The following is a 72,089-nucleotide window of genomic DNA, read 5'->3' as shown; positions in this document are numbered from 1 at the left end:
TGCCGTAGCCACACAGCACTATTAATTGGAACAAAATTGGAGTGTCTATTAGTAATATTAAAATAACCGCTTTTTACTAAATTAATATGTATGTAATACGGTACATATAATAAAATAACATTTTTTATAATTTTTGTCAATCTGTCGTCTGTCTGTCTGTCTGTTTGTTTCGGCTAATCTCTGAAACGGCTGGACCGATTTTGACGGAACTTTCACTGGCAGATAGTTGATATAATAAGAAGTAACTTAGGCTTACTGCGCGACACACTGAGCACTCAAACGTTTTAAATGAACATAGTTATCACAAAGTTAAAATAAAATCCTAATTCGTTATTTGTCGTTCACTTTATTTGTACTTTTTAAAGTTACTAGCTGACCCGCCAAACGTTGTCTTGCCGCTAAACGCTATTAAGAAATAGGGGTTGGTGGTAGAAGGGTGAACATTTAGGGTTGTATATATTTTTTAACACCAAATCACAATAAAATAAAAAATAAATAATTTATAAAATGTTAAAAAAATTGGGGTGGACTACGCTTAACATTTAGGGGGATGAAAAATAGATGCTGTTTGATTCTCAGACCTACCCAATATGCACACAAAATTTCATGAGAATCAGTCAAGCCGTTTCGGAGGAGTTTACAAACACCGCGACATGAGAATTTTATATTTTAGATTTTATTTTAGTTAAATTAAAAAATTAATGATTATAATCCTAACCTAATTAAATATAGATATATCTTGAAACATATATATACGGCCAACCGTTTCTAAGATGCAACTTTATGCCTGTGTTGTAAGTAACAACCGACTGATATAGGTAGATATGATTTTATTACTATACATATAAATAATACATATATAAATTAATACATAATTACACCAAGACACGGGAAAATAATAAAACCCACGTCCCACAGAGCAAAAAATAGAGTCACTGTAAACTACGCCAAAGGGACAGTCGGCTAAACTTTATTGCTATACACAAGACTGAACAAAAAAAATTATATATATGTAAGAAATCACTTGGATTGGATTCAATCTAATCCAAGTCTTCATCAACCGATGCCTACGTCAGATCATTGGCATCTGGTGGCCCGAAAAAATATTAAACGACCACCTGATGAAACTTTGTAAGGAGATCCCAATCGGCCACCAGATAAAGCGGCGTAAATGGGTATGGATTGATCACACCCTCCGAAGGGATTCCTCTCACATACCGAGACAGGCCCTAGAATGGATTCCTCAAGGGAAAAGGAAACGTAACCGCCCCAAGCAAACGTGGCGTCGCTCCGTCACCGCGGAGATGAAGAATGTCGGGCTTTCCTAGCCCGAGATGAAGCTGATAGCCCAAGAACGAGCGAGATGGCAGAGTACTGTGGACGCCCTGCCCCATCCAGGGGACATAGGACTTGATGGTGATGAAGAAATCACTATTAGTTATAAGACTAGCTCTCTGTTAAGTTTGTCTTTTGAAATTTACGTTCATAAACTTTTAAAATATTAAATAAACAAAATCAAAAGACATTATTGTCGAAATTTTGCTATCCTGCCACCTGTTATCGTTGTCGTATCCTGTTGGCTATTAAATGAAATTTGAACCAAAAAATTTCAAACGCTATAGTATCAATGTAACATTAAGGAAAAAATGTTCTACTCAATTGCTCTATTGTTCCATGCTCTTCCGTTCTGATGAGTTTCAATTTGAAATGATAACGAAAAATGTATATTTTTGTTTCAGCATCGTTATGTGTATTTTCATCGTTTCCATACGATTTAAGGGCTCTAATATGGACGTTATAATGACTAAAGATATGCACGTACCATATATTCTAAATTAAACGGGACAGTAATTAGTTGTATAATGGTATTTTTATTTCGCGATCACTATTTTAACTGAGGTAGGGCACAGCAGGAATTTCCTGCTCAAAATATGGAGCAGCCCGACAGGGGTAGTACCTCGACCTTACAGAAGACCACAGCTAAATAATACTGTTTTCAAGCAGTATTGTGTTCCTGTTGGTGAGTAAGGTGACCAGAGCTTCTGGGGGGGATTGGGGATTTGGTCGGCAACGCGCTTTCGATGCTTCTGGTATTGTAGGCGTCTATAAGCTACGGTAATCGCTTACCATCAGGTGAGCCGTACGCTTGTTTGCCGACCTAGTGATATAAAAAAAAATATATATATATTCAGCCTGTAACATCCCATTGCTGGACATAGGCCTCTTTCTCCATGTAGGAGAAGAATTAGAGTTTAATCCTCCACACTGCTCCTCTTTGGGTTGCCGGATATATTCCCCTATTATGAGTAGCGATTGCTATTAGGTGTATACAACTCGTACCTATAGTCTAACGTGCTCTCGTGGAGAGACCCACAAAAAGGGACAACCAACCTGGAAACAAATATTTGAACAAATACAAATGTCCATAGCGGATTACACATACATAATCTGACGTATAATGGTATCCAATAGATAAAATATATTTATCGAAGTAAAACTTCTTTATGCACGCTTGACTTGAGTAAGCTGGTGAATGCGTCACGAGAGCGTTGCGAAAAGTATGATCGGGCGAGGCGAACGGAAGTTGAGAGGAGAGATATAATTTAGTGAAAATAGAAAGAGAGAGAGTTACGTTTCGTAGGATTTATTTCACTCGTGTGGTTTAAAGCACACTCGTTTTTTTTTATTCTTAAGCCCTTTTCCTTTTTACCACGGAACTCAACTTTTTCGATGAGATGTTTTCTTGAATACAAAAAGAAGAATTATCGGATTTAGTGCAGTCGTTCTGTTATAATCCTGATCAGTTACCCTTATTCCCTATTCAGCACTCCTATTCTGCCTATTCAGTACTTTTGTCCTTTAGCAGGTGTTGTTACTTATCCTCCACAGTCAGTCTCATTCCCATCTTCCATCCGCGCTAGACGTGTGCTTTAAAAATAAATTTTGTTTCCTTTTTTTTAAAAAGACTCTCTGAGGCTCCTAACAGTTCGAAAGTTATGCGCGCACATACATTGTGCCGATTAAGTTTTATAGAATATATAGAAGTCAGATAACATTCGTTTTAACAAACCTAAAATATATTAAAAATGTATAAAAACACTGCTCTCTTGACTGATATTCTATGCATCGGCATCGTGACCAGTTCATACGTTACGTTTTTAGTTTGAATGTAATGTTACTAGATTAAACTAGTTTAAACCGGATCCATTTATCATAACCAGAAATAACTGGTTACGTCTGGTAAAGTAAAGTAGATTTGTTGTATATTTCGAAGTTTTTCATACTTATTATTTTTAAAAGTTTTTAATACCTATGCTTATGTAGTGATATCTTTTTACTAACTTATAGCTTTTTTACTATGTGGTTAATCTAGTGTGAATTAGTATGAACTGATATGAACTAATTATAACTAGTAAAAATGAGTTCTTGCTTAGTGCGGGAATGAACAGTAACAATAATTTGCAATTGTAAATGCTAATGTTCAGGTAAATATTGCATTTTGATCAATTAGTTCCCGTTTAGTATTAAACGTTCTGGTGTAAAAGGCTTTACCTACACCAATGGTTGCGGCTTCGATTTCCACCAGGTGCAGAGGTATTACTATCTACGAGTACTTGTTTCTTATCTGAAAATACACCTGGTACGGTCGGCAACGCGCTTGTGATGCTTCTGGTGTTGCAGGCATGACTTATGGTAATCACTTACCGTTAAGTGAGTCGTACGCTTGTTTCCTGACTTGGTTGATTGTATAAAAAAAAGACAAAAACTTTCGAGTTCAATTTTAATTTTAGTTAGATTTTAAACAACACCAAGATCAAAAACAAATATTCGTTCAAAGTGAAGTCGACACTCCATAGCGAATTCAAAATGCAGCGATAAAATCAGTTTCTGATCGTAATTTGAAAATCGCTAACTAGGATTGTTTTTCCGTTTATTCGAGAACAATACGCCGTAACTTTTATGTGAAATTCTACTATCTGTTGCTTCGTTTAGTGTTCCGTTCTGAGGCTGGATTAAATTTTTTTTTTGTGTTTTGTGTTTGAAAAAAGTTGTGAAAACTTTTTAAGATCAGTTAAGTACAAGACTTGACAAGGGTTCTATACAACCATAAAAATTGATTAAGTACACATTATTAATGTATCAAAGATTTTTAATAACCCGCTTGCCCAGCGTGGTGACTATGGGCAAAACACACGAGTCACGCCATTTTAGGCTGAAGTGATGAAAGATTTTTATTAGCTAATCTATATCTATACAAATAAATAAAATTGGAGTGTCTGTTTGTAATATTTAAATAACCGCTTTTAACTAAATTCATATTTATGTACGGGGAAATAACAAAATAACTTTTTTTGTAATTTTTGTCTGTCTGCTTGTCTGTTTGTTCCGGCTAATCTCTGAAACGGCTTGACCGATTTTGATGGGACATTCATTGGCAGATAACTGAGGTAATAAGGAGTAATATTCTGTTCTGTTCTGTTCTATTCTATTCTGTTATATTCTTTTCTATTCTTTTCTATTCTAAAAAGTTATCCGGTTTATACAACGTTGATCGACGAAAAAATTGTAAAGTAAATACGCATTATTAGAGATAAAGCCCGAAAAGTACTTGTCAGATCTTGATTAAATTTAAACGGGACTACATGACACGCAACACCTTTCTATTCTATTTTTTCTATTTTTTTATTTCGATGAGTTTTCTTTCTTCGTCCTACAAAGGATGATCTCTCACTCAAGGATTTACTCGTATTCGTACAAAAATATTTAAATGATCATCATTACAGCCTATACAGTCCACTTCTGGACATAGGCCTCCACAAGTTCGCGCCAAAAATGCGTGAACTCATGTGTGTTACCAATAGTCACCACGCTGGGCAGGCGGGTTGGTGTCCGCAAGGCTGGCTTTGTCGCACCGAAGACGCTGCTGCCCATCTTCGGCCTGTGTATTTCAAAGCCAGCAGTTGGATGGTTATCCCGCCACCGGTCAACTTTTAAGTTCCAAGGTGGTAGCGGAACTGTGTTATTCCTTAGTCGCATCTTACGACACCCACGGGAAGAGAAGGGGTGGCTATATTCTTTAGTACCGTAGCCACACAGTACATTTACATTACACATAGTACTTTATTCATTTAAATGATACCAAGTGGTTATACATTTGTGAGGCGTTTATATCAACAAAAAATGTATCTAAGAGCACTTGACTGAATATTCCTCATTATAATAATATTTAGAATTGTATCACAATTACTATTGACGCCAAAAATACATTATTTATAAAGATGTTGATATTTCTCAAGCGTTAATGATATTGATAAAAGAGTCCGACAAAGACGTCACCATTATTGAAATGTAGAGTACAATTTTCCTTCTCAGAAGCTATCCCAAATTCAGATGTCGGGATAAAAAGATATTGTTTTATATTACTAGGTTTGCAAGCAAGGATACGGCCCGGCTGATTAGAAGCGGTTACCACAGCCAACGTATGCTTTCAACACCAGAAGCAACGTAAGCGTGTTGCCGACGCCCGATCCCCCCCCAGGCCTTTGAGGTCTAGGCGCTTTACTCACAGATACACAATACTGCCTGAGAGCAGGGTGATTGAGTAGGGGGATTTAGCTGTAATGTTAAAGTAATTGCCCAGTCAGGTTGGTCCAGATTTTCAGCAGCGTACTTCCTGCTGTACCCTATCCCAATAAATATTTTTGACAAGTACACACGGTGGTCTGTTCTTAAGGTGAGCAATTTGATGCCTATTATGTAGTTAGCAGTCGCCTGATTCTGAGTTCCATATTTTGAAGTAAAACTTCTTAACCCAAGCCTGACTTGGGGAGTAAGCTGGTAAATGCGTGACGAAAGCGTTACGATAATACAGGCAAACGGAGCAAGACAGAGAGTTGCGAACACACATTTGCTTTCTCTCTTTCTCCCATAGCTTGTTACAATTTGTATATCTAAGACACAATGCAGGCCGATTGTGCAGAAGTTTTACTTCGGTCGTGTGGTCTAAAGCACACTCGTTTTTCTTTTAAATGCCACGTAGAAGTGTACCCAAAACAAATATCAAGGCTTCTCAATAAATTTCATAATCTATATCAAGTAATAAGTTCTTTTTTTCAAGAAAAAATAATCTTAAAAACAATTTTCCTCGAAATAAAAACACAATTTCGTATGACTAACAAGTGTAATACGATGATATAATCTCATAAATCTGTGTATTAATAAAAATTTCTTACCGAACTCTCATACATATAATGAATAAATAATGTACTGTCGGCCACTCGAACATGTTTCACATTGTTACAAATAATTTTCAATAAATACTCCTTGGAAAATTTGGAAAAAAAAATTAAAAACTTGTGTATTCGAGTTTTAAAAGTACTTTTTAATAGTTATTTAACAGACTACATAATATTTTAAAGAATTTTTTTTAAAGTTATTGTGAAGTTACAATCGATTCGTAAGTGAGCTTTGCTGAGAAGAATCGGCAGTAAACTCGCCATGTTGTCCTTAAAATAATCATTAGTATAAATTTTAATAAATAAAAGCTTTACTTAAAAAAGCTATTTATAGTAGCTACATGAAAGACAGCGCAACTAAACGGACGCAATAAAAATAATCAATAAAAGAAAAAACATTACACACACTACCATGTATTTGATACACACACGCATATACAATATCTTTTTTTCAAACTTATAATTGGAATTAATTAAAGTTAAGTGTGAAGCGTTTATTATTGTAATTATGGTCGAATTTCAAACACTGGGCGACCACTAACGAGACTAGTTTCTTCTTCTTATCGCTGCCTCTCCGACTAGCGAAGGTTGGCAATCAGATTGGCATACTCCGGTTTATTCTTCGCGAGGCGAAAGAGTTCGGCGGCGCTCGCGATGCCTGTCCACTCTCAGATGTTGCGTAGCCAGGACTTTTCTCTGCGACCCACGCCTCGTTTACCAGCAACTTTTCCCATCATGATTAATTGTAATAGTTCGTATCTATCGTGCCCAAGCACGTGCCCCAGATATGCGACTTTTCTCATCTTGACGGTCTGCATAAGTTCGCGTTTCTGATTGACGCGTCGCAGAACTTCCACGTTCGTGATCTTGTGAGTCCAGCTAATGGCTAGCATACGCCTATATGCCCACATCTCAAAAGTCTCTATTCGTTTCTCGGGCTCTTCTTTAATAGTCCATGCCTCACATCCCTATAGAAGTATGGGCCAGATGTAATAACGTTGAAGTCAAATACGCAAAGGGATCTTAAGTCTGTGGTTGCAGAGTACTTTCTTCATTTTGTTAAAGTTAACCACTGTTAACACCGTTTGTATAATCTAATAGGAGTCATATGCTTTGCATAAACAGTCTTATTATAAAATTCAAATTTATTTATAGACAATTATTTGCCTGTTACTTTTTAGAACAACTTGCGTTTTTTACAAGTTAAATATAATAATTTTTAAATAAAAATTGCTCTTTTTACTCGTAACGCCTGCAACACTAAGAATTCGGAATTTTCATGTATTGTCAACTGATTAATTATTAAATCAGTCGATATGACCGGCTGTAGAAATGGGCATATAACAAAGTGTCGACATTTCAAGTGCTATGTATATGTATTTAGTATATACATATAATTTTGTTACAAAACCGCAACATGTACATACATGCACAATTACATGTGCATGTAATTATTGTATGAAGTTATATCTATATTATGAAGCCGACAGTACCTACATTTATAGGTATCCGAAGTCCTATTAGTGTTAGACTCACTGCTCTATTTACGGGATTACGTCCGACTCAATACGGCGAACCCAATTCACTAGTGATAGGAAAATTCCATTATCGCGGGATTCCGGTATACGCAGTTGATTTGAACGTAAGTATACTTAATTATTTACCGTTCTCATACAGATTATCAGGTGGTTTATATACTTTGTTGTATTTTTTTTTTATTTTAAACAATATTTAAATAGTTTTTATTTAATAATAATAATAATAATACACTTTATTGTACACCAAAAACAGAAATAATCCATAGCAAAGAAAGAAAAATATTAACAATATATTCATTAGGTACAAAGGGCGGTCTTATCGCTAATAATTGTGTTTGCTCGCAAACGAAAAAAAAAACCGACTTCAATTACATCGACGAGTAATACACCGTAGATCGACGAAAAAGTAATCAAGTAACTACGCGTTATCAAAGATTACTCAAAAAGTAGTTATCAAATCTCAATAAAATTTTTATGTGACCACATGACAAACATCAGCTTTCGAGTAAATTAAAAATTATTAAAATCGGTACACCCAGTAAAAAGTTATTGCGGATTTTCAAGAGTTTCTCTCGATTTCTCTGGGAGCCCATCATCAGATCCTGGTTTCCTTATCATGGTACTAAACTAGGGATATCTTCTTTCCAACAAAAAAAGAATTATCAAAATCGGTACACCCAGTAAAAAGTTATTGCGGATTTTCAAGAGTTTCCCTCGATTTCTCTGGGATTCTATTATCAGATCCTGGTTTCCTTATCATGGTACTAAACTAGGGATATCTCCTTTCTAACAAAAAAAGAATTATCAAAATCGGTACATGCAGTAGAAAGTTATGCGGTATAATACAACGTAGGTCGACGAAAAAAGCGTCAAGTAAAAACGCATTATTAGATATAGCTCGAAAAGTAGTTGTTAGATCTCAAATAAATTTAAATGGGACCAATTGGCACACACCACCTTTCGATTAAAACAAAATTTGTCGAAATCGGTCTACCTGGTCAAAAGTTCTGATGTAACATACATAAAAAAAAAAAAAAAAAATACAGTCGAATTGAGAACCTCCTCCTTTTTTGGAAGTCGGTTAAAAAGCGATCTCTTCCAGGCAACCTTTTAGCTGACTTTGAAAAACTAAGGGTGAAAGAACTTAAAAAGTTTATCAATAGTGAACAGTGTTTGAAATACTTTTTTATTTTACGTTAGTTAAAATTGATTCATTGGTTCAGCCAGTAACATCTCACTGCTGGGCATAGCCTCTTTCTCCATCTAGGAGGAGGGAAGTTAATCCATCACGCTGCTGCACCAAGAGTTGGCAGATATATGCCCTACTACAAATAACGATCGCTATCAGATATAGGATAGCAACCGGGACCAGCAGCTTAACGTACTCTCCGCGGTTCGGTAAGGAGACCCACGATGACAGATACCCAGAACTGATACAAATATTGATATAAAAACAAATATCCATCCTGAGCGGTAACCAAACCCGCGAGAGTTTGTTGAAATATAAAATACGAATCAGCCCTTAGTATATAGAAAAGTAAAAATGTGTTATGAATATATTACGGTGTAGACCATTCTCACTTCAAAGCATTACTTTCATAATTGCGGTTACGCAACACGCTTACAACACATTATTATTTAGAAGCATTGTAATCGCGTTGCCAACCCTATCTCCAATTCCCACCAGGAGCTCTGGTCACCTTTCTCACCAACAGGAACAAAACACTGCTTGAAAACAGTATTATTTTGCTGTGGTCTCTTATAAGGTCGTGGACCCTAGTCCAGCTGCTTCATATTTTGAGCAGGAAATTTCCTGCTGTGCCCTACCTCGGTTGAGTTTCGTAGGTGTGGAAAAATTTCGTACAGGTTCGTACATTTTAAATTAATTATTTCTAAGTATTTTATATCAACTTAAAGTTGAGAAAATAAAACGTTACGTGAAGGCAAGTAATACTGTTGCGGCATAAGGCTTAGTTCATATTATTTACAGCTTTAACTTTTTATATATTAATATTTGGTTTTTATTTATTGCACCTATTATATGATATGCAAATTATTGTATACGATTTTACAGCAATTATGATATATCTATAAGATTTTAAATTAACATGGTTATTTTTAATGGGGAAGTAAGAAAGTACCACCCGTGACAGAGAAAATGAGGAGCAATAGGTTAGCGTGGTATGGGCATGTAATGAGGAGGGATGACCGTTATGTCGGTAAAAGAATGTTAAGGATGAATGTCGAAGGACGAAGAGCGATCGGCAGACCGAAAAAGCGATGGATGGATTGTGTGAGTGAGGATATGAGAAAGAAAGGAGTAAGCGCTGAAGTGACGAATAATAGAGAGGAATGGAAGAGGAAAACATGTTGTGCCGACCCTACATAAGTGGGATAAGGGCAGGAAGATGATGAGATGATGATGGTTATTTTTAATGCTAAAATTATTGAAAAACGGGATATTTACCATGCTTTTTATTTTTATTTTTCGGAGCTCGATATTTCGATACTACGCTAGTATAGCTACGAATGACGCCGCGTTGGCGCAACGGTCACAGCTATGGATTGTGCCGGTTGCGCTGGCGGTTGCGGGTTCGATCCCCGCACATGACATACATTTGTATTGGCCATATAGGTGTTTGCCGTGGTCTGGGTGTTTGTGCACTCCTTGTGGGTCTCCCCACCGTGTCTCGGAGAGCACGTTAAGCCGTCGGTGCCGGTTGTTATCATGTACACCTGATAGCGATCGTTACTCATAGTAGCCAACCCGCATTGGAGTAGCGTGGTGGATTAAGCTCTGATCCTTCTCCTACATGGGGAAAGAGGGCTATGCCCAACAGTGGGATATTACAGGTTGAAGCGAATAGCTACGAATGTCTTTTTTTACGTGACTTCAAGCTCTGCAAAAAAAAAGGTTAAGGACAAAAACAAGGTTTTTGAATAATTTTGGTAAGCGGTTACCGTAGCTTATAGGCGCTTGCAATACCAGAAGCATCGCAAGCGCGTTGCCGACCCTACCCCCAATATTCCCCAGGAGCTTTGGTCACCTTGTCCACCACAGAAATACAACACTGCCTGAAAGTATTATTTAGCTGTGATATTCTGTAAGGTCGAGGTACTTCCCCAATCAGGCCGCTCCAGATTTTGTGCCGGATATTTCCTGGTGTGCCCCAACTCAACAGATTTATCTTGTTTAATATTAGTATTCCAATAAAATGATTCATACGATTTCATATAGAGTGTAACTAAGGACCTAGTGTAATCCAGGCCTTACATTTGATATTTCACTGCACATTCATATTTCATAGCACGGATGTATCTCAGGATATATCACGGAGTTAGAGCCCAAGGCGAAAATAAAATATAAAGCTTGCATTATGTACTACTTTGGTGAGATTTAAACGTGTATGTTGATACTGAGAAAATGATCTATTGTCGGCGGCGGATTGCTTTAATGCCTGGTAAAATATTTTAATTCACTTCAGTAAGTATACGTGAATATGTTCATTTGATATCATTTTACAAATTAAAATAAAGTTTTACTTTACTGTTATTTCTTTTTACTATTTATTTAGACGCCGCGTTGGCGCAACGGTTACAGCCATGGATTGTAGCTGTGCGCTGGCGGTTGCGGATTTGATCCCCGAACATGACAAACATTTGTATTGGCCATACAGGCGTTTGCCGTGGTCTGGGTGTTTGTGCAGTCCTCGTGGGTCTCCCCATCGTGCCTCGAAGAGCACGTTAAGCCGTCGGTTCCGGTTGTTATCATGTACACCTAATAGCGATCGTTACTCATAGTAGGGAATATATCTACCAACCCGCATTGGAGCAGTGTGGTGGATTAAGCTCTGATCCTTCTCCTACACGGGGAAAGAGGCCTATGCCCAGTAGTGGGATATTACAGGCTGAAGCGGTCACTATTATTTACGCGAATTCACCCATCATAATGAAACAACTTTTTCGGATTTTGTCGCGGTTTATAAGTTTTTTTACATGCCCGACGTTTCGATTGCTTTACAGCAATCATGGTCACGGGAGGACTCCCCTTCATTATAATAAAGCTTAACTTGTTTAAAAACTTTTGAAGCAACAACTAAAAAACAAGTTGAATTAAAAGGTGGACTAAATGCCTGGTGATATTCTCTTCCAGTTAAACTCAAGGTCAAACAGAAAAAAATTAAGGCAACGACCAAACAAAAATCATTATAAAAATAACTTAAGTAAAACTTCTTTGGTTGCTCCTACAATAATGTACGAAACGTAACTCGCTCTCTTTCTGTCTTCACTAACTTATATCTCTCTCAACTTCCGTTCGCCTTGCTCGATCACATTTTTCGTAACGTTCTCGTCACGCATTCACCAGCTTATTCCCCAAGTCAAGCGTTCGTAAAGAAGTTTTACTTCAAAAGAGAAAAATTTATACAAAGATACAAACTTGTTACATACTAAGTTTAAGTAATGCTGAATTTATATGTTAGCAGACCGCAGTAACCACTAACTATTAGTGGAGCAGCGTGGTAGATTACGCTCCAAACCTTCTCCTGCACGGAAAAAGAGGCCTGTTAATGATGTTTTAATGTTACGCTTTAATCTTTAGATGTGGCTAAAGAAATGTGTTTTATTGATTGATTGCTTGATTAAGCCTCTAACATCCCAGTGCTGGGCCTAGGCTTATCTTGTTGTAATTGAATATTATAGTGTTTTTATTACATGTCTCTATTTTTGAATATTATGTTTTTATTACGTGTCTCTAATTCTTTGTAATTTCCTTTTCATACTTAAGGCTGTCTGGAAGAGATCGCTCTTTTAGCGATAAGGCCGTCTTTTGTAAATGTTTATTTTTCCTCGTCGATGTAATGTTCCTCGTTGTTGCTCAAAGTATGGAGCAGCCCGACGGTGGTAGTACCTCGACCTTACAGAAGATAACACACAGAAGATGACACAGCAAAATAATACTGGTTTCAAGCAGTATTGTGTTCCTGTTGGTGAGTAAGGTGACCAGAGCTCCTGGGGGGGGGGGGGATTAAGAATTTGGTCCCCAACGCGCTTGCGATGCTTCTGGTGTTGCAGGCGTCTATAAGCTACGGTAACCTCTTACCATTAGGTGAGTCGTACGCTTGTTTGCAGACTTAGTGACATAAAAATGTAGAAATATCCTTTCCTAGTGTACAATTAAGTATATTTGTATTTGTATCTCTATGTACCCAACGTAACCTCTAATTACACAAGCATCTCAAAATACTTACCAATCATGACCTAATTAAACGGCAAATAGTAACCTTTACCATAAAATCACGCTAATACATAGTTTATGTAATTTTCTGAGAATACGGATGTTCAGAGTTTGGACATGATATAACTTGTTTGATGTTTTCGCTGACGCAATTTTACGATTTTCTAAATTTTCCTCGCTACACATAAACAGTATTAGAGCTTTGGAATAACAGTAAAACTTTGATATTGGGTTATTTGCTTTATTAAAGAGTACAGGCATGTGGTTAAGATGACACGTCGGTATATTTCTAGTATCATACTCGTATGTACAGATCTGAACTTCACTACGATATTTTTTAATTTTGAATACTTGCTTTTTATTCGTGTCTGCTCACGCGTGGATTGCACGATTTTGGATGTTCTGTTTTCTCCCGTTTAAACTCCCTATGTCACTCAGTGATAAGAGAACTACGCTTAGTAGTGAGAAGATGTATCTTTATAATATGTATTTGTTAGTATGTAGCTCGTTCAATTTTTAAATATTACATTATCTTTAATTTTTGTCATGTTTTTTTTCATCATCTTGATTAATACTTCTTGCACTGTTTCCTTCACTATATAAAACACTTACTCATCACCATGTGTTGAATAAATCTCTTTCAGAGATTCTCTTCAGAGATGGTGGACCGCCTTTGCCTTAACATTATTATTATATTTTTGTATATCTATTTTTGATTGCAATAAAGTATACGGTTAAGGCTAACCCAATCAATGAATCTATAAACATATATACTATGTCATCATCATCATCATTACAGTCCACTATTGCACGTAAGCCTCTTCTAGGATACGCCACAAGACGCAATCACTTGCTTTAGCCATGCAATCAGTACTAGCTACCATTCTGAAGTCGTCGGTTGTCTGGCTGGACCGTCCGTCCTTCATTTGAATTAGTTCTACGACAGATATGACCAGCCCATTGCCACACAGATTTTTTTATAACTAGTTCGCCAAACACGCGTACGGCTTTCTTAATGGTAAATGATTGCCGTAGCTTATAGACACCAGAAGTATCGCAAGCGCGTTGCCGACCCCATCCCCAATTCCCCCTAAGAGCTAAGGTCACCTTAGTCACCAACAGGAACGCAGCACTGCTTGAAAACAGTATTATTTAGCTGTGATCTTCTGTAAGGTCGAGGTATTATTCCAGTCGGGCTGCCCATATTTTGAGCAGGACATTTTTTGCTGTGCCCTACCTCGGTTTAGTGATAGTCTCATCACGGACCTTCTGTACAAATAAATAAATAAATATACACACACACACACACACACATATATATATATATATATATATATATATATATATATTTTCGAAATCAGGTTACTCAGTAAAAAGTTCTGATATATATATATATATATATATATATATGTAACGTTATTCTCCTACTTCAGATATTAAATCCCGTGCCCCGGCGAGCAAGTGAATGTATAGACGAGCAATTAGCCCGGCCGTGATAGCTGCCCCTTATTGAATTAAGAGGGTCAGATAAGAATCGCTCCATTTAAAAGCCGGCATTAGTTTGATCAATAATTACACGTTATTCATATTATGGAAAATAAATGGATATTTGTAGTATTTAATATTCCATAATAGCATGTAACCAACTTTAAAAAGAAGGAGGTTCTCAATTCGACTGTATTTTTATGCGTATTTTTTGTCTACTTTTTTCTTGACAACATATGTTTTTACTGGGAGTACCAATGCGTAGTCTTTTTGTTAGTTAGTTCAGACTATTGCAGTCCACTGCTTGACATAGGCATCCACAAGTTCGCGCCAAACATCCCAGTTTGGCGCAATTCTCATCCAGCCTACACCGGCAGTCTTATATAGATTGTCGGTCCAGTGGTCCGGAGGCATTGCGTTTGTTAAGACGCGGTCTCCATTTTAAGACACTTTTGATCCAATAGCCATCGATCCTGCGACACAGATGACCAGCCCACTGACACTTCAACTTGCTAATTCTGTGGACTATGTCGGTTATCTGCCAGTTATCGTTCTCTCGCGTATAGTCTCATTTTTAATCTTATAGTCTTTTTACTATGGGTAGTTTAAAAATGAAATTTAAACTTTAATTTTAAATTATACACTATACGGTCCCATAAGTTAATAAAACTTTTAATGATAAATAAATAAATATCTACACAATACACACGGTCGTCTGTTCCTAAAGTAAGCAACTTAATGCTTCTGTTATAAGTAACAGCCGACTGGTATAGCTATATATTGTTTTTTTCGATAAACATATTTATAAATAATACATATATAAATAAATATTTATTGTATACCCTGAATCAGGGTAGGAATCGAATCCACAACCCTCAGAGCAGAAAGCAGGGTCACTACAAACTGTGCCAACGGGTTAGTTAAATAAATAAACCTTCACAGGGTTGCTTTATTTCATAATCTACACTAATATTATTAAGCTTAAAGGATGAAAGCTGAAACGCGCTAATCTCAGGATCTACTGGATCGAATTGAAAAAATCTATTTGTGTTGGATAGCCCATTATCCGAAGAAGGCTATAGGCTTTCCTCAAAATAATGCGATTGAAATCGCGGAGCAAAACTATTGCGGTATAAATTTGATAATAAATCAACACCGTTAACCCCATAAGCACTTTGTGTTAAGTTCGATTAATTAAAACACTATAAAAATCTCTATACTTAAAATTATTACCGACGCTAAATCTGCTTTAATTCCATTCTATTCTATTCCGATAGCAAAAGGAGAAAAAAACTAAAAAAGGCAAAATCCACAGATGCGGCTTTGCACGAGTTACATTGTATTGTTTTTAAAAGAGATACGGGGGAATTAAAATCATATTAGACTTTAACGTGCTTGTTGACAATTTTTTGTCAAATATATAAGTAAAAAATAAATTAACTAAACACACACATACAGTCTTTGTGGTTACGGCAATACAGCCACCCCCTCTATTCTCGTGGGTGTTGTAAAAGGGGACTAAGGGATAACACAGTTCCACTGCCATCTTGTAACTTAAAAAGCCAACCGATGGCGGGATAACCATCCAACTGCTGGCTTAGAAATACACAGGCGGAAGACGGGCAGCAGCGTCTTCGGTGCGACAAAAGCCAGCCCTGCGGTCACGAACCCGCCTGCCCAGCGTGGTGACTATGGGCAACACACATGAGTTCGCGCCATTTTATACGCGAACTTGTGGAGGCCTATGTCCAGCAGTAGACTGTGATAGGCTGAAATTATGATGATGATGATGACACATACAGTCATATGTTATTAATTAGTTATCCTTTCTGTATTAGTTATAGTTATTATAAGTTGAACGCTATCCCAATAAAATGATTGCCTTTGCTCGCAAACGCAAACTGACTTCAATCACATCGACGAGTAATACAACGTAGATAGACGAAAAAAAAATAGTCCAGTAAATAAACGATATCAAAGATAGTTAAAGTAGCCCTCATAACTCGATCAAATTCAAATGGGTCCAGTTAATAAATACACATGATTAAATAGAACTCGCAAAGTACTTGTCAGACCTCGATTAAATTTAAATAGGACCACATAACATGCACCACCTTTCGCTTATAAATAATTGTGTTTGCAGGCAAACGAAAAAAAAAACCGACTTCAATTACATCGACAAGTAATACAACGTAGATCGACGAAAAAATAGTCAAGTAACTACGCGTTATCAAAGATTACTCAAAAAGTAGTTATTAGATCTCGATAAAATTTAAATGTGACCACATGATAAACATTAGCTTTTGATTAAATTGAAAATTATCAAAATCGCTACACCCAGTAAAAAGTTATGCAGATTTTCGAGAATTTCCCTCGATTTCTCTGGGATTTCATCATCAAATCATGGTTTCCTTATCATGGTACAAAACTAGGGATATCTCCTTTCCAACAAAAAAGAATTATCAAAATCGGTACATTCAGTAAAAAGTTATGTGGTATAATACAACGTAGGTCGACGAAAAAAGCGTCAAGTAAAAATGCATTATTAGATATAACTCGAAAAGTAGTTGTTAGATCTCAAATAAATTTAAATGGGACCAATTTTTATTTTATTTTTTTTATTTTATTTATAAACTTTGATCCACGGGCTCAAAATGCCCGTGCCTTTGTTTATCATGCATGCATTATAATACTACAGGCGATTTTTCTACTTATAATACTACAGATCAACAGTCCTTTGACTGCCTAGTAAAACTAGGACGCGGTCCGACGCCGACGGTTTTTTTTTTTCCTTACTAAATACTGTTTATGCAGAAGTATACACATAATTGCTTTCTAATTTCTAACATTATTATTTTTCTTATCTATGTCTATATTTACACTTATTTGCCTAGTTATCATATATGTACACTTATTTCCTAGTTACCATATATGTACACTTATGTTCTACTTACAATGTACACTTAACCTATGTTACTGTTAGTAAGGTTTTTTTTTTCTTATATATATATATATATATATATATATATATATATATAGGTATTATTTTTTATATAGTTGTTATTTGTTTATCTATGTATAAGTTATCTATTTCTGTTATTTACTTAAATTTCACTACATAATTATTTATTTATCCATTTCTCTTCTAATTGAGAACCTCGTCCTTTTTTTGAAAACAGTTAATAAAATACTCCCAGACCAGGTATGAAAAACGACCCACAACTACGGGGGGGGGGGGGAGTAGAAACCATAGTCACTGCAAACGGCACCAACGGGTTAATCAAAATATTATAGGTGCCAGCCGAGCTGTATATATACCTACATATATTTAAATATCATTTATCAGATATATAAGATATATGGTTTAGTCTCCAATAACTTTCTTTGTATGTATTTATTTGCTTACTACACTTATATAGTGATTTCATCCGTTTATTTACGGTAACGGCTTAACGTTACGACTACCCGGTGGTATATTACAAATAACGTTCGTCTATAAACAGGAAATGTAACGATGAATAAAATCCGATCAACTATTGTGATTAGTTCCGAACAGACAAACAAACAAGTTATATTAATAAAGAATCTACTTATAATATAAAGCTGCAGGGTTAGTTTGTTTTCGCTAATATCTCTCTCTAATTAAGTGGTGGTAATCTAAGTAAGTGGTGAATGCACACGACGGAAGTAAAACTTCTGCACAATAGGAATGCACTGTGTCTTAGATATACGAAACGTAAGGCTATGAGAGAAACAGAGAAAGAAAATGTGTACTTGCATCTCTCTCTTGCTCCGTTCGCCTAGCCCGATCACACTTTTCGTAACGCTTTCGTCACACATTCACCAGCTTGCTCCTCAAGCTTGCCTAAAGAAATTCTACTTCAAAAATACAGACTGAATAGCTAACCACCTCTACACAATTATATTTTACAATATTGATTATAGAGTACTCTCGAAAAATATATCAAAATATTTTAAGTATACAGAACTGAGTGATAGTCAATTATTAAAATAGTCAGCACCGAACAACTTTCTGGCCTTACGGGGCTTTACTAGACCGTCACAGGATTGTCTGTATTTATCAGAAATGTTTGAAAAAGGCACTGGCAATTAAGAGACCGTGTCATTATTATTAAAAAAAAAAAAAAAATTCCCTGACACATTTCATTCCACTGGGAACCATTCAGCGAGGAAAACTTATTTGTAATATTTTTTTGTACGCATAATTATATTGGTTCAATACTTTTTTTATAGGAATATGTTAAATGTAAGCTTTTTGGTTTGGAAGGTTTTAGTTTTAACGACCACCACTATTTACTTATTACGTGCAGTATCCGTCCTCATATGTATATATCAGCTAAATAATAAAAGGATGAATAATATATATATTACACTTCAGCCTGTAATATCCCACTGCTGGACGTAGGCCTCTTTTCCCATGTAGGAGAAGGATCATAGTTTAATCCACCACGCTGCTCGAATGCGGGTTGGCGGATGAATAATGTATATTATTTCGAAATATTACAATATCATATTTACTATTCACTTAAGAACTAAATATTATGGATAGTCGCGGTATAAATCATGTCCGCATGGAATGGTACCATGAAGGCTGCTACCAGCTGTTGCCAGCATTTCCCCGTTGAATCGCTATGCCGATCTCTTAAAAAAAATATCACTGCTACTACAAGGTCCAAGTGTTTCGACTGCAAACGGCACAAAGATGTAATTTCGAATTAGTGACGAATATTTGTGTCGTGAAGTCGCTTCGATGAATTGGTAAAGTTGAAAAGCCGTTGTTTGAAAAATAAATGACGAATCGAATTCCCATTGAACCCGTTATTGATCTATAAAACATCGTTGTTTGTCAAACAACAACATAAACACTCTCATGAAAGCTGAGATTAGTTATGGATGATTGTTTTCGAATCGAAATGAAATGAAATGAAAACATTTCGCCATAAAGGTGACGTCGAAAATAGATTCATTTACAAAAAATAAAAACTCATCAATAATGAAAGTTAAGGTAGCAAAAATATCAAATAATAAAATAAAAATCTTAATATTAGGCACAAACTTAGGTAATTGCAAATAATAAATCAATAATTCCGAAAATATACAAACTTATTTTTATACTAAACTATTTAAAACCCCTTTGAAACTTAAATTACGAACAATTTACTCCATACTTCGAAAGTATTACGTGTAGGGTCAGGAGGCCGACATATATAAAATAGCTCATGGCTGGCGCTGGTGTGTTAACCTAATGTAACTAGTGTCACAAGCAACCTTAACTTAGTCACAATATTAAGTTTCCTATTATATTTTTGGTTTTATTAAATATCACAATAAATAAAATAATGTCCCTTGTGTAGGCTGAGAGAAAAAAAAAGCCGCAGGAAAAAAAATCCTCTCGGAGAACCTCTAACAATCACAAGATCACAAAATTCTAAATGTCACTGATTAGATTTGGGTCCTTTTTTAAGACTATTTGTAAAGCGATAGTGCTATCAGACAGAAGGTCTGTGATTAATTGTATGTGACTATTTCAGTGATCCGTCTTGTGTAGTGATTAATGTACTATTAAAGCTAAAGGCAAAGGTATCGGTATTCGGTTCCCGATGGTGGTGGATGTTTATACTCGTAATTGTCAAATTTTTGTTTACGTTCTAGTTTTTTGTCTATGTATGTGTAGGCTGGATCTCCGCAATGGATCTCTTGGATGCTGCAAAGTTGTTGGGCCCGATTGGTATTATACAGAGTGGGGATGACAATACGACAAAAATTGATAACACAGGTAATACTAGTTTATAGAAGTATTTCAAAACCATCAAAAAAGTTCTAAGGTCAAAATCAAAAAAATGATTTTTTCAAACAAACTAAATAAGAAAAATATAATAAAATTATACTACAACATGTGTGACTATAGGTTCACTGACCTGTTATGACGCGCGGTGACACAACGAACTACTACGAACTAGGTACGTTGGTTTGTTTGGTCGGTCATAGTAGGTTACTAAATTTTTAAATACTATCTAAAATAATTATCTTCTTATAATTTAATTCATTAATTTTGACATGATGTCGCCATTAGTGGCCATATTTTTTAATTTATTAAAGGTCTAATAATTCTATTTTTTAACTCATCAACTGTATTTACGTCTGTTGAGTACAAGTCGTTTGTTACAAAACTTCACAGAAAATGCGGGATTAAGCATTGATCTTCCTGTATCCTCTGAAAAGCATTTGAAATAGTGCGGCCATCGGTTGGACAAATACGGGTGTTCCGATATCTCTCCCGGTACTTCTGTATTGCTAAATTAGCCTTGCCGTGGCATTGTCCGTAAACAAAAATCATGTACTCCGAAGCTGTGTAATTATAACGTGGCATTGTAAATAAAATAAAAACTATTCTTACTATTAACACTAGCGCCTAATTTCGCACAATTCACCTAATAACTATTAAACTAGGCATTTATTCTACGTTAATGTTCTTGTCACTATAAAAATAAAGCGTTAAAATATCGCACAATCACTCCAAGTCTTTCGAGATAATCCAATAATTAATTAAAACGAACAAAACTCGTGCGCATATGTAGAAAATTGACAAATCAACGCGTATGACATCAAGAAACATGAGTACCTAAATAAACGGCACAGAGACCACTGGCCGCTTGTTGCGTACGCGGCAACTCAGGGAAAAACAAAAAACAGGTTATAACATGTTTTGTTTACGCTAGCCTACGCACCAGGGCTGACAGATGTACGATTTTAATCGATACGTTTTTTTTTTTTTTTTACTCATGTACGATCGCTAGACTAAAATCATACGCAAAATGTACGATTTTTATGTTCCTATTACCTGGAAGCATTTCATAATTAAAGAAACATCATTCACCGGCAAGCTTGAATTTCGTTAATTTCCCTTACTTGAATGAACCTACCACTTTTATATGAATGAGGACTCTTTGAAAAATCATATAAAGGCTGTATTTGTTTGCTTTCTAATGAAACTTATAATTTATCTTGTGGTAATAATTGCGACTTGAAAAAAAAAATACATTTTAAAACAAAAAACAATTTGAAAATTATAAAACACTGGCTCAATTTGCTTTAAATTTTTTATGTTTTCCCCATTACAGTGCAATCTGTAATGTGAACGAGAATTCAGCGAAGTTAATTTAATCAGAACAAAACTTAGAAACAGTTTATCCAATGATACCCTTAAGGGCACATTATTAGCCTAGCAATTAATAAGAAGAAACGAAAATTACACGAATTTTAAGCCAACAAATTCTTTTGTTAAAAAATATGACCACAGAAAATTTTGTATGAGTGTGACAAATTTTTCTAGCAGCCCTGGCACAGCCAGTTGTCCTTTACACCGTTACACGTTCTCAGGGTCATTGCAACACACGTGCCACGTTGTTTTTTTCAGCTGTTGCAAGATTTAATATTTTAATGTAATAACGTGGTATTTTATTATTAATAATTGTTGTTATTGTTATTTGTTGTCTTTATCGCATTTGTTGAACTGCTCGAGCAAAAGTTTCGCGAATATTTTGATCTTGAAATAAATATAGTCAATGAAATACTTAAATTTATTAAATATTGTTGATATGCCATGTGTGCTCCCCGTGATATAACCTACTTGCAAAAACTATGTTAGATTCAGAATTTAGATTTTCAGAATTTAAAATTTAAGCATTAAAAGAAACAATAAATTTTTAAAAAACAAAAATTATAAAAAGAAAATTATTAGAATCATACTGAATATTAAAACTATTTAACAAATGTTTTTAATATGTCTTAACACAACACTTACCTACCAAAATAGATAACAATTTTGCACGTTTTTAAATTACGCGTACGCGTAATATTATGTTTGTACCGATCGCGCTCAAAGGGTCGTTAACCTGCGGGTGACCGTTTATTAATGTTATACAACACGTAGTAATTTTAAAAAATGAAAAATCATATTTTTTGACTAAACTACTGCATGTATTTTATTGATTTTTTGTATGTGTGCTTGGAATATCATTACATATACGATGTCAAAGTTATTGTCGTATTGTCATCCCCACCCTGTATATACCTGATGCGTCTTACTCTTAGCGGGCAATATATGCGTCAATACAGAGTGAACAGCGGAATCGACACTCTTAATGACGCAATTATCTGTCAAACCACAGTAAAATAACATTGTGGATCGCTAACCCATTCTTATAAAAGAAGAGAACTAACAGCCAAGAAAATTCAGTTTTCTTACCTTAGTTGAGTTTCAGTATGTTAAGTATACGTAAGACTGCCGGTGTAGGCTGGATGAGGATTGCGGAAAACCGGGATGTCTGGCGCGAACTTGGGGAGGCCTATATCCAGCAGTGGACTGCAATAGGCTGAACTGACCGAAGTGTTGTAATAACCAAATTCGTGAATCCTGAATTTTACAAACATTTCTTTTTCAAAATCGTGCAATCGCATACAAGTGTTTACGTATTTTTTATGTATTTTTGAAGTTATACTTTTTTTGGTGCTTCAGGGAAAAATTATGAGAGTAAATTTTTTCGATGCGCGCGCACACCGTCACGAAAAACCGACACCCTGAAGTTAGTCAACGAAGAAGAAGTTAGCAACGTGAAGTTTGCTAGCCAATGAAGTATTACTTCTTACGTGCGTACATAAGTGCACACACACACTTTTACATCCGCACTTGATTTTGCAAGTAGCATAATTGTACATAAACCCGAGTAGAAATTTTGTCGTCTTCCTTAGAAGGACCAGGCATGCCTGATCAGGACTAGAAAAGGCATGTAACGCAGATGATTGGTCTGGACCTGATCCGGATGAGATGAGATGTCCTGATCGGGTCTAGATCAGGAAATCTCATCTCATCCTGATCAGCCGGTTTGGTCCGGTCCTTTTAAAAGACACGAATGTACTCGTATATTATTGAAAAAATTGTTTAACAAAAAAAGCGAATTGATATTATAAATATGTTACTTATAATTAATTATTATTATTTATTTTTATGCTATTAATTAAGTATTATTATTAATTAAATTTTGTTTATTAACTTCTAATAATTAACTACTAATTAACTATTTCCTATTACTTACGACTGCTCCACTGTGTAGAAATGGACTCCCTGCTAGACTGTCCTGATAACTGTATATATACTAAGTGCGCTTAAAAACATTAATAGCGTGATTCAGACTCAGTTTGCGTAATTTCCTTCAGGCTATCCTGATCTGGACCGCACCGGGTCCTGATCCAGGATGCCTTACAATACTTGATTATATTTTACATCAGGCTATCCTTGTTTGGACCAGACTTGGTCCTGATAGAGCTTGCCGGATCTGGCATGCCTCATTCTATCCTGATCCGGTTCAGATACATGATGTGGTTGAGCCTGACCTTTTTTCTAGTCGGTAAGTAGTAGTAGCATAATTGTGTACAAGTACTATAATGTAAATGTATTATTGGTCACGGTGCTATATTTATGGTGGTACGTGTTTGTATTTTTTTTAATATTAATGGGTCGGCAAACAAGCGTATGGCTCACTTGAAAGTAATTGATTACCATAGGATTGTCAGTCTGATTTCTTTTGATGGGATCGAACTTTGTTCCCTCACCCCCTTTTTCAAAAGTCACTTAAGTATCTTTTAGAGTTTCAATTAGGTTTCCTTTTTTTAACGAGTATGTGGTGACGTGCAATACAAAATAAAACAAATAATTAAAAATCGACTTAAATTTATTATTAAATTAATTACAAATTTAACAATACGTATAAATTAGTTTATTCTAATATCCACACTATTTACAATTCTATACTTATAATTATTAAATATTTTATAAATTTTCACTTTTATTTTACTGAGTTTTTATAAAAACCGACCAGCTATTCTTGAACCAAACGAAAATTGATAATGTATATAACAAAATCTCTGCTATGATTAGTTTGACTAATTTTGATATTTGACAGGTTTCTTGCCATTGATTGCTTCTGTTCTTTCTTTCATAGGTATGAATCAATAAATAAATAGTATAAGTATAACGCTATACACCTAAAATATTTAAATAATATACATTACAAACTTTCTTAAATAATAAACAGAAATATCACGATCAAAGAGGATCAAATAAGGAATTGACATGAATTTAAAGAATATTCCGAATTTTGACTTTTAATCAAATTAAAATTTCCTCAATTTCAGCTGCAAGCGCTGTACGTAATTTACATATATTTCATATGAGCACATATTCAGCGCAAATAGAAATAATTTTTTTATTAACATTTAATGAAACAAAATCTATAATATAAAAATGAGTCGCTGAATGTGTTGCTAAGCGCAAAACTCGAGAACGGTTGGACCGATTTCGCTAATTCTTTTTTTAAAATATTCCTTGAAGTACGAGGATGGTTCTTACGGAGAGAAAAATTCTAAAAAAAAAAAATTTAAATTTCCTGAAAAAGTCTAAAAACAACACTTTTCTATACTCCCATACAAAAGATTTGTGATAATACTTAAAAGTCAATTTGAACTTTAATACCATACGATAAAGTTTGTGTTAGGCGATACGAAGTTCACCGGGTCAGCTAGTTTACTATAAATGTGATCGTTATTGAACGTATAAATACACCCAACCTTGGGAAGAGATGTGTAAAGGCCATATTTAGTTCCAAAACTGTTATTAACACCGAACATCAAAGAGTCAGTGCCAATTTTAAATTAAGTAGCGGTTAAGAACTTAGTCGGTAGAGATCCAAGTTTCAGATAATTTTGTACTCCATTTTCGATTGGTTGTATTCAGAGCTGCGGTCTAGACAGAGTTAAATATCAAGGCGTGATTTATTTTTGTAAATTGATTATAATATATGGTTTAATTTTAAATTACTGGGGAACGAAAATGGTTGGCTCGATATTTTGAAGTAAAACTTCTTACGTACGCTTGACTTGGGGAGTAAGCTGGTGAATTCGTGACGAGAGCGTTATGAAAATCGTGATCGGGCGAGGCGAACGGAAGTTGAGAGAGAGAGGCAAGTTAGCGAAGATAGAGAGAGAGTTACGTTTCGTATATTACTGTAGGGGAAATCAAAGAAGTCTTACTTCAGTCGTGTGGTCTAAATTACAATTGTTTTCTTATTTTCAGGACAAGGTTTTTACAAACTATATTTAAAAGAAATCAATATATTCATGACAAGGAATATAGTGCTACGAATATATAAATAATTAGCCAACCTGGCGAAATTCGTGCTTTTTTTGTGGAATAATTATATATATCGAAATAAAATATGGCCTATCTTTCAAGTTGTATTTAACTGCACACGGTACGCAAATTTGATTAAAATCGGTTAAGTTATTTAGGGGTCCATCGCGGACAACGACGTGATGCATAATCATTATACATAGTATAAAACAAAGTCGCTTCCCGTTATCTGTATGCTTAGATCTTTAAAACAACGCAACGGATTTTGATGCGGTTTTCTTTAGTAAATAGAATGATTCCAGAGGGAGGTTTATATGTATAATACATGCATAATATAGCAGAGAAACACTGATAGTTTTAGGCGTTTCTAATGTAATGTCGTAAATAAACACATTTTTTTTGGCGTTAACATTGAAAATATTTATTTTATATTTTATATTTAGTATCAGCATTGCACCTGTGCGGGGCAGGTCGCTAGTTCATATATATTAAGATTTCACAATTTAATAAAGAATATTCGTAATCGCTATAAAACTGAAAACGTTTTTAAGTAGTCCACAACTAAAATTAACTGCTCCAGTAAGTTGAGCAGTCTCAAACGCAGAATAAAGTTTTGGGACCGTGGACCGTCTCTACTCCAATCTTGACCGTTGGCAAACTTATCTGATAACCCAATTCTTGTCGATAATAATAAAAGACGGTTCCAAACTTAGGACGAGACGTTCAAGTATCTTTATTACTTCCGACACCAAAAATATCTCAAAGAGAAGTTTTCAACTCAGTTTTCAACTCCAGTCGAAACCGTGTATCTGAGTCGGCAATCATTTTATCTTTGCTTTTGTTCTCGTAATGGATGCTACGTCAGTTTTATTTAATATCATGTAAAATTAAGTAAAGAGATTTTTAAAGGGTTTTTTTGTTATAAAACTAATATTTATTATGATATGATATTAAAAAAATTGTATAGAATTTCCTAATGTGTGGGTAACACAAAAATAAATCATACATACATATAACCACGCCTCTTTCCCGTTAATAAATCTTAAAATAAATCGTACGAATTAATATTTATTTCTTTACTATTTTACGTCAGTTTCAAATTAAATTGAATTTTATGATGGGTTTTATAATTTTTTTGCGTTGTTCTGATACTTTCTTATATTCACCTCGATGGCAACAAAAGTGTGTTAAGTACACTTTTGCTTAAAAAAAAACTACGATTTGACTTTCCAAGAAGTTGAATATTTTAGAGTAGTATTTACGCGAGTTTTAAAAAAAATATAGTAACACAATTTAATCTATTTTGCGTGGTATTCTTAAAATTGGACTTACGCTTACGTTTCAACCTGTAAAATCCTACTACTGGACATAGGCTTCTTTCCCCATGTAGGAGAAGGATCAGAGAATAATTAAGGAGAAGAAAAAAGCTTAGAAGAAAATTTGACTAAATTCAATGAAATTAACTACAGAAAAGTCAAATTTTTAAATTTATTATAAAGTACTCGTAGTTGTAAAATCATAAGTTATTTTAAAAATTGATCCATGTTTGAGAATGATCTTTTGAAATGTTAGTAGTAGTTATTGTTTGAAACTAATACTATTTTAAAAAATTTAGTTTCCTAATTTTTGTTTTTATATATTTTTCTTCTTAGTCGCACACTCTTGTCAGAGTGGTCGTGGCTGCGATTTTTTTTTCTGTTGAAGGCGTCGCGAGTACACTGGACCATGGTGGACTCAGTAGCCCTTGTGATGATGTCCATCCAGCGGGTTGGCGTTCAACCGCGTGCTCTCGTGCCTGCACCACTATACTCTCCATCTCATAATAATGGATTTCGACCAGTCATCGTGCCATATTCCGACAAAAAAAATTGAAATGGTAGTTTCAACGTATTTAAGTACTGAATGTAAGATGATAGAAATCTATCTCAAGACAACTGTCAAAATAAATTTAACGAGTGATTCTCTTGGTTAATTGAAAACGAACGAAGATAGAAATAGTAACAATATAGCGAAAGAACAGTGGCGAGCCAAAAGCTAGCTAATATGTTTAAATGGATCATTCGAGTTTTATTAGCAAGGGACTTTCCAAGAAAATAATTACAAAAAGGGATAGACATATCAAATTCGTAATTAATAAGGGGCTATTATTCCCTCGATAATATTGTATAATTTATTTTATTGGGGGCGATAATTAATGGCATAAATATTTTATTTTCTATTTATGTTAGAAGATTGTATTAACTTATTTTTTTTATTGATTACTAGCTGACCCGGCAAACGTTGTCTTGCCGCTAAACGCTATTTAAAAATAGGGGTTGATGGTAGAGGGTTGAAAATCTAGGGTTGTATGTATTTTTTAATAATAAATTAAAAATTTTGTCTAAAAAAAAATTAGGGGTGGACTACCCCTAACATTTAGGGGGATGAAAAATAGATGTTGGCCGATTCTAATAGATACCGGATAAGCACAAAAAATTTCATCAAAATCGGTCAAGCAATCGGTCGGAGGAGTATGGCAACGAAAACTGTGACACGAGAATTTTATATATTAGAATAATATATATGTATCAAACAGAGTTAAACTTAATCCTATGTGAATGTATTGTTTGCTTTTAAATGATTTTGCCTACTCTCAACGTATTTAAGACAGTTAATGAAATATGCACCTTCTCTATGTAAGCTCGCTAGCGAACGTAATAAATGAAATAAATAAATATATGATGTTTGCAAATGTGGGTCGATTTTTTCAATAAACAAATAAGTGATAGATAAACGCATTACCTATATATAGTACGTTGTTGCGTTCTAATAAATTGAGTGCCATAAACATGTTAAAAAAGTTTTTTCGGACAGTACACGAGTTGTAATGAAACGACTTTTTCGGGTATTTCGCGGTTTATCGTGTTTTTAAATGCTCGACGTTTCGGATACTTTACAAAAACCATGGTCACGGAAGGACCTCCAGTGGAATAAATTCCGAAGTTGTTTCATTATAATGAGCGAAATTCGCGTAAACATTAGAAAACAATAAGTAAACGAGATGTTTGACCTGCTGTTAAATATGTTTTTTCCTTACATTTTACAAAATATCATGGAAGACTTAGAACAGTATTTAGAAAATATGTTCATAAAATTAATCTTAATAAATATTAACAAAATTTAATTTATATTTTAATTTGAATAATTAAATAATGATACAATTCAAAAACTCTTTAATGAAACTTAACTAAAACAAAAATCGTAACAATATTTTATTTCCCTCATATCAGTTGTTTTATCACATCGTTCATAAACGGTTCAAACGTAAAACCATCAATAAGGTTATTTAATAAAAAATGTCGAGTCTACACCAGAAAAATACTTTTAATTGGCTTTAAGCTACTTTATTCACTTCTACCTCAGCCGCGTCTTCGATGCGATAAAGCCAGCTTTACCCAGCGTGGTGACTGTGGCCAAAACACACGAGTTCACTCTATTTTTAGTGCGAACTTGTGGAGGCATATGTCCAGCAGTGGACTGTATTAGGCTGAACTGATTCACTTCTACCTCTAAAGTTGGTTATTGTCTGAGACAAGGAATTTCTAAAAACAAACAGCGCGTGTGTCAGCTCTGATACGCGACTGGAGTTAACTCTTTAAGAGCTATTATCGTGAAATTTAAAGCAAGAAACTTTGCGCGGTAAAATGTGACTCCCTCTCTTACACACAGCACACTGTTACTGTTTCACACGACTTTTCACAATATTCTTGAAGAAGTTCTTTACGCACACTTGAATTGGGGAGCTAGTGAACATGACGACAGAGTTACGAAAAGTCTGATCGGGCGAGGCGAACGGAAGTTGAGAGGGAGATATAAGTAAAGATAGAAAAAGAGGGAAGTTTCGTAAGTTTTACTTCAGTCGTGTGGTCTAAAATACACCCCTTTTTTGCATATCACGGGCCCTATATCCTTTCTTAAAAAGGAAACTCCAAAAATGCTATGCCAAGAAGACTTAGAAAGTCTTGCTATAGACAAGTCTACTTACACTCGCAAATTTCTCAAGAACACATTACACATCAGTGTTCCTTCGTTTCAGATTTGACACCAGATTGGTCTTACAATATTTGAATAACCAATCTGTCTCAGATTTGCTTAGAAGTGTTTTTGAGACAATTTGTCTAGTAAGCAGAATCAGTGATAGGAGAGTAAGTAAAAGAAAAAAGATATCTAATCATTATAGAGTTGTTTTAGCCACAAAAATCAAATCAATCAAATCAAAATCAAAATTAAAAAACGCCATTTTAAATGCTACATTTATATTGGCTTATCGCGAGGTATCAAAAAACGTAAGTCTCAATTTTAGTTTTATGGTCGGGTAAAAAGCACCAGAGCTGATTGATCTAATAACATATACTATAAATTATTTTAAATTACAACAAAAACACAATCCTTATAGCTATTTACTAAAGATATCTTCGTTATCTAGGGGGTTCGATGTCGGCTTTCACTATGAACTTTCTACTTCTAGCAGGTGAATCGTCGACACCATAGAAGCAAACACTTCTGTGGGAATCAATCTTCTTAACATCTACAGAAGAACCGACGTTCCTTGGCAGTGTTTTCGATTTAAAATCACTTTTTAGGCAATAGTCATATATTAATTTGGGCCCTTCATCGAAATGTTGGCTATAGTAGCCTTCACAATTGTCAAATGATACACTTTTAGACAAATTATTATCGCAACAAGAGTGAGGCTGGTAGGAGCCTTCCGGGCAAGTTCTTGGTTCCCTAGGGGCCTCGTAGAAGCATGGGGGTGTCGGGGCCCACGGTGGGGGCCCCGAAGGTCATCCTCAGCGAATCGGCTTGGAGACTATGATGACATCAGGAGCCGATCGTGTTGTCTCGTTGCTCATTGGGCGACGATCTTGAAATTTCTTTTCTGTGGACGAAAATTATATTATTATAGTGTTTGAGAATTACACGCTTTCATCATAATCATCATCATCATTTCAGCCTATTGCAGTCCACTGCTGGACATAGGTCTCCACAAGTTCGCGCCAAAAATGGCGTGAACTCATGTGTGCTTATTACACGCTTTGCTCCATTAAAAATATAAATATAAAAGAACAACCAAAGTAAAATTCTTCTATCTATTAATTTAGTTAAGTATTGATCGCAACCTACGAGAAAATGTCTTATGATGATTCTCGATGGCAGCTTATATATTGTAATATTTCCAATATTTCAAGTAAATTGTATTATGGACATATATGGCATTCCACATCATTCTACTGTGTAAGCTCAAATCGTTCTTAATAAGGAAGATCTCGGAACTCAGTGAAATCTCAGTATCTGCTATTGTATAAATAAGATCTCTTACAACAAACGTCTAAAATTATGCTAAAAACATAACAAAGTCGCTTTAAGAATTTAAAAAAATTAAAAAGTCTCGAAGAAGCTATCAAGTCTCAGCTTTATCAACGAGCATTATGTTATCTCGTGAAGAGGGTTAAGGTCAGACCTAAGCCCTACAGTAAATCTTAGAAGTACTCGTCTGAAGATTTGTCCCCAAGTAGCGCTTATATAGAAGTGTATAATGACCCTTATTTTGCTACTATTGTACAAGACAGTTAGGATAATATTTTTAATACGAAAATCAGTTTCGAAATTTTTTCTTAATTTGGTAAATCAGTTAACACTCTATTTTGTCCACAATTAATAATCTTCACTTCAGCCTATCGCATGAGGATTGCGGAAAACCGCGATGTATATCACGAACTTGGGGAGGCCTATGTCCAGCAGTGGATTGCAATAGGCTGAACTAACTGACTGACTGACTGAAATCATGTTTTGCTGATATAAACGAATAAAAGGTTAAAAATAACTTACGTTGTTTATCTTCCTGTTCGGTAGCTTGCCTCAGTAGTTCTATAGTGATCTGTGACGTGTTTGTCCGCGGTGATGACGGTCTGACTATGGTCGCGCCGGAGTACCCGAACGTGGAAAAGCCTCGGCTGTTCGTTGTTCCTGAACCTGAAAATGATTTATGTTATAGCATGGCCTCGACAATCTACGATTATACTTTAAATACTTTAAAAGTTTTTTTTTATAATTATCTCGATAAACATTTTGATTTATCTGACAAATATCCTAATAAATTATTTATCTGACAAATATCATGCTCGAATTGTGTAGCAGCTCGACTGGGAAAGTACATCGATCTTACAGAAGATCACTGCTAAATAATACTCCTTTCAAGCAGTGTATTCTTGCGGTGAGTAAGGTGACCTTCTGGTCACTCCTCCAGAAATTCTGAGGGGGATTGGGCGTAACCCCCCCCCCCCCTGGCGTATTAGCTACGGTGCTCGCTTGGCATCAGGTGAGTCGCATACGGGAAGTATACGGACTCTCGTTTACCAAAATATCGGGATTTTCAAAAAAACAATCGCGGTAAGTTAATCATAAGTGTTTTTTTTTGCGTGTTTTTTAATGGGGCCGTTAAAATCAAGTTGGCTATATCTAAGGTTTTTATCCACATATATCATTTTTATAATAATCTGGGTTTTTTTTGCTAAATTAACAATTAAACGAGTTAAAATCATGCTGTAATAATGCTGGTTAATTTGAAGATATTTTTATGGAGACTTTTTTAATAATTTGTGCCTTGAACGGATCAGGGATATAGAGTGGGTCCTATACTAGCATTTAAAATTTCTAAAAACTCCAAAATATAGCAGTTGATTTTAATGCATGCTATAATTTGACTAGCCCGTCGGCGCAGTTTGTAATGCATTTCTGGTTGCCTCGTTGTGGATTCGATTTTCGCTTGAGTCTGGGTGTATTACATTTATATTTATTTATATGTATTATTTATATTATATTAATCGAAAAAAAAAAATAGCTATATCAGTCCGACTTTTACCTACAACACAAGCATTAAGATGCTTACCTTAGGAACAGATGCGTGTGTGTATATACGTACATAGCATACGATAAGATATTTAAAAAAATGTAAATTTAAAATTTAAAATTAATTGACAATAGGCTTATAAAACATACTAGCATACCCGTGCGAATAATTCGCCCTAAATAAGTAAAAAATTTACCGAACATCAATCATGTTGACGTTGTTTCAAAATTAAAGCCGTTATGTATATTATTTCAATAATTAAGTAATTTATAAAAACAAAAGCAATAGCAAATTTTTTAGTTGTGGATGTCGGTAGAGCAAGCAATTATCTATAAAATGATATTTATTTGGAGTAATTGTGAGGTTTTTTTTTTCTAAAAAATAAGGCAAACATCTCAGCTTACTAATATATTATGATCATTATTATCATCATCATTTCTGACTCTCGCAATCCACTGTTGGACATAGGCCCCACAAGTTCGCGCCAGAATGGCGTGAACTCATGTGTGTTGCCCATAGTCATCACGCTGGGCAGGCGAGTTGGTGACCGATATATAGGGTAAAACCGGGATAGATGCCTCACTTTTTGAAATAGCCACCTAATTTTGAAAATATGATTTTTATACGATTAATTATTATTAATGTAGCTAGCTCAATCCTTTATGTTGAATTATGACTATTTTTTTTCAACCTAGCCAATGCAGATTAAGCAGAAATTAGCTTTTCGTGAACCCTTTTTTTTGAGGATAGATGCCTACCTATATGGATAGTTGCCTCACCATGAAAATAGTGAGTAGGATAGATGCCTTTTAAACCGTGTAAACGAAAAACCAAAAACCAAATGTTAGGTTAGGCTACTCCTAAAACATCGATTGTCTCCAAGAAACATGGGCCATAGCAATGAAAAAAAATTTGTGTTTTTTTTATATCTTTTAATTGTTATAATTAGAATATAATTTTTATATCACACAGTTTACTATATATATAAATTTAATTAAATTTTACAAGCATTTGTAAGTATAAATTCTTAATTGTTGGTCTAAAATATTCATATCAAGTGTCAACATGCACATTGCACAATCATACTTTCTCATCGAAAGCTGACTGTAGGTTTTCTATAGTCCAAGAACATACTCGAGCTCGCATTTCTTCCTTTCTTTTATATTTTCGTGGCATAGTTCTGCTAGAATCAGTAAAACATCCAAACATAAATATATGTAAATACATAAAAAATATAACAGAAACAAAAAAAAATTTAAACATATAAACTTAACTCTGTATATGGTGAATGAAGGGATAGATGCCCCCGATGGGCACCTATACCTCAAAAAATCAGGGCAACTATCCTTTGTGATTGGGATAGATGCCCACGTATTTATTAAATAAATTATAAACAAAATAGCATCTATTTACAACTATATGCAGACTCAATGACCCAGTATATAGACGTGATAAAAAATATAACGGAATTTATTACTATTTATAAAATTATACAACCTTAAATACTAACCTTTAAAACTTTGACGTGTTTGTAAATTTCGCCACGGAGAAAATTACACACACGATCCAAACGCGTCCTTGCCACACGAATATCTGCGGATATCTGAGGTACGGGGTGACTTCGACTCCTACTTATGCGATTAATTTTTATTTGTGAGTTCGGGATGTTAGGTTTTTAGAACATGAGGCATCTATCCCACTGCGGCATCTCTCCCGGTTTTACCATAATATGATACTTAGGTATAATTTGTTGAAACGATTGTAAAATAGGTAACGAGGATTTGACTTTTCAGTCATCATTTATAATTTTGAAATATAAAAAAAATATATGATAAATATCTTATTTAAAAGTACTAAGTCGGAAGAGTCGTTAATTAAAAACGACACTTTAAATAAAAGTTGAACAATTTTAATAATTATAGAAAATAAATAGAGAAAAAAAATATATAAATTTTATTTAATATATTTAAGAAATATTAACAAATAATATGATTAAATAATTTATTGAAACGAAACGAAATTTTGAAAGTGAAATGTTTTGAAAGCTTATTTTATAACATTTAAAATAAAAATATTTTTGTTTTCAATTTATTCTTTAGAATTTTATCAGAGTTCATTTAATTTCCTTCAAAAGACGATATAGAAGCGAGCCTTTTTATAATCATCTTTTTCATCTATTAGAAGCTGGAACTAAAGAAAATATACAATTATTAACAATTTTTTTTTTAACTTTTTAAGTCTCCTTTGAATACAGATTTTGATTTCGATCTTTAAGTTTCAGTTTTAAAAACTATCTGAATATACATTTTGATTTTTAAGTTTGCCGGTTTAATTCTGGATATGCATCAGTAAATTTTATTGTGTTAACATGCTGAAATACGAATAAATCTCGCATTTGTTGGTAAAGAAAGATTTCATGGGAATATGAGCATACGTCATGATAAATTCTGGGACATCTAATATACCCACAATAAAACGACTTAATGAATTAAATAATAATAATAATAATAATAATAATAATAATAATAATAATAATAATAATAATAATAATAATAATAATAATAATAATAATATTACTTGTTCATTTATTATTTGCAAGAACATGGTGTTGAAGTTTCAAAAGATTAACATTAGTATGGCCCTTATCCAACCTTACGGTGTGCAAATATTAAATATCAATGTGGTTCAATACAATATTTTTTTTTAACATCAGCTGTTGATCGTTTATCATTGGATTATTTATACATTATTAAATTATTTATCGAGTTTACGGAAGTAGTATTGGCCCGAGGATTATGTATTTCTTAACTTCAGTATATTAATACGCATTACCAGTGATAACTCAAAAAGTACTCGTCACGTCTCACTCAAATCAAAACTTGACAAACGTGCTTTCAAATGCAAAGAATCATCTCATCAGAATCAGAATTTATTCTCCATTCTACGTGTTATTGGCGAAATCATCTGTGCTCATTTGGCACTATTGAAAGCCATTAATCAAGAAGAAGAAGAAGAAGAATCATCAAATCGTTTCTGGGTATAAAAATTTATGAAGTTATAAGCATAAAGAAAATACAAGCAGTCAAATTGAGAACATTCTCCGTTTTTAAAGTCGATTAAAAATTTTACACCTTTTATTATTTGGATCTCTTTATTTTTTGTTCATTATTTTTATAACGACCTTTTGTTCTTCATAGAACGAGATACTAAATTACGCATTATGTTTAAAGTCTATTTGTATTTATACCATTATCATACGGCAGCCAAAGACTTGTTCCTATCACTCAAATAAAGACGGAATGAGTGATCTAGTTCTGAAATTCAGTGACCTTTGCGTCTTAGAAGACTAGGCTAGATAATGATAATATGTAAGTAGAAAACGAATATTGTATAATAATTAAAATATTAAGACAATGAATCGATAGTTTTTCAGAGAAGATTTACTCCAAAACTAAATCTAACTCTATGTAATATATTTTCAAATATTCAGATAAGTATGAAAGGTCAAATGTGATACTATAAAGTTTTCTAAATGTTGTAAAAGTTCTACAATCAGAAAAATATATATATCACATCCATTTTTATAGAAAAATTAAAAAACAAATATCAATGCACTATTCGACATAGTCTAATTTTTTAAATAAAATATCGGGAAGCTTACTGCTTTTCTATAGTCAAGTGTAAGAAAAAAAATTGACAACTCGAAATAAGTAAAAATGCTTTTACAAATTTTCCACGGCTGTTCTATAGACCCAATTTATGTTGAATTTAGAACGGCGGTCTTAAGCTACGATAAAGATTTATTAAAGTAAGCAGAAAAGCGTGGGAAAGTTAGTTAAACAAATATACGTCGTATGACATAACAAGTTGTCGATCCTACTTTTGTGGTTTTCCCTCGAGATAAAAGACGGAAAAATCGTCAGAAGTCATCGAGTTTTATTAGTTCTTTCCCCTAAAGATCGTAAACTATAAGTTACAACAAAATGGGGTGTAAAAGTTGAGCGGTGTTGACAGCTCGGAGCTATATAACATTATGAACTATCCTAAGATGATAATCGACTATTCCATCTTTAAGATTATTTCCATAATAACTAACTGTTCGGTAAATTAAATAAACATGTATTGTCTTTAGAATTATTGCCACAACAACTAGCCATAAGTCATAAAGTAACACTTGTGCAAAATTGCCCAAGTTATTTGGAAAATTTTGAGCAAAGCGCAAAATTAATTCGCCTAAGTTTATACGCATATAATTACGCATGTAAATACCAAATGCAAATGATCGTAACGTGACATAATGACGTGAATAATTGAATGTCTATCTCATTAGCATACACTTTGACAACACGACAAACGTTTTCAAACGTTGCGTAACGAACTCGTCTGAATGTCAGAACAAAGTAAATAATTAAATAAATATTTGCGATCTGTTCCACGATTTCCTTTTAATATAATAAATGTAAAATAATAAATGATAAATGTTTGTTTTAATTCAGATGTTTGAAACTGAGTAGGATACAGTTTCAACTTAAAATCGTAGCATGATCTGTAATAGTTTATAACCTTGAAAAGTAAATTACCTTTTTTTTTATATCACTAGGTCGGCAAACAAGCGTACGGCTCATCTGATGGTAAGAGATTACCGTAGCTTATAGACGCCAGCAACACCAGAGGCATCGCAAGCGCGTTGCCTACCCAATCCCCAATCCCCCCAGGAGCTCTGGTCACCTTACTCACCAACAAGAACACAATACTGCTTGAAAGCAGTATTATTTAGCTGTGGTCTTCTGTAAGTTCGAGGTACTACCCCAGTCGGGCTGCTCCAGATTTTGAGCAGGAAATTCCTACTGTACCCTACCTTTTTTTTTTAAATGAATTGATAATTTTTTAATCTGTCAGGAACACAGCACTACTGAGAGCATAATATTTCTGACTATAATTTTTTGGTTGAGGTATTTACCCAGTTGGATTGTTCCAGATTTGAACAAAATATTTCCTTTTTGATAACGGAGATTAGTGCATTTATAATAAAATAAAAAACTTAGCCTTATAATAATAGTAAAGATTTCTAGACGCAATATATAGTAATTTATTTAGCTTATTTAAGATTTCATACAAAATATCGATTATTTCTAATATCAAAAACAACACAATGACGATATGAAAACGCATCTTTCCAGAAGAACGATTTCACCTAGCCAAAACTTGTAGCTTGGTTATTTATTACATAACTTATTTGCAAATTTGTTTTATCTAAATATTATGGGTAAATACTGGTTACTTCATTATTAATAGTTTTGAAGTTTGTATAATAGTACAACTTGCACGTACGCAGCTAACTTTAACCGGCAAACAAGCTTAGAAGCTTAAATAAGTTATTTAAGTAATTTTGAAGTAATTTTGCTGTGTGACTACGGCACCAAAGAATATAGCCACCCCCTCTCTTCCCGTGGGTGTCGTAAGAGGCGACTAAGGGATAACAAGGTTCCACTACCACCTTGAAACTTAAGAAGCCGACCGATGGCGGAATAACCATTTAACCGCTGGTTTTGAAACATACAGAAGACGGGCAGCAGCGTCTTCGGTGCGACAAAGTCTGCCCTGCGGTCACCAACCCGCCTGCCCAGCGTGGTGAATATGGGCAACACACATGAGTTACCGCACTTTTGGCGCTAACTTGTGGAGGCCTATGTCCAGCAGTGGACTGCAATAGGCTGGAATGATAATGATGATGGTGATGATGGCTTTGAAATACACAGGACCAAGACGGACAGCAGTGTCTTCGGTGCGACAAAGCCAGCCCTGCCGTCACCAACCCGCCTAGGTGCCCAGCGTGGTGACTATGGACAAAACCTTTGTCTCTAACCTTTCTCTCTTTCTCGCCGTTTTTGGCGTGAACTTGGGGAGGCAAAGTCTGCCCTGCGGTCACCAACCCGCCTGCCCAGCGTGGTGAATATGGGCAGCACACATGAGTTACCGCACTTTTGGCGCTAACTTGTGGAGGCCTATGTCCAGCAGTGGACTGCGATAGGCTGAAGTGATGATGATGATGTGATTTATCCCGTACTTATATAATAATGTAATTGTGTGCCAAAATGGGTTGAACTATTTGTTCAAGGAGGTATGTATGTCAGTTATACGTGTACTATTTTTTTGTATTGTTTATAAAAATAAATAATATATTATAAAATTTAATAGGTTTATCCTATCCCTATGTTTATTTTAACACCCGGGTTAAATATAAAATAATTTTTAATTTCTGTTATTTCATTTAAGCCCTTGCAAACACCACTACACCATAGCGGTAAATAATTAAATAGCGTTGAAATTAAAAGTATTTATCTACCAATTTAATTTCTCTCCTATTGTTTACTTCCTCAATATACAAGATGTTTCGTTTGAATGGCACCTAATCAAAGAAATTGATGATCATAACGTTCTCCGTTTTATCGGAAGTTACTCCTTTGAAATGTTTTGAAATATTTTCAAATAATTTATAAGAGTTTCATAAACAAGGAAAATAATTCCTGGAAACTTTCCTTTGAATAGATTTTTGAAGTTTAAGTGACAATTTAAATGTATCGATTGAAAATATTATAATGTTAAAATTATTTTTAATTTTTTTATATTTCTCGTCATACTCCACAATATTTTTTTTCACTTTTAAAATATTACTTGTTGATTAAGTATTATTTGACGCTGCGTTGGCGCCAAAAGGTTACAGCCATGGATTGTACCCGTTGCGCTGGCGGATGCGGGTTCGATCCCAGCACATGACAAACTTTTGTATTGGCCATACAGGTGTTTGCCGTGGTCTGGGTGTTAGTGCAGTCCTTGTGGGTCTCCTCACCATGCCTCGGAGAGCACGTTAAGCCGTCGGTCCCGGTTGTTACCATGTACACCTGATAGCGATCTTTGCTCATAGTAGGGAATATATCCGCCAACCCGCATTGGAGCAGCGTGGTGGATTAAGCTCTGATCCTTCTCCTACATGGGGAAATAGGCCTATGCCCAGTAGTGGGATATTACAGGTTGAAGTGATGTATTACTTAGTGACTGCTGTTTAAAGTCTTAATATTAAGCCTCGTTATATTGCGTCACACCCTAGAGGATTATGTCACTTGGGGACCCCAGTGCTGCGCACTGGTGGCCGTAATAGGCGAAGATCTGTCGTTGTCGAGCGTAGTCCGCAGCTTGCTCTGCAGCGAGCTGCAGCTCTGTAGTGAGCAGGTGTGAGTGCACAGTGCCCGTGGGCGTTCTATAGGCGAAGGTGGCCCGCATCGGCATGCGAATGCGATCCCTTGGCGCCCAGCTGTGACGATGAGGGCACCGCTGGGTTTCAGTGTGTAAAAAAACACCTCTATGTTGTCATTGTTTTTCTTTTTTTTAGAATTCAATTTTTTTATTGAATGACATAGGCTATAATTTAACGGGAGGATAAGAAAATGTCAATATTACGTAGTTTTTAGGGGAAAGCCGCGGCAGAATGCTAGTAGGATGACAAATAAAAGATATTGTTGCGAAAAAATCACTATAAAAATAGAAACTGGCTGGTTAATCTTACTATAAAAGTAGGCGCATTTGGTAAATTTAATATATTATCCTTTTTGGAACTACCCTTAGTCCTTCATTGGAAATTCTTCAACTTTAAAGCATGCTCAAATTTCAAATGTATCATAAATTGTTGAGTTTGCCATTAGAATTTTTACGCCTAAAGTTTGTTTAACAACTTTTTGGTAATAGCAAAACGTTTTAAGAGCGTTCTTCACAAGTTGATGTATTAAGGCGTTATAATAATATCAATTTATTGTTTATGCTTTCGTCATGGTAAACTTCTTAATTGTTATAAACATTTTGAAGAATCGGTAATTAGTATAAAATGATTAGCATATAAATAAATCAAATAAAATTGATATACAAATTTATGCTTTGTCGATGAACTGTACAGCTTTTTCTCTTTTATATAAGAGAAGGATTAGGTTTGGGCTTTCTGGAAGTATATTGATATGCAATTATGGATATAAAAACAGATCGCGTTTTTGGAACTTTTCACCAACAAATATTTTAATACCAAATATACTCTAAATGTGTAAAATACAATCAAAATCTTACCGTCAGAACTAACTGCTGGGTCAGTTTGGAAGAGACTTTCCCTCGTCTGACATCCCGATTCTTTAGTGTCCGGAGCACCGACAGAAACGTCTCTTATTTGCTTCTTCTCTGAAGCTTCCCTTTTCCTTCTCATCGATTCTTCTCTCTTACTCATATCGTTTCTTCTTGTTCTTCCGTTACGTTCTATTTTAACATCTTCTGTGTCCACTTGTACGGAGTTTACTTCTAACCGCCACTGTTCATCTTCTATTTCCAAATGTGTTTCTTGTATGAAGTCTGAATCTATGCTTGTTGGCTAAAAAATATCATATTTAAATATATGTCTTTGTGTTTTGTTTGAAAATGATGGTCCAGTGTGTCTCAAAATGACAATGGCAGTATGTAAATATAAAAGTGTTCCTATTGTATGTGAAAGTTTAAGAACTTAAATTCAATGAAAACAAAGTAAAAGTTAATTTAGAAGATTTATCTGATCAAAACCAACTCTTGTAGCGTTTATGCATTTGACGACTTTATTCGTAGTTAACTAATTACAGTTATGTAAGTAAATAACAAAAATAAATAAATTATAAATAGACTATATCTAAATAAATATAAAAAAAAATCTTACTAACAGTAACATAGGTTAAGTGTATATTGTAAGTAGAACATAAGTGTACATATATGGTAACTAGGAAATAAGTGTACATATATGATAACTAGCAAATAAGTGTAAATATAGACATAGATAAAAACTATAATAATATGTTCAGAAATAACGAATGAATGATGTGTATAAGTATAACCACTTGATGGTAAGCGATTACTGTAGCTTATAGAATTAATTATAATATAATTATAATGAAGAACTTAATTAAAGTTTTGACTGATATAAGACCTGGAGAGTTCGTATAAGTTCTCTGTGTAATATAATTGCGAATTACTGAAATAAACTAGTTTTAATGAGGGTTGTTAAAAAACAATTTCATTCTAAAGTTAATCGAGTGCTCACCCGTATTTTTTGTTGAGAAAACTTCCTCTGCTGTTTGAACATTTCATTCGTCTGGTTGTCTCTTTCAAGACTGGCTCTGGGTTCACTATCTCGTTGAAGCCTCTTCGCGTCGAGGGTTAGACGGCTGCTCACCATACTGTCCAAGCGATCTTCGCAGGATTGACGAATATGTTCCTGGAGAAAACATGTCATTTTTAGCTTATAATTATAATCAATAGCTGAGTATGTTGCTAAGCGCAATACTCGAAAACGGTTGGACTAAATCAGCAGATTTTTTTTTTCAAGATTTGTAATACCTTATTGGTGGTTAATTAAGAACAAAATCTCAAAAAATTAGAAAACTTCTAAAAAGGTAACAATTATTTACCCATCACGCACTTGACAGATTTTTTAAATACAATTAGGTCAGTAAACAAGTCTGCAACGCTTGCAACACCAGAAGCATCGCAAGCTCGTTCCGATCCTACCCTTGACCATCCTAAGGCGCTTTGGCCTCTTATTCACCATAGGAACATAATATTACTTGAGAATAGTATTATTTAACTGCGATCTTATGTAAGACTGAGGGTACATCCACAGAAGGACTGCTCCAGATTTTGAGCAGGACATTTCCTGCTGTTCCTACCTCAATGGTACAGTACGCAAGACAGGAAAACATTTGTCGATTCCAATACATTGTATCAATCCATAATACGTTTCTTTTATTCGAAATATTGGTTAGTTTTAAATTTTGCTGAATTGGCTCGTATCGTTGGCAAATTTAGCGTTATTTTTATCATGTAAGTTATTTGTGTTGAAAGTACGTCGAGGCCAGACGATAAGCCCTTATTACTCTGTAAATTTAATTTATTCTGATGTCTCTGTGTTGTTTATTTTATGTAAAAAAGAATAAGATCAGTATATAAATTCTCGAAGAAAATAATTGTGTGTACTTGCAAACGAAAAAACCGACATCCGTTACATCAACCTGTAATATAAGGTAAGTAGACGAAAAAATAGTCGAGTAAATACGTATTATTAGATATAACTCAAAAAATAGTCATCAGATCTCGTTTATTCTTTTTATAATAATTCTTTTTAAACCATCTTTTGATTTAAAAAAGAATCTTTGAAATAAACACAAAAGCCTTTTTTTGATATCAGTTAATAAGAGAATAACCTATATCTTTTACTATCATTAGAATGCTACAACGATACTTCTTATGGTTGCTGTGAAGTATTCGAAACGTCCAGCATTAATTACTTAATAAACCGCGATGAAATCCGAAAAAATTGTTTCATTATAATAATTTCCGTAATGCGTACAGAGCATACTAAGAAAATAAATAAAATATAAAAAGAACACACAAACGAACATACCGAGTCCTAGAATAATAGTATTGCAACAGTAGTTGGACAAAAATACGAAATACAATTTTTAGCATAAAAGGTTCTATACAAAATTATGAAACGGCACCAAATCGCAGGAAGTCATCGAAATAAAAGTCAGAAAACCAGATAAGATTTTCAATTCAGTGAGCGTGTTAAGCAATAACTTATTTTCTTCGATATTTTATTGAAAACTGAAAGTCGATTATTTTTATTAAACAGGCTAAACTACGAGGGTTAGTCTTATTTCGATTAATAAAGATTTTGTGATTCGAGAAATACAACAGATTTTGTTTAGAAACGTGTTTATTTTCTTACAACGATCCCTTTTGTAGCTGAGCCTAAAAAAGTCAAAGTAGAATAATAATCAAAAAAAACAAAGAACTAGCAATTAAAAATTTGTTACTATGTCATCATGGCTCAAATTTGAAAACGCAACTAGCCGATGTCGATGACTCATTCTCATGTCAAATCACCACTCTTTATTTTTGCTCAATTTAGACAAAGCTGACGATTTTTTTATATATTTTTACGCTTTAATTATTCGACAATATTAACTGAGATGAGTAATAAGAAAAGTATCAACTATGAATAAATAAAATTAGACATCATTTTGTATCAAAATGTTCATTTTTTTTTAACCGACTTCCAAAAAAGGAGGAGGTTCTCAATTCGACTGTATTTTTTTTTTTTTTTTTTTTTTTTTTTTTTTTTTTTTTTTTTTTTTTTTTTTTTTTTTTTAATGTATGTTACATCAGAACTTTTGACCAGGTAGACAGATTTCGACAAATTTTGTTTTAATCGAAAGGTGGTGTGTGCCGATTGGTCCCATTTAAATTTATTTGAGATCTAACAACTACTTTTCGAATTATATCTAATAATGCGTTTTTACTTGACGCTTTTTTCGTCGACCTACGTTGTATTATACCACATAACTTTCTACTGGGTGTACCGATTTTGATAATTCTTTTTTTGTTGGAAAGGGGATATTCCTAGTTTGGTACCATGATAAGGAAACCAGGATCTGATGATGGGATCCCAGAGAAATCGAGAGAAACTCTTGAAAATCCGCAATAACTTTTTACTGGGTGTATCGATTTTGATAATTTTTCTTTAATCGAAAGCTGATGTTTATCATGTAGTCACATATAAATTTTCTCGAGATCTGATAACTACTTTTTGATTAATCTTTGATAACGCGTATTTACTTGACATTATTTTCGTCACCTTACGTTGTATTATACCTCATAACTTTTTACTGGGTGCACCGATTTTGACGTTTCTTATATAAATTAAAAGCTACTATTCGTCACGTGGTCCCATTCAAATTTAATTGAGATTTGATTCGTAATTTGTGAGTTATATCTAATATTGCGTATTTACTTGACGGTTTTTTCGTCACCCTACGTTGTATTATACGTTATATCTTTTTACTGGGTGCATTGATTTTGATCTTTTTTGTATAAATCAAAAGCTAATACTTGTCTTGTCGTCCGTTTTAAATATGATTGAGATATAATGAGCAATTTTTGAGTAATCTTTGATGACACGTATTTACATGACGATGTTAAGACGACTGTGGTCATGTTCAATACTTTGCCACAACGCCATCTATCAAAATGTAATGAAATTACTTCGTTCACTATCGATCAAATTACAATATTCCAAAAGAGTAGAGAGTAGCAGTTTATTCGTTATAAATATATTTGAGCTTTTAATTTTTGAGTAATCGCTAATACTGGGTATTTACTTGGCTATTTTACGTCGACCAACGTTATATTAACCTCATTACTATTTTACTGGGTGGACCGATATCGATGATTCTTTTTTTAATCGATAGGTGGTGCTTGTCATGTGGTCCCATTTAAATATATTGAGATTTGACTCGAACTTTTTGAGCTATATCTGATATGGCGTATTTACTTGACTGTTTTTGGAGTTTTCTCCTTAAGAATCGATTTTCATTTAAGGCCCCGGAATGAAAAAATTGAATAGTAAAATCTACTGAACGAATGACCTTGTTAGAGATGGCGTTCAGACGTTTTCTAATAACGCAATTAGGTTCCGATAGATGGCGTTATTGCATTCATTTATTTACAATTTGATATAGTAATAATATATTTCTTAGACTAGTAAGCCTTTTTGTGCCTATTTAGACAGTTGATCTGAAGGGGTAAACTCCAGTCGTGCATCGGAACTGTGTGAAAATATGAACATTACATATTTTTAATAAAAAAGACATAAACCGTAATTCAATATAAATCCGCTTCAACTAAAAAACCCGCCGTAATAAGCGATGTCAGCGCTTCGCGCGAATCGACGACGGGCCTTTTATGAAATTTCTGCCTACAATCGCTAACAAAATGTTAGAAATAACAGTAGAACATTATATAATTCTACAATTTTATAATGTCGCGTTATATGGAATACGAACAAAGTATTACTATTTTTTCGTCGATCTACGTTGTATTACTCTTCGATGTAATTGAAGTCGGTTTTTTTTTCGTTTGCGAGCAAACACAATTATTTGTAGACTTATTCACTTGATCATTCGCGAATCCTTAGACGACACTTGTGACAGAATATATTACAACTACATATGTACAGCTTAATAGCGTGGATATTGAGCGCTGTCCTTCAACTTTATTTGAATATTTTATGGATGTAAGATAAAATCTGTGATATATAATAATGAGTACCCAATACTTTTACATTTTATTTAGTTTTATTTTATATTGAACATCACTATTTTCGCCTTACGAACCTAGCACGACGCGCGAAGTAATTTGCACTTAGTCACCGAGCGCTCAAAATCCATGCTGATACCTATGCAAGAACACACACAAACACACATACATACAAATGCGCCCCAAGATGAGTCGTATAATCTATAAACAGTAATTTCACTATAACAACAGTTTTGACGCAGATGGTCTTCGACAGTTCTCTTGGGAAATCAAAAACTGATCAAAATGTCTTGATAATGGATGAACATTGTTAAATTTGACTTTTTGAAAATAAAAGCAAAATTACGTAACTAAAACGACAGGGTAAATATTTAGGAAAGAATAATAATTGTTTATTTTTAAACAAGAAAAGAGACAAAAACCTTTTGAGAGATAGAAGCCCACCGTGTCACCACATTGTGGTAAAATATACGCCAATTCCAAGTGGAGCAATATGGCGGATCCACGCACGCTAATCATTCTCCAATATGGAGAAGAAGGTCTACGCTTAGCAATGAGACGTTTATAGACTGACACAGAAACAGAAATGTTATTTTAACTGGGTAAAATTTTTCAACAAAATAAAGCAAATATGATAGACATATGCACGTAGACACATAGATGTGCACGTAGTACCAAAACCAAACTAAATTTTTTAGCCTATCTGAATAAAATTCTGTTGCAAGAGAAAAGATGTTCTAAGCTGATAAATTAAAATCATCATATCAAAAAATTTCGCTCTAGCGGGTACATCGTTCCATAGCTTAATTGGCTAGAGCGCCGACACGGTCAGTCGGAGACGCGGGTTCGAATCCCGCTGGAGCGGTCAATTTTTTTGATATGATATTCAAAAATGTTTAGAACTCCTAATGTGTGGGTTATACAAAAATAAAATTGTACAAATTAAAATGATGTTTTGAAATAATTTTTATTAAAAAATAAAACGAATTTACTTAAAGATTTAATTGGTACGGGCAAAGACGGGCAACGCGTGTCTTTGCGTCAAAACTTGCGTAGAAAATTGTTTTAAAATCAACGTAAACATATTTGGCTATTACAAATCCGGAACTTTGACTATTATTTCCTTCTCTGAGATGCCGCTACTCATGCAAATCTTGGTATTGGTCATATGTACTTTCATGCTTGTTTCGTACTGAGTATGTTCTAGTCTTTGCGTTGGTGTTGTGTGTATTTTTTTTTTATTATTTATTATTAAAGCCCCCAGATTTTAAACTTACTGGGAGCAGTTGCGTAAAAAGGGCTCAGTTTTACACTTACCAATGTATATTTTTGTTGTATATGTACTCGTATTTTATGTTGCAAGTTTAGTTTTTGAAAACTATATTTTACGCCTGATATATTTTATAAAACTACCAGGGAACTATAAAGTACAAGAAAGTTAATGAACCTGAGATACTCATAAATAAAACGAAGTTTTACGGCTTCGATGAACTAAAGGTTTAACTATATAGCTTCCTGCTCACAGCGTAAGCAACATTGTTAGTTTTGATGGACTAAGATCAAAACATGAATTTTGTATTTTATATTGATTACTTACTTTAAGTATAGTCTTATGGAACTTTTACGTTATTTGAATCAAGTTATATCTTGTGAAATTGTTTGGTGTTTATATTCAATGCTTTCATTTCTAGTGTCTTAGCATCATGCATCATCAACTTCGATGCACAAAACATAGAAAATGAGACAAGCAAAACGTTTTAGTTCTATATTAATAGTATAGAAAATCTTCCTTAAAAATTATTAGAGGATGTGCATGTATTCAGCCTGTAATATCCCACGCCTGGGCATATTCCTCTTTCTCCATTAAGGAGACTTAGATTGTCAAGAGATGAAGTCACTTTTTGAAGAATTTGTTCTAAAATTAGTTTCTCTCTTGATCACTAAATAATATTTGTTTTATGTTATATACGTAGAAGTTCGTTTATTGAACCGACTATTAAAGATGAAGATTTTATTAGTAAATTTCTTACTTTGATAATCTTGTGATCTTGATACAATTTCCTGATGCACTTGAAGAAGAATACGAAGCTCATGCCGGAGAGGATGAGGCAGAAGATGATCAGGATCACTTTGATGTGGGTTTGGTTGATCATGGACTCGGTGATAACCTGTTAAAAACGAAAAATATTATTAAAAATAATTTCTCTATCTATTTCTGGTAAGCTATCGTTGAACGTATCGCTAAACTAATATATGTATTACCATTTATTTATTATAGACCGTAGTATTCGCTTGGTAAACATTAAGTACAGATTATGGCACCAAAATAAATGTAGTAGAAATTACGGACACAACTATCAAAGTTTAAGATTTAAATAAATTTAAACTTTGAATCGCTAACCACAGCTTAAACCTAAGCCTGATATTGAGATCGACGCAATTTCAAAAATGTAATTTTTCATACATAAGGATCATATATTACATTAAAAACATTTTTGAGAGTTAATTTAGAACAATACTTTTGTTCAATGTTTTTTTCGAAGTCTTTGGTATTAGTTTAGATTGTTCCATGAGACTGTTTTTAATTTACATTATTTGTTCCACGGTTATCTGAAATAAATTTTGATCTCAAGTCGCAGTAAACAATTATCTCCCTCAATTGTCATTATCTCATCATAAACACATCGTAATGGTACAGTTGTGGTGCTAATTGGATTCAAACACGCTAATGATAAATTTTTATCATGGCTAAGTATTATTTGTGTGTGTGTGTGTGTGTGGGTGTGTGTGTATGTGTTTTGTGTGTGTTTGTATATGTGTCTATATGTATATTACGTTTATTTTTAAACTCTTAACACAGTGGTATATACAGTAAAGAGTAGAAAAAGTTTTTCTTTTGCAGATTATTACATATAGTGAATTTATACAAATTATCCATATATCTATTTTAAATGTATCTGTGGAAAAGACTGTAGACGATCTCTTTGTTTTCCGATTTCGTTTAAGGCACAAGCTAATAAAAATTCTCCACAAATAAATCCAAAAAACTACCAAAAAGAAAAAAACTATCAAAGAAAGTCTATAAATATTGGACAAGGTATTTTCAGATTTTTTTTAAATACTGTATTATTTAAATTTTATACATTACAGTAAATAACTAGATACTGTTTCATCAGATATCTCTGGGGCAAAAGCCTCTTTTCCTGTTTAGGGAAAGGTGTGAAACTACGCCGATACACTAATCAGCAGATTGGGAGACATAAATTATTCAGTGTTTCTCTTGAAACATAGTATTGTTTCCTTAACTACTGAACTCGCGATGAATTTTGAACAGAACGTCATGGTTACAGGAAAAAAGACTTTTGTATATATGGCCATTGATAATATTTGCTTTTATACTTACAGTACATTTCTCTTTTTCCTCATCTGCTTTAAGTCTGCAATTTGCGTAATCATTACATTTTAGATCAATTGCAATGCAAGTGTTATCTTCACAGTCAAACTCATCTTCTGTGCATTTATCTAGAAACGTAAATATGAATTTACTTTCAGTTGTTTGTTTTTTATTTAATCTTTTATCACTTAATCGTGGAAGTTATAAAATGTTTAAATTATATCATTTTTTTTTAAACTATCATATACATAAATGTACTTCTATATAAAAAAAAATAAGATACTTATATGAAGATAGAGTGAAATGCAAATAACTTCAGGAGGCTTAAGGTGTAAGGTAATCTTAACGAAGTCTTGAGAACTTACTTATTAGGATACACTTCCAATTGGTATTATGTACCTCAATCTGGATATTAGCTTTAAAATATGTTTAAGCACCCAAACTACAATATTTCAACAAATTCTTAATGTTTTTCAGATTGATAGGCAATATTCACAAATTAATTTTAATTTTAGTAAAATAATTATAACTTTGAATGGAGGAACTTACGTTAACTAAGTTAATTATTTAGAAGGAGTTTGTATCGTAATCTTGAAATCTAGCTTATATTACATATTTATTGCTACTACCAATTTCAAAATGACGACAGTTTGGGCAGTGGTCACAATAATTGACTACCGCTTAAATTAACAGTTAGTTGCGGTTACGGATTCAAAATCCATATATGACAAGACGGCCACGCAGACTGTTTGTGGTTTTTGGGTATTTGTTTTGGATTCCGGACCTCTGATATAAGTACTGAAGGTCGTTGACGATGAGACATTTTTCGATATCTACGAGCTAACATCTGACTATGAGTCATCTTAAACTAAATTAAATTGATGTGTAGTTTACTTATCAGTTGTTATTACATACTTACCATTATCTTTACTGGTGTCCAAACTTCTATAAGCAGTGAAGACAGCAGTGAAGTTAGACTTTTTCCCAGATTTTGAAGCGTACAGACGAACATACATGATATTTGCTTTGTCATTAGTACCATCTTTAAGATCATCCATGGTGTTTACCGGGTTAGCAACAGAACCGCAGTAAAACGCTAGCCTGAAAACAAAGAAATAAAAAAAACTTTAAGCAGGTACTCCAATTTCTATATTTATATTATATTCCTCCAGATTAAAAATGTTGACATTGTTTTCTTAAATGTTTTATGACATATCTTCACTAGGTGCGTTCTTGACTAATCTTAAGTATTTTAATTATATCAACATTCTTCAAGTTTCTAGGGTCTTATTGAGAGGATGAAAAATGTGAATTATACTATCATGCAATTTTTTCAATAGTGGTGAAAAATTTTGCTGGATTTCGTTGTTTATTTTTGTTTTCAAAACATAAAAAAAAAATACAATTTTCACAATTCAAACCCGTGAATAGTTTCACTAAGTTACATAATAGGTTACTTTTTATTTTATTAAACGGTTTTATTTAGCTCACCCCGTTTGTTTTATTTTTTATTATTTATTCTTGGGTCAAATTTAGTAATTCAAATTTCACCCTCTTCCTGTCAACCGATTAATCTGAAATTTTGTATACACTTTGGATTTTGGTGATAATACAATTATGTTTATTTATTATCATTATAAATTCAAGATGGCCGCCGCTACAAAATGGCGGATAATTTATGTTTTATTAATCCCATCAATATGGGTATCAAATGAAAGGGCTCAACAAGCAGAATACAACATACTATAAAAAATTGAAATACAAGATGGCGGCCGCTACAAAATGGCGGATAACGTAGGTTTTATCGATCCCATCAATATGGGTATCAAATGAAAGTGCTCAACCAGTATAATCAATGTACTATATAAAATTAAAATCCAAGATGGCGGCCTCTACAAAATGGCGGATAACTTAGGTTTTATCAATCCCATTAACATGGGTATCAAATGAAAGGTCTCAACAAGTAGAATACAATTTACTATGCAAAATTGAAATCTAAGCTGGCCGCCGCTACCAAATGTCTGATAATAATTTTTTATCAATCCCACCAATATGAGTATCAAATAAAAGGGCTTGACAAGAAGAATACAGTGCACTATACAACCTCAATATTTAAGATGGGCCTTGCAATAATGAAGCACTAAATGAATTAAACAGAATGCGAACTAAAAACTAAAAACTAGAAAATAAAAATAGGTAAAAAAACTTTTTAAGTTAAACGGTTTTATGTTAAACATACATTGCAATGTTTAAGATAAATGTACTAAAAACCAAAAAATAATAAAATAGATACAGTCGTGGGAATTATAAACATATGCATAGACTAGACTAAAATAAAACCGTGGGGCACGTCAATTGTCTACAAATTATCGACTTAATGTGCGATAGAAGAATCGTTTAATTCGTCGTTAAAATAGGCAGTTGGCCCGCAGACGGTGAGGAAATTACTTACTATTTTCTTGCTCATGGAAATTCCAATAGTTATACACTCCATGTAAATAAAAGAGATGTTTCAACTAGTTTATCGTTGGACATTCACACTGCTGGCTGGCGAGGAATCGTTTCACTGCTCGTAGTTTGTCTTTAATCGACAAAACATATGATAAAAGTACTACTCGCTCACCACTATGAAACCCTAAAACTCGCTTATAATCGAGCTTGCTAGCTTGTTTCCACATTCTAGCCCTACTTATCACACGTCCATCGTTGTCGGTTGAACAACTGCCTAATTATAGTGTAACATTACAAAACAAACATTTTAATCAACGATTGTAGACAATTGACGTGCCCCACGGTTTTATTTTAGTCTAGTCTATGCATATGTTTATAATTCCCACGACTGTATCTATTTTATTATTTTTTGGTTTTTAGTACATTTATCTTAAACATTGCAATGTATGTTTAACATAAAACCGTTTAACTTAAAAAGTTTTTTTACCTATTTTTATTTATGTATAGTTTACCTGCAGTTTGAGATTCAAATAATTATTATATTTGATAGATATCACGGGATTAGCTGTGTGGCAACGGCATTAAAGAATATAGCCACTCCCTCTCTTCCCGTGGGTGTCATAAGAGGCGACTAAGGGATAACAAAGTTCCACTACCACCTTAGAACTTGTAAAGCCGACCGATGGCGGGATTAACATCTAACCGCTGGCTTTGAAACACACAGGCCGAAAACGGGCAGCAGCGTCTTCGGCGCGACATGCCAGCCTTGCAGTCACGAACCCGCCTGTCCAGTGTGGTGACTATTGGCAACACACATGAGTTCACGCCATTTTTGGCGCGAACTTGTGGAGACCTATGTCCAGCAGTGGACTGCAATAGGCTGAAATGATGATGTGATATCACGGATAACATCGCTCGGAAGAGATCACTCTTTTTGGATAAGACTGCCTTTGTACATCTTTCATTTTATATTATTATTTTGTTGTTTCTTTTAACGGTGTACAACAAAGCGTATTATTTATTATTATATTATATGTGCTGTGTGGCTACGGCACTAAAGAATTTAGCCACCCCCTCTCTTCCCGTGGGTGTCGTAAGAGGCGACTAAGGGATAACAAGGTTCCACAACCACCTTGGAACTTAAGAAGCCGACCGATGGCGGGATAACCATCCAACTGCTGGCTTTGAAATACACAGGCCGAAGATGGGCAGCAGCGTCTTCGGTGCGACAAAGCCAGTACTGCGGTCACCAACCCGCAAACCACATGAGTTCACGTTATTTTTGGCGTAAACTTGTGGAGGCCTATGTCCAGCAGTGGACTTTATAGGCTGTAATGATGATATAACAATGGAAAATTGATACAATATAAGATGATATGAAAACTGATAAAGTTCTGTATCATGATAAATTTATAGTCACCTCGAATCATACTCCAACTTATATCCAAAGACTTGGACGAAATTATCTTCACATTCATTGGGCTTGGCGAGCGCATAAGTAGTGAAGTTCAAATAGATCTGCAACAATACAGTCAATAGACAATAAAATTAATTTATAGTCCGAATATGTGTTTTTGTTACATTAAGGGGGCTTCCATAAATTAGGATTTCAAACATTATAGTTGAAATCCCCGTTTGCATGACGGTTTTGTGACTATTCATTTTATATTCAACTAGCTGTGCCTGCGACTTTGTCCGCGTGGAATTCAACAAAAAAGTTTTTATTCAGTTCGCAGTTATAAAATAAGTATCGAAAATAAAAGTAGCCTAAGTTACTCCTTATTACATCAGTTATCTGCCAGTCAAAGTTCTGTCAAAATCAGTCCAGCTGTTTTAGAGATTAGCCGGAACAAATAGACAGACAGACAGACAGATAGACAGACAGACAGGCAGGCAGACGAAAATGGTAGAAAATGTTATTTTTAGTATATGTAACGTATATTATCATATGCATTTAGTAATACGCGGGTATTTTAATATTACAAACATACACTCCAATTGTATTTATTTGTATAGGTAATGTGAGTAAGAGGTTTACCAGTAAATGATGAGTTATGAATTTAAGCTACACCTTCTAATTTAAGAGTGTTCTTATTTTTATTTTATAACAAAAACGCTTAACCAAGTAAATATACTTTACTGTAAATTAAGACGAAATTAATAAAAAAAAAAACAAAAAAAAAAGTCGAGTGTGTATCCACACGACTGACGTAAAACTTTTTAGCTGCCCCTAGAGTAATATACGAAACGTAACTCTCTCTTTTTCTATCTTCACTAACTTATATCCCCCTCTCAACTCTCGTCACGCATTCACCAACTTACTCCCCAAGTCAAGTGCGTTAAGAAGTTTTAATTCAATAATTGTGTTTGCTCGCAAACGAAAAAAAAACCGACTTCAATTACATCGAAGAGTAATACAACGTAGATCGACGAAAAAATAGTAATACTTTGTTCGTATTCCATATAACGCGACATTATAAAATTGTAGAATTATATAATGTTCTACTGTTATTTCTAACATTTTGTTAGCGATTGTAGGCAGAAATTTCATAAAAGGCCCGTCGTCGATTCGCGCGAAGCGCTGACATCGCTTATTACGGCGGGTTTTTTAGTTGAAGCGGATTTATATTGAATTACGGTTTATGTCTTTTTTATTAAAAATATGTAATGTTCATGTTTTCACACAGCTCCGATGCACGACTGGAGTTTACCCCTTCAGATCAACTGTCTAAATAGGCACAAAAAGGATTACTAGTCTAAGAAATATATTATTACTATATCAAATTGTAAATAAATTAATGCAATAACGCCATCTATCGGAACCTAATTGCGTTATTAGAAAACGTCTGAACGCCATCTCTAACAAGGTCATTCGTTCAGTAGATTTTACTGTTCAATTTTTTCATTCCGGGGCCTTAAATGAAAATCGATTCTTAAGGAGAAAACTCCAAAAACAGTCAAGTAAATACGCCATATCAGATATAGCTCAAAAAGTTCGAGTCAAATCTCAATTATATTTAAATGGGACCACATGACAAGCACCACCTATCGATTAAAAAAAGAATCATCGATATCGGTCCACCCAGTAAAATAGTAATGAGGTTAATATAACGTTGGTCGACGTAAAATAGCCAAGTAAATACCCAGTATTAGCGATAACTCAAAAATTAAAAGCTCAAATATATTTATAACGAATAAACTGCTACTCTCTACTCTAGTGGAATATTGTAATTTGATCGATAGTGAACGAAGTAATTTCATAACATTTTGATAGATGGCGTTGTGGCAAAGTATTGAACATGATCACAGTCGTCTTAACATCGTCATGTAAATACGTGTCATCAAAGATTATTCAAAAATTGCTCATTATATCTCAATCATATTTAAAACGGACGACATGACAAGTATTAGCTTTTGATTTATACAAAAAAGATCAAAATCAGTGCACCCAGTAAAAAGATATAACGTATAATACAACGTAGGGTGACGAAAAAACCGTCAAGTAAATACGCAATATTAGATATAACTCACAAATTACGAATCAAATCTCAATTAAATTTGAATGGGACCACGTGACAAATAGTAGCTTTTAATTTATATAAGAAACGTCAAAATCGGTGCACCCAGTAAAAAGTTATGAGGTATAATACAACGTAAGGTGACGAAAATAATGTCAAGTAAATACGCGTTATCAAAGATTAACTACTGATAACTACTTTTTGAAAGTAGTTATCAGATCTCGATAAAATTTATATGTGACCACATGATAAACATCAGCTTTTGATTAAAGTAAAAATTATCAAAATCGATACACCCAGTAAAAAGTTATTGCGGATTTTCAAGAGTTTCTCTCGATTTCTCTGGGATCCTATCATTAGATCCTGGTTTCCTTATCATGGTACTATACTAGGGATATCCCCTTTCCAACAAAAAAAGAATTATCAAAATCGGTACACCCAGTAGAAAGTTATGTGGTATAATACAACGTAGGTCGACGAAAAAAGCGTCAAGTAAAAACGCATTATTAGATATAATTCGAAAAGTAGTTGTTAGATCTCAAATAAATTTAAATGGGACCAATCGGCACACACCACCTTTCGATTAAAACAAAATTTGTCGAAATCGGTCTACCTGGTCAAAAGTTCTGATGTAACATACATAAAAAAAAAAAAAAAAAAAAAAAAAAAAAAAAAATACAGTCGAATTGAGAACCTCCTCCTTTTTTGGAAGTCGGTTAAAAATCAAATACTAACAATTAATTGAATCATATCTCCTTGTATGTACTTATGGCTTAAGATAGTATTATTGTCAATACTTTTTTACATAATACAATGTAACAGCTTAGTTATAATTCAGCGTTTATTTAAAACTTTATGGATTAAAAATCGACTATCTAACATTACCCTTAATTTGCAATGAAATTAAATAAAAATTAATAAGACACAAATACAGCCTATTCAAGCGAACAGTTTGGCATTGCCAGATAGGCAATCAGTTTAAAAAGTATGAATTAGTAAAGGCTGCAGTGTAACCATGGAGTGCAAATGCGTTTCTAATCTTATGTTCTATTAATTATATAGTAGTGTTGCTGCCACTCAGCGAATGCACTGTTTCCTTTTGACTAAAATATGATATGAGAATAATAATACTAATAATTATTACAGTTCTTTGATTAAATGATGTGTGTATATTGGACGCATAACTTATTTTATATTTTTTTTACCGATACTTTCTGCGTAAAAAATTTAGTTCAGAAGACAGATGACAGAAATGTTTATATCAATGGTGTGACAATCGTATGGTTCATCTGATGGTAACCGGTAACAGTAGCTTATGGATATCTGCACTACTACCACCAAACTCCGCTGGCTATACAGCACACCCCGAGGAGTTCTAGCACAGGAACATAATGCTTATGGTATTGTAGTATATGTACTATTTGGTTTGGTAAACCAGTGTACGGCTCACCTGATGGTAAGCGATTACCGTAGCTTATAGACGCCTGCAACACCAGAAGCATTGCAAGCGCGTTGCCGGCCCTATCCCAAATTCCCCCCAAGTGCTCTGGTCACCTTACTTACCAACAGGAGCACAACATTGCTTGTAAACAGTATTATTTCGCTGTGATCTTCTGTAAGGTCGAGGTACTACCCCAGTCGGGTTGCTTCATATTTGAGAAGGATATTTCCTGCTGTGCCCTACCTCAGTTAAGTTGGTTGTGATCTTCTGTAAGACTGTAAGACTGCATTTCCAATCACGCTGCTCCAGATCTTCAGCAATATATTGCTTGTTGTGTAGTACCTGAATAAAATAGTACATACCTTTAGATTGACTCCAACTTTTATCGTCCATAGAACATCTAGCGCCTGGTTCAAGCTCTGGGTTAGGCATTCATCTTTTATTTCATATGAACTAATAGTTCCATGGGTTCCACTCATTTCGATATTGCAGCTTTCTGGTACACTGACTGCAATGAAATTGGTGAAGATTACTAGCAGTTTTATATTGTAAAATTGTTCGATATTTACAAAAATCTAAATTTTACAAAAGTATATGATTATTTCTATTAAAAATATGGTATATAAAATACGTAATTACGTAATGAATAACTTTGATTTCTTTATGCATATCATTTCAGCCTATTGCAGTCCACTGCTGGACATAGGCCTCCACAAGTTCGGGCCAAAGATGCGTGAACTCATGTGTGTTGCCCATAGTCACCATGCTGGGCAGGCGGGTTGGTCACCGCAGGGCTGGCCTTGTCGCACCGAAGACGCTGCAGCCCGTCTTCAGCCTGCGTATTTCAAAGCCAGCAGTAGGATGGTTATCCCGCCATCGGTCGGCTTTTTAAATTCCAAGGTGGTAGTGTAACCTTGTTATCCCTTAGTCGCCTCTTACGACACCCACGGGAAGAGAGGGGGTGGCTATATTCTTTGGTGCCGTAGTCACACAGCACATGCATATATTTCACCTCAAATCAATCATCAAATCAGTTCGCTATTAAATTAGTTAAAAAAGAAGGAGATCAATTCGACTCTATTTTTGGTGTATCACCTCATCACTTTTCAGTGTTTGTACTGATTTTGAGGATCCTTTGTTTAATCGAAAGCTGGTGCTAATTATGCTGTCGCATTTAAGTTTGATTGAGATCGGAGTAGTTTATTCATCTCCAATAATGCGCATTTAAGTGACTATTGTATAGATTACCTACGTCATATTACTTTTCGATGTGATTGAAGTCGATTTTTTCGTTTGGAAACAATTATATATCTTATTGGACTTCAATATTGTGAATATGGATAAAACTAAAATTATTCGAACACGGGATATTTACCATGTTTTTTATTTTCATTTTGCGGAGCTCGATATTTCACATTTATTTATTTATTTATTTATTCAAGGCTCATCAACGCAAGGTACACAGCAAACTATCGAGCGTACGTACATTTTGTTAAAATGTTCGTGTACCCTCAATTACAGATGAGCACGGCATTTACAATAATGATGCTCGAATAATCAATCAAATGGTAATACATATTTTTACAATTAGTCACATTTAAATATTATTGTACAATAATGTTCTTTATTATATTAGAACATTAACTACGAATGTCTTGTTCACGAGACAAAAAATAAATCTAATAAAGATAATAATTCCATCTTAATTGAGTAACGTATAATATTAATATTACTTACTGCTGTTGGCTGTAGGTATGAATCTGATATTGATTTGAAATCCTTCGTATTCTATTGTATCGTCAGAGTGAAATTTGAGCCAAACGTTTGGTCCAGTCGAAATAATCTGTCTAGGAAATGCTTCACCACACACCTTGCCTAGTAATTTAGCGTATCCTCTTAGGCCATCACGAATCTAGGAAAAAATTAATTATTATTCATGAGTGTAAGGGCTTTATTATTTTCATATAATATTATGTCATTTTTATTATTATTGGTAATCTTCTTTATTAATTTATAAGAATTTGTCAATACTTTTGTTAGATTTGATGATGTAGATCCAAACAAAAATGTAAGTATTTAATAGTGATAGCAAAAGTGCCGTTGCAGTTTTAAATGTTTTATAAAGACAAGAATATTTTACTGAATATCGAAAGGTTAACTGTTTTTATTTGACTCAAAAGCAGAGACAATAATGAAAACTAGTGGTGACACAGAGGTCGAAATTCGACCATGATTAAAAATTTAAATTATAGAAAACCAAAAAATAATGAAAATAAAGAATCTTTTTTTTTTAATTTTTAATTACACTACATACTTTTACAATCAACAAAGGAGTATAATATGCGTGTGAGTGTGTCAAATACATGGTCGTGTGTGTAATGTTTTTTTTTTCATTGATTTAATATATTTTTAAAAATTAAAAAAAATATATTAGCATTCTGCACTCCTTCTCTATGTAAACTATAAGTGTACGTAATATTATACTCCTCCACGCAAGTCGTCCACACCAAGCAGTCCACGTAATTTTCGTAAAAAGGGGTCCAAAGTTTTGTTCTAAATCTCGCTTGCATTAACAACAAGATGCAATGAAAATATATACTACCGTCTACCAGTGCTTCCAACATTATTGTTCCTGTAACCTTTAACTAATAATGTCACGATAACCCATATCTTCTTGAAATGTGTCTCACTTCTTTTATATTTTAGAACGTTAGTCCTTAGTTATTAGGTTAATTTTAAACTATATATTTGGTATATTATATAATAACACTATGACAATCTTTATTAACGGTTTTAGCTTCTCATTATATCCGGCATTACCAATACTATTTTCATGTTACCCAACGGGAGCAAACGTACACCTAAGGGTTACGGACCTCACTTTAGGAATTGTTAGTCTAGAATATTAGTGAACTAATTAGGAATTACCTAGCAAAAACTTACTTCTAAAAAGTCGTAAGCGCAATCAGCTTGGTACTCGATATGGAATTTATCAACGAATGTGAGTTCAACCACGTGCCCTTCTGGACCTGAAAACAGTACAAAGTATAAATACATTTTTCTCACACAAAATTGAATGATGCAAAGGAGACAAAAAGCGAAAATATATTATCAGATGCTGTTTAATTGTATCAGATCACTTAATTTCTGATTTTTTTATAACCTTTAAATTACTAAAAATATTTCTTCGTCGCCGGGCGTATCTCTTGCATTTAGATTTATAAAAAAAATTATCTTTGAATATTAGGTACCTATATATACATGCCACACATTTAATGGTACTGTAATTTAGTAGGACATGAAGTCTGCGTGTGTCATTGCTCCTAGCTCATACACATACATACCTACCAATGCACTTTAATATCACACACATACTCTTATACAATAAACAACCTGATTTTTTTTGACAAATAACTTTTGTCCATCAAAGGCTGTATCTGTAAAGGCTATCAAGATGTAGACGATAATAAACTTACCTTTTATGACTGTGACGCAGTTTAAATCACTATAATAGTAATTATTTTGGACATTCCCATGAGGATGTTGAATGTACTTTTGTTCGATGTTATTGTAAATAAACTTCTCACACCTCGGATCTGGTTCATCCTCTCTCTTTACTCTTCTCTTTGGTAATAAATGTGATACAAAATCGTTCGGAAAAATTTTCGCTCTAAGTTTATCTACATGATCTTTTTGTATATTTATATTCCTTTCAAAAGCATCATCGTCTTCTGTATAAATTTCATCAAATTTATTAAAATTGTCACGAACGATCGCGTTGTTGTAATTATTAATCTTATAACTTAGTGTATTATCATTAACTTTATTATTTACATTGGTCCTAGTTTCCTTATCTAGTTCTAAACTATCGACAGCGTCTTTAATGATTTCTTGTATTGGTTCCATTTTGTTTTGCATACTGCTATGCGTGTTATCGTAATCAGCTGTTGTATTTTGTCGTTGTTCCGATGTCATAGCAAACGTGGAACAAGCTGAAACAATAGAAAAAGTTTTATTAGTAGATTATTTGATTGTAGTCGCCCTTCTCTCTGCTCCAGGGATTGTGCTCAATTTCCGTCTCAAGTCTGGTATATAAGTCAATACGTGAGTTAGTGCCAGTTTTACCAGTTGTAGATATAATTATTTGACGGATGACGATACCAAAAGACTTTATTATTATGTCGGTCAAATCGGAAAATATTATTCATATTTTATTAATATGTAATTCGTATTTGAATATGACTTCCAAAAAACACGATTTACTAAAAATACCGAGCAAGCTCGGGCACCCAGGTACTTTACATTTATGGCAGGAAAAAGTATCGTAGCTATAACAACCATCTGTTACTTAAAACATATGATTTATAACTAGCTTGCGACTTCACCCGCGTGGAATTTAACAAAATAGTTATTGTTCATTTGGCAGAGTTATAAAATAATGAAAGAAATTAAAATATAAGTAGCTTAAAAGGCCCATCAAAATCGGTCTAACCGTTTCAGAGATTAGCCGGAACAAACAGACAGATATACAGACAGACAGACGGACGGACGAAAATTGTAAAAAAAAATATTTTGGTATGTTGGTATGTGTACCGTATATACATCATCTTATACTAGCCGAACCCTGTACGCGTTGCTACGCTTTTTTTTTAAACTTTTTTTGGTCGTACCAACACAGAAACCTTTGTGGGCTCATGCACAACACTTTGCTGAAGATCATGTCATGATCAAATGCATAGTTTACGATTATATAAAGGACATACAAACATTATTTTTTTTATATAAAGATAAGATATTGCTTTTACATTTCTGTCAATTCAGCTGTAAAGAAATTCTTAATAGAAGCTATAAAGATGGTAATATGATATAAAGATTCTCGAATCACGTATTTTTGGCAAGATATTAGATTCTTAGATTAAAAATAGAACAAGTAATGTAATGTTATTTGGTTATTTATAGTACATATTGAAATTTCTATAGTCGCTTCAGCCTGTAATATCCCACTACTGGGCATAGGCCTCTTTCTCCATGTAGGAGAAGGATCTGAGCTTAATCCACCACGCTGCTCCAATGCGGGTTGGCGGATATATTCCCTACTATGAGTAACGATCGCTATCAGGTGTATATGATAACAACCGGGACCGACGGCTTAACGTGCTCTCCGAGGCACGGTGGGGAGAGCGCCGTTGCGCCAACGCGGCGTCAAGTAATATAATGTTATTTGGTTATTTAAAGTACATATTGAAATTTCTATAGACAAGGCTTTTATCCAGCAGTTTTTCCTTTTAAGAATTTCTTTTCTATTATTGAATATATTAGCGACCCTAAAAAGGGTCAGAAAAGTTTTGAGCTTAATTCGAAAACATTCGTGACTTGATATATTTTATATAATACAGACAGACGTGGAAAGGGTAACTTGATGTTTTTATACTATATTTATTTATTTTATTTATTTATACTTTATTGTACAACTACAACTACATTTTAAACAATAAACACATTTAAAAAATATTTACAGACTGTGAAGTACAATGGGCGGACTTATGGCTATTTAGCCAGCCATATTCCTATATTCAAGAAGACGATTGAAAATGGCAAAAAATATATTTCGTTGTTCCATTTTTACTGCTCTGAGTATAGGAAATTTATACCTTATACCTTTATATATGTACTGGCTGTGCCCGCGAATTCTCCCGCGTGGAATTTAACGAAAAAGTTGTTGTTTCGAGAACGAATGTTCAGTTAGACGATTTATAAAATAAATAAATTTCAAAAAGAAAAGTAGCCTAAGTTACTTCTTATTATATCAACTAACTGCTAGTGAAAGTCCCGTCTAAATCAGTCCAACCGTTTTAAAGATCAGCCGGAACAAACTGATAGACGGACAGACAAACATTTAAAAAAAAATGTTATTTTGGTTTATGTACCGTGTATACATACACCCATATTCATTTAGTAAAATGCTGTTATTTCAATATCACAAACAGACACTCCAACTTTATTTATTTGTATAGATGTAGAGATTATTTTTTTTTAAATAAATAAATAAATATCATATAATATACACACACGGTTTTCTGTTCCTATGGTAAGCAACTTAATGCTTGTGTTACAGGTAACAGCCGACTGTTATAACTATTTTTTTTTGATAGACATACATAGAAATAACAATAGATGTATATTGTATATGCATTTATGTAAATCTGAATTCACAGCAGCCTTTCGCAGTCCACTACTGGACATAGGGCTTCACGAGCTCACGCCAAACATGGCGTGAACTCATGTGAACTCTTTTGCCCATACCACGCTGGGTAGGCGGGTTGGTGACCGCAGGGCTGGCTTTGTCGCACCGACGACTCTGCTGCCCGTCTTCGGCCTGTGTATTCAAAGCCAGCAGTTGGATGGTTATCCCGCCATCGGTCGGCTTTTTAAGTTCCAAGGTAGTAGTGGAACTGTGTTATCCCTTAGTCGCCTCTTACGACACCCATGGGAAGAGAGGGGGTGGCTATATTCTTTGATGCCGTAACCACACAGCATCAAATCTGAATTGTTAATACCCAAATACTTAGCGTGTGCGTAATCATAGTGAATATTTAGTTTATTATAATTTTATATATGTACAAAAAAATCCACATTATTCGGGCTGTTTATGTTAATAAAAATAAATAAGACAGATTTATTATAGCCTATTGAGATGTCTAAATTTCTATTAAACATTTAAATATTATTAACAAACATCTGTCCACAATAAATCGTCACTTCAGCCTAATACAGTCTACTGCTGGACATAGGCCTTCACAAGTTCGCGTCAAAAATGGCGTAAACTCATGTGTTTTACCCATAGTCACCACGCTGACACATACAAAATAAATAAAATCTGATAAATCAAAATAGTAACTAATTGAGGTACTTTTTCCAAGAAAGAATATCTGCCAAATCTGTTTATAATCTGTCTGTAATTATACAAATATTTTTTTTGGATTTGTAAAATAAGATTGTCAGACCCTTAGACGAAATAATTTGGCCATTACCGAATTCTATTATCGACAAATTAAAATATAAAACCCAGTAATAAATGAGCAGTTTTTGGATCAGATAAGCTACGATGATTATAATGCAAACAATACTAACGAATTCGGTGATAATGTAGGGCAAGGAGTTTTTTGTACTTAGAAAACAATTATAATATCACTTTTGTCTAGTTTTATTCTCTTTCTAGATATTATATTATACTTAAATGAAAAACCTTTGCCTAGTTGTGAAATTTATGGCATGCTATGACACGTATGTTACAAACTAAATTGAGATGTGTCTTGCATTTTCTTGTGTGGTTTTTATGTATTTACTTTATTTCTATAAGCAGACAAAGCATTGTAGAAATACAAAAATATACTATCTAACAGCAACAAAAAAATACGAATAATATGTGATTTTACAGGATCATCATTTCAGCCTATCACAGTCCACTGCTGGACGCCTCCACAAGTCTCCATAAGCCTCCACAAGTTCATGCCAAAAATGGCGTGAACTCGTGTGTTTTGCCCATAGTCACCACGCTGGGCAGGCGGGTTGGTGACCGCAGGGCTGGCTTTGTCGCACCAAAGACGCTGCAGCTGGTCTTCAGCTTGCGTATTTCAAAGCCAGTAGTTTGATGACTATCCCGCCATCGATCGGTTTTTTAAGTTCCAATGTGGTAGTGGAACTGTGTTATCCCTTAGTCACCTCTTACGACACCCACGGGAAGAGAGGGGGGTGGCTATATTCTAACTACCGTAGCCACACAGCATTTTTACATTTTTACAGGATAAATCATTATTATCTCCCACGCCCCTCTACTGCTAATGAGTTGAATAATTGATCTACTCAGAAAGACGATCGTTATTTTGTATTTACGAGTATATATAATTGAATCTGTTCGACTGACAAAATATAAGTTCATTTCTACGCATTAGGAAGATAAATAATAAAAACAAAGACCAGAAAAAATGTATATAGACACAAATAGAGGTTCCAATAAAACATTGAACTACGCTTCAGCCTATAATATCCCACTGCTGGGCATAGGCCTCTTTCCCCATGTAGGAGAAGGATCAGAGTTCAACATAGTTAAACCACCACGCTGCTCCAATACGGTTTGGTGGATATATTCCCTACTATTAGTAACGATCGCTATCAGGTACATGATAACAACCGGGGCCGACGGCTTAACGTACCACAGAAACATAGTAAATATTTTTTAATATTATATCAAAAATCAACCGTTCCAACGAGGATCAACCATGGATATCACCAACGGGGATATTAAAAAAATGTTTAGAATTCCCTCATGTGCGACACAAAAACATATAATACGAATCGTCAATATTAATATATAAATCGTAATAGGCTCTGTAACATCCTCAACGTTCACATGTCACGTTAAAAACGCTACGATATTATCGTTCCACGCTCTTTTCGACAATAATATCATTTGGCCTTGAAAATAACAAATGTGCGTGTAATAAATAATGTCGGATGTGAGAGGTCACGTCCACACAAAGGTTCCGTGTTATCTAATGAAAGACTTTTTCTCCCCTCACGAGAGGATGAAACGGATTTCTGAATTGAATTTTTTCGTCATTGTCATCTATCTGTCTGGACCCTTGTTGTATTTTGTTATTGAAGTTAAGGCAGTCAATTAGTTATAGTTTTTGAAATTTTAAAGTCTTTTAAAAAGGTAACTGTAGGGAGAGTAATTTTTTCTTCCAATTATTAGTTTAAAAAGAAAAATTGTAATATTTTTTTTTTACAATTACGTGTCTTAAAAAAAAGTTCACACGATTATCTTAGATAAATAAATAAATATTTACAACATACACACACGGGTCATCTGTTCCTAAAGTAAGCAACTTAATGCTTGTGTTATAGGTAACAGCCGACTGGTATAGCTACATTGTTTTTTCGATAAACATACATATAAATAATACTTATATAAATAAATATTTATATTACACCCAGACTCGGGGTGGGAATCGAACCCACAACCCCGGAGCAGAAACCAGGGTCACTACAAACTGCGCCAATGGTCTAGTCTAACGGGATAGATGATACTAAAATGATTTGGTGAAAGATACAATAAGTATAGATTTAATACTCATAATAATTTTTAGACTACATATCGACTTAAGTAAAACTGGCCAGCTTTTAATAGTTTTGATTTTAATTTCTGAAAAAAATAACGTGTGGCACTCGGGGACTGCCGCGGTAAAGCTATTGCATAGCATTTTGTATCAACTTATGCAATTATAATTATTTATTTATTTTATTTATGCAGTATTTCTTTTTCTTTGATATTAATTCAAGTTACACTTTTTGAGCGTGGTGACCGATAAGAAAACAATTTGTTTTTCTTTTATTAAATAAATAAAAAGTTAATATTGTTTAAAATATTTTTATTATTTTACAATACATGTGGGTTTTATTATCTTACAGTAGCTGTTGGTTATTCAGGAATATTTATCATTGAAACTATAGGTTTATGATAACTGAAATAAGAAACATAAGTTTGCGACTTAACGCACGCACACAACGCCGTGTCGAAGACTGCCGAACTGAAACGACGTTAGACGATGCACGGCCTTCAAGCCACACCTCCGTGCCCGTCGGAGTGGGGAGCGTGAGGTTTTTTTCGTTACGGAATTTCTGGATTCGGTCCCCGCGCTCAAGGCCCGCGATAGAAGCTATGCAATAGCTTAAAAATACTGAATGTTAGTGACTATACACAATAAAAATACCTTTCAGGACACTGCTAACACAATAGTAAAAACTATATTTTGTTTTTAAGATATCTTTTTATATACAAGTCAACTGTTTTTGGTATTATATCACAAGATTGACTAGCCCGTTGGCGCAATTTGCAGTGACGTAGCTTTCTGCTCCGGAGGTCGTAGGTTGGTAGTGTAGTTGTAGGTGGTGGGTTAAATCGCGACTCGTATATATATATATATATATATATATATATATATATCGTATATATATACACACATTATTATTTATAATAATGTGTGTATATATATACGAGTCGCATTACACACATATTTATTTATTTATATTATTTAAGTTTAGTGGTTATATTTAAGGTTGCCTGGAACAGCTTGCTTTTAAGCAATAAGGCTGCCTTTTCTACATTTTTTTTTCTTAATTATTGTTAATGTTGCTTGTTTATTTTATTTCTTGTTTGGTGTACAATGAAGTATAAATCTATAATATAAAAATGAGTCGCTGAATGTGTTGCTAAGCGCAAAACTCGAGAACGGTTGGACCGATTTCGCTAATTCTTTTTTTTAAAATATTCCTTGAAGTACGAGGATGGTTCTTACGGAGAGAAAAATTCTAAAAAAAAAAAAAAAAAAAATTTCCTGAAAAAGTCTAAAAACAACACTTTTCTATACTCCCATACAAAAGATTTGTGATAATACTTAAAAGTCAATTTGAACTTTAATACCATACGATAAAGTTTGTGTTAGGCGATACGAAGTTCGCCGGGTCAGCTAGTAAATAAATAAATATTATTTTCATGTATATTTATTTGTCATAATATATAGCTATATCAGCCGGCAGTTATTTATAACACAAAATTTAAGTTGCTTACTATAGGAATAGACGACCGTGTGTGTATATAATAGATATTTATTGTTATAGATATTTAAATGGCGTAGCAAATGAGGCTTAAGTTTTGGTTACACACTGATTAATTGATTAAGAGCAATATTGATTACCTGACACGCGTGTCTAAGTTTAGCGTGATTGTAGATGGAATAATTTCTAATACCTTTGGGTACAGTAACATCAAAGTTAGACGTATTTAGTACACGTTTTCCATAAGATTTAATGTATAGACTAATAAATGTTAGCATTTTTACAAATGTATCGGTTTTAAATATATTTTTTTTTAAAGTGGGGAATTGAAATAACGTAATAAATATTTATAAAGTCACAGGTCAAAATATAAAAGTATACAAAAATATTAAGATTTTGACTCCAGATATAGATAAAAATATAATTGATTAATTGAAAAAAAATCAAAAGCCTGAATTATTACCGTAAAGTAAAACAAATGCATATGCTGACATAGTAAACGCTAACAACTGCGAAAGCCACAGCAGCACTGGAAGATCAGGTTAACGAAGCTCAACGCAAATCCTTCTAAAATTTATTCATCTACGAATTTAAATTTACTGGAGAATTATTGTCTTAGAAATGTTAATAGATTGTAATTATGTTGTGCTTTTTACTTGATCGTTGGAATTGTTCAAAAATTAGTTGAATTTACAAGTTAAGTGTGACAGTTAAATTATTTTCAGAAGTTGGAAGAATGTTTGAACTATAAATTGGTCGTGACAAAGGTTGTTTTCCGTAGGATAATTGAGAAATGACAATGGAGATAGACAGATAGATAGGTATTTTGTTTGTTCGTTTGTATGAAATTACAGCAAAGTTGATAGAACAGATAATGCATACTTTAGATGCTCATAATAAAAGTTTTATAAAGAAAGATAAGTCGATACCAAAATTTGACCACATTTTTAACCGACTTCAAAATAGTAGCAAGTTACTCAATTTGTATTTATGTATATATTTTCGTTTCGTCGTTTATGAATCGATTGTGATAATTCTTTTTTTGTTGGAAAGGAGATATCCCAAGTACCATGATTAGGAAACCAGGATCAGATGATAAGATCCCAAAGAAATCGAAGGGAACCCTCGAAAATCGTAGTGACGACTAGTGTGTTTGTTAACTTTTTTCGTCTATTTACGTTGTATTACTTGTCTATGTAATTGAAGTTGGTTTTTTTTTCGTTTAACTTACACATTGACCATTTATTACAAAAATATTGTTAGCAAACAAAATAAAGCAAAATAGAGGAAATAAGGCTGGATTGGCTTAAGGTCTATAAAAAAAAGTGTCCACATTTTTTGGCTTCTTTTTGGGAAGGGTAAAATCAGATCGAAGAAAACATCACGAGAGTAAAAAAGATTGATTGTTAATTGAATGCCAGTTTCTCAAGTGAAGGATATCAGATATCTAATCCGAAAAATGCAAAATCCGAAGATAAGTGTTACGCAGTGACCCGGAAAATTGGGTGTTTCAAATGTTAGGCAAATCGATTTGGTGGAAAAAAATGCTGCAGTAATCGTTGTATATGTAAATATATATAAAAAGCGGTAGTCTGTTTATCATTTGTTTCAGTTTCCATCTGACCCAAATTTGAATAATATGATAGAAACATTAGTGAAGACCTAGAATTGTCTAGTGAATAAAAAATGGCCATTGGAACAACTTTGCTTTAGCTGAAGTATATTGGGTTAAATGTGATCTAGTTTAGCGAATAAGCTATTTAACGGTTGAAGTAATGATAAGATCTTCGCTATCTCCACCGACTCTTTATTAAGGAATAATAATAATAATAATATAAAAAATAACGTGCACTTAGTGAAATATAAAATAGAATTAATAAATTGTAAAACAAAAATTATAAAAAAGAATTTAAAATACAATTACAACCTCCATCAAAAAAAAAAAAAAAAAAAAATATTAACAAAATAACAACAAGAAATGAGGTTTCATTATAATTTCCATATAAAGAAGTTTGTATAAAATGTGGAAACGCCACACTAGAATTGAATTTTAATAGAGATTTTCTGTTATTACTTTGCAACTAAAAACGTTGGATACAAATATTGAAGAGTTTCAGATAGTCATTTAAACGAAACATTATACATATTTACAATTCACAACTTAAGAACTAAATATTTACAAATAGTTTTGGTACAAATCATGTCCGCGTGGAATTGTGCCAAGAATGCTGGCAGCATTTCCCTTATCGCTATGCCGATTTTAATTGTATTGTTGTCCCTTTAGGTCGCAAACAAGCGTATGGTTCGCTAGTTGATGGAATATTTACAGAAAATGGCCGATCCTACCCCCGAGTCTCCCTAGACGCTCTAGCTACCTTAGTCACCACAGGAGCACAATAGTATTCGAGAACTACATTATTTGGCTGCGATCTTCTGTAAGATTAAGGTATTTTAAGTGTTTGTTATACATACCCGTTAATCCGTAGTAATTAATGTAAGGTGTGTAGTGTTGTCCGGTGGATTAACCTCCAATTTAATAAAAATTCTCTTTTTTATTGTATTTATTAATTTATTTATTTAAATGAAAACAACTCTTTTGGATTTTATCGCGGTTTTTTAACTTTTTAGACTCCCGACGTTTCGGATACTTTACAGCAACCATGGTCACGGGAGGACTGGACGGAAAAAATTGTTTCATTTAAATGAGTAAAATTCGCGTAATATATTTATGTTTATTAGGAAGACACACAGTTTTATTTATTTATTTATGTAAGCATACTAACGATATACATACTTTTACGTTGATATAACCATTATACAGTAAGGTCCTTAAGACATATATCAATAACTAGCATGCATAACATTCAATTTTTTTTTCAGCTTGTATAACAAAATGAAACTATCGAGTACTTAAAAAAAAATAAAAACAGTTTTGTCCTTCATTTGAAATAAATTAAATAGATATACATTTATCACTTAAGTCATTTAATAATAATAACCTACAGAAAATACATACATACACATTTAAAACTTTAAAGATATCTAAATTTAGATTTATAGATCGGTATAAAATCAAACATTGTTTGAAAAACTTGACGACTAGATTATACAGGTAATGCTTTTGCATTCACTGGTTCAAACTTCATTTACAACAATAAGAAGTACAATAATTAAACTGTGTTTAAATTATAACAGGATTGCAAAAGATTTACCCGGCATTGACGTATTTGGTGATCCTTTTGTTATGTTTAAAATATAAGTTTTTTTTCCATTAAGTTAAGTAACATTTTAAAATGTTAGTCTCTTTTTGTTAGTGTTTAAATATTCTATGTAAATAAGTACATATATGTAGGACTCAAAGGGATTTGTGATAAAGCCTTCAGCCTTATGACTTTGTTGGTATCTATATATTCAAATAGATAAGATATGTATCGATAATTTAAGTTTATTTATTTTATCTAAAACCCGAATACTAAAGCATAATTACATGTATAACAAGTCACGCTTAAATAAGAAAAAAATGTTTTAAAATCATGCCTGCATGTATAGGACTGAGGTATACTGAGGTTACACTTAGGTTGAGCCTAGCGGGAAATATTCTGCTCAAAATCTGGAGCAGCCCGACTGGGGAAGTACCTCGACCTTGCAGAAGATCACAGCTAAATAAGGCTGCTTTCAAGAAGTTTATTTATTTACTAAGAACCACCAACATAATTAAATTTTAGAGTACTGTAATGTACAATAAGTTGTACGCTTAGGTATTTAATAAACATATAATTCATCTTAAGGGTAGTTGCAGCATGCGCTTTAGACAATTAATATTATAATTATTATTCCTGTGGTGAGTAAGGTGGCCATACGCTTGTTTGCCGACCAAGTTGAAAGAACTATTATTATATATAGCACTAGTTGTGCACCGCGGTTTCACCCGCGTTAATTTGAGGAAAGTAGTTGCCTATAACCTTCATCACTATATCTCTACATCTTCTAATGATTGTCCCATAAAAATTTAACACAATTATCTAAACGAATAGAATTTAATCGTTAAAAAGTGTCATATTTAATAAAAAAATGTTTGGGTATTTCATATCTATCTGGGCGTTAGGTACTCGGACACGGTAAACATGATTTTTCCCGCGTAAAACCCCGATTTAGGGGAAATTTCGGGATAAAAAGGAGCCTATGTTTTGCCCCCCAACCTTTTTTGTATTCTAATGACTATCCCATAAAAATCGGTTCAGCCGCTCCGAAGATAAGCCAACAGAAAGACCGACAGAGAGACAAAAATTAGAGACTACGGTACGTGAAATGATGATTATAATAATAATAGTAACTATGAAAATGAAAAGAACGGATCGTCAGAGAATGTGTCGCAGTCTGGCATGCAAAACGTGCATTTCAAGACATGTGCAATAAATAGGATTTGGTCCTAAATACAGCTCGACATTTCGAAATAGATAATATCGTGGCTCTGCCACTTGTCAAATCAAAGGGTTTGACGGTGCACACAATTTTTCATGTAAAGCTAGAACGTCAAGTTTGAATTTACCATCTAATGACCAGGAAATACAGGCAACACGCGTGCCCAAAGAAATTTGTTCGTATACTGGAGCTAGTAAAAACCTGTATTCTTTAAGTAATTCCAAGCACCTGTGTCTAATTTTTTTATTAGGTATAGCTTATGCGCGCGACTTCGTCCACGTGGAACAGAGGCGCGCGCAATATTTGATCATTATTTTGCTGCGATGTTATTTTAAAATTGCGATATCTCCTGAGATACTCATTGAAATCGAATTACGTAAAAGGCTATTATATTTTAAATTAAATACTTGTGATGAATAACGTATTTAGTTAGATAAGGATTAATATCATGTTTATAAAAACATCTTCGCAAATAATGCATTATTTTAGAACAAA

General features: G+C 33.8%; 1 protein-coding gene and 1 long non-coding RNA gene across 2 annotated transcripts; both read right to left on the bottom strand.

Moving 5' to 3' along the window:
* Window positions 1-10,834: 10,834 nt before the first annotated feature.
* LOC123665681 lies at window positions 10,835-22,277 on the bottom strand. The gene is made up of 3 exons (XR_006745102.1): window positions 22,266-22,277; window positions 16,165-16,168; window positions 10,835-10,934 (listed from the first exon to the last, which is right to left on the bottom strand). It is a non-coding gene; the product is annotated as an uncharacterized LOC123665681 (long non-coding RNA).
* A 7,788-nt stretch (window positions 22,278-30,065) lies between these two features.
* Window positions 30,066-60,530, bottom strand: LOC123665402. The gene is made up of 12 exons (XM_045599715.1): window positions 60,032-60,530; window positions 59,499-59,584; window positions 58,293-58,467; window positions 56,918-57,063; window positions 53,017-53,114; window positions 50,065-50,246; window positions 49,155-49,273; window positions 47,782-47,919; window positions 41,697-41,870; window positions 40,706-41,000; window positions 31,573-31,716; window positions 30,066-30,622 (listed from the first exon to the last, which is right to left on the bottom strand). The coding sequence occupies exons 1-12, from the start codon at window positions 60,528-60,530 to the stop codon at window positions 30,534-30,536; spliced, it is 2,145 nt and encodes a 714-aa protein (XP_045455671.1). The 3' UTR covers window positions 30,066-30,533.
* Between the last annotated feature and the right edge of the window lie 11,559 nt (window positions 60,531-72,089).

This window comes from Melitaea cinxia, chromosome 24 (assembly GCF_905220565.1).
Source record: "Melitaea cinxia chromosome 24, ilMelCinx1.1, whole genome shotgun sequence".
NCBI lineage: Eukaryota > Metazoa > Arthropoda > Insecta > Lepidoptera > Nymphalidae > Melitaea > Melitaea cinxia.
This window is presented reverse-complemented; position numbering and strand designations above follow the sequence as displayed.

Coding starts and splice junctions, on each gene's coding strand:
- LOC123665402 (XM_045599715.1), bottom strand. CDS start 60,530: ATGACATCGGAACAACGACAAAATACAACAGCTGATTACGATAACACG. Junction 41,871..47,781: donor AAGATCACAAGATTATCAAA/GTAAGAAATTTA, acceptor TGTTTTCTCCAG/GAACATATTCGTCAATCCTG. Junction 31,717..40,705: donor CCCAGCAGTTAGTTCTGACG/GTAAGATTTTGA, acceptor AATCATTTTCAG/GTTCAGGAACAACGAACAGC.